Here is a 72,089-nt window from a genome sequence, read left to right as displayed (position 1 = left end):
TGACGTTACCAATTATTTGTGTTGTTTGTGTAATTTGTGTTTGAATATTATTTGTATTATGGCTGTTTTGTTCTTGTAAAATGTTTACATTTAAAAATAATTTTAAAAAACTATTCAATTAAATCTTTATATTGTGCAACCTGAAATAGTCATTCCCTTCAAACCCTTTGTTCTGAATTTTTCCATTTTTATTTTAAGTTAGATTTATTAATAGTACTTCTTCATTTGTTGCCAACGGCTTCTCCGATTAAAAAACATGAATTCACTTCCCGCATGTCAGTTGTTCGGTTATTATGCTCCAAACTGGATCTTCTTGCTGTCAGAACCAGGACTTGAACACGGGTCTCTAGCGCCGTAATAAGATACTCTCCACCAAAGTGTTGGACCCAAAATGCGAGACACAAAAGTCAAAAAAAAAAGAATATCTTTTATTTCAAGGGCAAAACAAAACAGTCCAAACAAAAACTACTCCAAAAGGCAAATTACTTCTCTCAAGAGTAGACAGAAAAATATCAGGAAATCAGAAGCCCAGGGACAAAAATTCTAAGAAAAAGAGATGATTCAAGAGAACTTACACATGAACCAAAAGGGCACCAGCAAACAAAAATAACCAAGCACAAGTGACAAAAAGAAAGCCACTTAAATAGGGAAGCTAACTAGACAGGGCTGGGACTAATAAACCTAATTAGCTGAGAGAAAGAAACACAGGAAAATTGGCACCATCGAGTGGCGAAAATAAGACATGGCAGATTACAAATCCTGACACTTGCAAAGGAGATGATAGAACAAAAGAATACATTCTTAATCATGGTGAACCTTAAATACTATACTTCCCAGAAGAAGTTTCTCTCAGATCTTATTCATCCACCAACTCTGTTCTTGATTTGATCTGCCATAGTTCGTGGGAATGTGGTTGTTTTTTTTGGACTAGTGGCGGGAAAGGTGGTGGGTGGTTTAATGGTAGACTCAAACTTGAACTTGACTTGTTTGATACTTATGACTGACCTTCAGGCCCGGCCCACTCTGGCTCCACACTATTTAACAGCCAATCAAATAATTTTTGTGCTTTTGAGCTTCCTATGTTTTTCTTTATCGCTTTCTTCTCACAATGCATGTATTTACTCCTGCCCATGTCCACAAATCTGTGAATATTGTATTGAATTTTTCACACATCAATTTGCTTTTACTTACAATTAGTAATAAAAAAGATATAAGTAGAGGACTGCTCTCCCCTCTTGGTCACACTCTGCAGCAGACTGTGGTTTCTGTCTGACCTTGTTTGCAAAGAATAAAACCTTTAAAGACTGCTTATTGGGTTTGTCTCTTACGTGGTGAGTATTAAAAATTGCGAGGCCATTTTGGCAACGAAGGTGGGCAGATCTGCCTCAGTGTTTGAGGGCATTCTGACCTGGTATTGATAGTGCCACATGCTGTGTCCATGATTCTGTAACCATCACATTTATCAAAGGCTAGGTGGTTACAATACCATACTATCCTGCTTGATATGTCAAAAGTTATGGCTAAACGGTTTTCTTCTTTACAGAGCAAAAGATGTTATGCTCTAAGCTCCAAAAGCTATTAAGCTCCAGAAATTTCTTTTTTTCACCAAGCATGACACTTATGTCAACTTTCTAGACATTTCGAGTATGTTAAGTGCTTAAAATGAAAGCAAAGAGGCACGGAAATAATAAATATAGCTGCAAGCAGCAATGGTGGGCCCTCGTATCAGTGCAAACTGCACTCATTGGCATCAGGAGAATGGTACCCAGTGGGCACATGCATTCCAGTAACCCTCTGACAGTTTGATTGAAAGGATAGAGCAATAAAAGGTTAATACAAACCATTAATACACACACACACACACACACACACACAACAGTATACAAAACTTTGGTAACTAATAAATTTAACTAATAAAGGTTTTCGTTATTAACTAGATTAAAAAAAAATGTGTCAAGACAAAGTTTGTAGATGTCTCGTCGGATATGATCAACGAATTGGGATCTCGCTTCGAGAGACCAGACTACTTTGAGTGTATTAAGACAAACCAACATTGGCATGTGCTAATCGCATCCAGCTGCCACTGATCACAGCACAAGTATAAATGAGCAGCGGGTACAGTGTATAGTCAGGTTTTTGCTGAGGAGGTTTTTTGGTGACCCAAGCCCTTCAGCAGAGGTACAGCACCGTGGTGACAGGACATGATATCTCCATTTCCTTCTTCAGGGAACAAGGGTTACATATGTAACCGAGACATCTTCCACTCATCGTCTTATAAAATTCTGATCAGGTTGTAGGTGCTGACTAAGTTATGGAGGCTCCTCTTAGATGCTCCAGGGCTGCGGGGATGAGAGGAAACGGATAGTGGAAATTGACTGTTATTTTATTGAGCGATCTGTAGTCTATTCAGGGCCGCAATCCTCCGTTCTTCTTGAGCACAAAAAAACTGGAAGCATCATCGGAAGTAGAAGGGCAGATGTAATCTTGCTTGAGCGCCTCCTTCACATACTCCTCCAGGGGGGTAAGTTCAGGAAGCGCGAGTGGGTAAATCTTCCCGCAGGACTCTGGCTCACCCGCTATGAGATTGATGGCATAGTCCCTTGACCAGTGTGGTGGTAATTTGATCGCTCTCTTGTGGCAGAATATGTGTTACGTCCCTTCCGTCCTCACTTCCATCATCAGCCGAACCCACCACCTGGTCACGATCTCACCCGAATTCTAATCACCCGCACAGTAGCCACTCACCTGCCACCCTTCATAACACATTCATGCCATTCCTTCCTTAGCAAGGTTGCATACCTGATGCTCTGGTCAACATTCTGTCTGCCCGTTCCGTCTGCCTGTCGGAAGGACTCCCACTAGCTTGATGATTCTCCTGCAAAGGAAAGGACTTTACTTACCTTGTTGCAATTCTATTTGAATGACATTCTTTTGCTTCAGTTTATGGCTGTGCGCCACACGTTAAGTTGTTCTAATTAAAGACTAACCTTCTGAATATATCCATTGTCCATCTCCTTGACCAGATCGTGACGGATGATCAGCCCATAAAAAGTAAGAAAAGAAAATAAGGAGCATTAGAATGGATTCCTAGGAGGATTCAGCAGTCTATGCCTTCCAAAACTTCCTTCAAGCTACTTGTTTCCACCAATTGGCAATTTGCCATCTATTTATTCATGACAGACCTAAATAAGCAGAAAATACATTCAGGAAAATTCAGGTAAAAAAGAGAAAACCTCTTCTTCCACTTATCCGGAGCTGGGTCACGGGGGCAACAGTCTAAGCAGGGACGCCCAGACTTCCCTCTCCCCAGATACTTCCTCCAGCGCTTCCCAGGGAACACCAAGGCGCTCCCAGGCCAGCCGAGAGACATAGTCACTCCAGCATGTCCTAGGTCTTCCTCGGGGGCCTCCTCACGATGGGACATGCCTGGAACACCTCCATTGGGAGGCGTCTGGGGGGCATCTGGAACCTCAGCTGGCCTCTCTGGAGGAGTAGCGGGTCTACTCCAAGCTCCTCCCAAGTGACTGAACTCCTCAACCTATCTATAAGGGAGCACCCAGCCACCCTACGGAGGCTGCTTGTATCCGGGATCTTATCCTTTCACTCATGACCCAAAGCTCATGACCATAGGTGAGTGTAGGAACAAAGATCGACCAGTAAATCGAGAGCTTTGCCTTGTGGCTCTGCTCCTTCTTCACCATGACAGACCAGTACAGCGTCCACATTATTGCAGAAGCTCCGTCTATCGATCTCTCGTTCCATCCTCCCCTCACTCGTGATCAAAACCCCAAGATACTTAAACTCCTCCACCTGAGGCAGGAGCTCCCCACCAACCTGAAGGGGGCAAGCCACCCTTGTCCGACTGAGAACCATGGCCTCAGACTTAGAGGTGCTGATTCTCATCCCAGCCGCTTCACATGCAGCTGCAAACCGCCCCAGCGTACACTATAGGTCTTGACCAGATGCAGCCAACAGGACAACATCATCTGCAAAAAGCAGAGACGCTATCCTGTGGTCTCCAAACCGGACCCCCTCCAGCCCCCGGCTGTGCCTAGAAATCCTGCCCATAAAAATAATGAACAGGACTGGTGACAAAGGGAAGCCCTGTCGGGGTCCAACATGCACTGGGAACAGGTCTGACTTAATGCCGGCAATGCGAACCAAGCTCCTGCTCTGATTAGAGCTGGTCCAGTGTTCCACGTCCAGGACGAGACCCGCATTGTTCCTCTTGAAGCTGAGGTTCGACTGTCGGAAGGATTCTCCTCTCCAGTACCCTGGCATAGACATTCCCAGGGAGGCTGAGGAGTGTGATCCCCCTATGTTTGGAGCACACCTTCCAGTCCTCCTTCTTAAAAAGAAAAACCACCACTCCGGCCTGCCAGTCCAGAGGCACTGTCCCCCGTGTCCACGTGATGCTGCAGAGGCATGTCAGCCAAGACAGCCTCACAACATCCAGAGACCTGAGGTACTCCGGTGCCTTGCCACCGAGGAGCTTCTCAACCACCTTCGTGACCTCAGCCAGGGTGATAGTCCCCCCCGGGTCCCGGGGCTCTGATCCCTCAATGGAAGACGCATTGGCAGGATTGATGAGATCCTTAAAGTATTCCTTCCACCACCCGACAATATCCCCAGTTGAGGTTAGTAGGTTCCCACCAGCACTGTATACGGTGTTGGCAGGGCACTGCTTCCCTTTTCAGCCTCCCTCGGGATCCGGTCTGCCGGAGGCGGGAGTTGAAGATCTCTCTAACAGGGGTCTCTGCCAAACGTTCCCGGCAGACCCTCACAGTACGATTGGGCCTGCCAAGTCTGTCTGGCCTCCCCCACCACCAACGGATCCAACTCACCACCAGGTGGTGATCAGTTGACAGCTCCACCCCTCTCTTCACCCGAGTGTCCAAGACATACGGCCGGAGATCAGATGATATAACCACAAAGTCGATCATCAACCTTCGCCCTAGGGTGTCCTGGTGCCACATGTACTGGTGGGCACCCTTATGCTTGAACATGGTGTTCGTTATGGACAGACCATGACTAACACAGAATTCCAACAACAGAACACCACTCTGGTTTAGATCGGGGAGGCCGTTCCTCCCAATCATGCCCCTCCAGGTGTCACTAGCATCACCAATGTGAGCGTTGAAGTCGCCCAGCAGGACGATAGAGTCCCCAATTGGAGCACTTTCCAGCACCCCTCCCAAAGACTCCAAAAAGGCTGGGTACTCTACACTGCCATTCGGCCTGTAGGCACAAATGACAGTGAGAGTCCTTCCCCCAACCTAAAGTCGCAAGGAGGCAACCCTCTCGTCCACCGGGGTAAACTCCAACACATGGCGGCTTTGGTTGGGGGCTATGAGCCTCTCACTGTGGGTAACACCAGAGTAGGCCTCGCTCCATGGCAAGGCCCCGGCTGCGTCGTACCGGGTGACGTCGCGACTCTATTATTATTGTTATCCATAAGGGGTGGGGTGTCACCTAGGACCTGTTTGCCTTGGGAGACACTACCAGGAGCATATAGCCCCAGAAAACCTAGCTCCAAGGGTCATTCAGGCACTCAAACCCCTCCATCACGTTAAGGCGGCAATCCTAGGAGGGGGAGAAAACCTTACAAATAATTGTTCTGATAACTCACTATTTTTATGTGAAATAAAAGTTTTAAATAATGAGACAAATTTTCCATTCGTTGTGTAAAATTACAAATATTTATTTTGCAGGTGCAAATCTCACAGCATCTCTGGTATGGTGTCATGTTCTAAAGAAAACAAGTTTCATTCCTGTCACAGCATCTTTGGTATGCCATGACATAATATAAAAAACACTTTGGTATAATGGTGCGATGGGGCATTTGGGTATTTCCAGTTTTCAAATGACAGCAGCAATTTTCAGTAAGTGACAAAAATAACACTACCTGTCACAGGCTGAAACAAGTAGTCAATGAAGTAGGGACGAAACTATAATGCTGTTGTGAATAGGGCAGGGGTTAAAGAACAGAAATGTAGCAAAATGTATGAGAAATGCACAAATGTTTATTTACCATAATTATCCAAAATCATGCGTGACTGTACAGTTAATTTGTCTGTAAAAGACATAATATAGCATAGTTATGCCACACCTATATTTAGTAAGCCTATTATACAAGCACTTATATATTTTTTTTTATCTTTGTGTACTTTGAGAAATGTTTCCAAGATACTAATAAATTTAAAGTAATGTTTATTATTGCAAAATAACTCATGATATAGTTCTCTGAATTTAAATTGAGACTGACATCATGAAACAGTGACTCTAATAACCGTGACAATTCTACTATCCACCTTTCCTAATAGTATTAAAAACTACTGATATCACAGAATTCAAGGTGGCTACGTGTTGTGACCTGTGTGTCCTGGTTTCTGTCTTCTGTTAATCAGTCAATATGTTCAGGTGTACAACTTTAAGTTGTTTCCTTTACCCTTTATAAGTTCCAGTTTGTTCAATGTAAAATCATCCGGTCTACTTTTTCCCTCCCTGATGTGATGTGTGATTGCTAATCTTCAGTGTATATTTATAAAAGGACTGTATTCATACTTTAATTTTCATTTGATATTATTATTAATGATTATTATCGTAATTATTGTCCAAGAGAACACTTTCAACTACAGATTTTAATCTCAGTTTTCACAACGGAATTGTAAGTATAAATTTTAAACTACAATTACAAAAATGCATTTTGCAAGTGCTTAAAAGAAACCTGCTCAAGCTCTCAAATTGCTGTTGAGTTTCATTCCTCTCACAGCATCTCTGGTATGTCGTGACTAAAGAAACTAAACTTCATTCCTTTCACATCATCTCTGGTATGCAGTTAGTTTCTAAAGAATATTTTCAGCATTTGTTGTTGTTTTTCATTTTTTGTTTTTCTTTCCACGGCAGTCATGGTATGCTCTCAGTATTTAAAGAAAACTATTTTTATTGCTTCCAAAGAAACTATCTTTATTCTGTTTCCTTATAGTTGTTTCACCCGAACAACATAAAACGTGTCCAAGGGTGTTTTATTTGAACCACCCACACATCCGTCAATGACAATCATGATCATGTACTTGAATGCTAGAATTAGAATCTGCTGGTGGTTTTGCCTCAGAACCTGCAATGACAGTGTTACTGTCACGAATGAGGGGTCTGAGGCGTGCGGATCCATGTGCAGGCTTTTATTAAACGAAGGTATGGTCAAAACAGGCAGGCGTCTAACAGGGCAAACAGGAGTATCGGAGACGAGGCAAAAACAAAATCCAAAATCAGGCGGTGGTCAGGTCAGGCAGCAAACAATCACAGAATCAGAAGACAGGCAGGGTCAAAACCAGGGAAACAAGGCGAACAATGCAACCTGCAGGTGAGTGGCCTGCTTCTGAATTTATAGTCCAGGAACAGGAAGTAGTAGCAGAGGAAGTGATCACCGATCACCCAGAATACTGATAGCAGAGCGGTGTCATTCCAACCACTGCAAATAGCGTGGGTATGGAAACGTACCACATATTCATGGACAGGTTCATCTGTCTGCCTGAGCTGAAGAAGTTCATCATGTATGGTGAGGGTGGTAGTAGACTGACCGCCCATTGTAACGCTCTGCCTGTGAGCAGGGAAATCACAAATGCAATCTTCCCTCTCTGTCGAAAAGAGATGGGGCTGCATTTCTAAATAAAGTGAGCATTGCAGAAGGAATCTGTTACAGGAAATGGCTTCCCCAGCAAATGTAACAGAATGAGCAATGGGACATGCGGAATTAGTAGGCAGGGGAAGGGCATCACAAATGGTTTGAAAAAACGTCAGGTACGGCTCTGCCGCTGAGACTTCCCCTGAGGATCCATACTCGTCCTATTTATCTTGTATGGGCGGATCTAACAAACTCAAACATCAAACTTCTGATTAGTAAGTAAGTAAGTTCTTTCCTTTTCAGGATAATCACAAATCAATGGGGTATACTCAGGCGGGCAGGATGAAGGAGGCAGGCAACTTTCTACACTTGTGTATTAGCAAAAAAATGTATCAAGTAATAAAAAAATGCATAGCTCTGCTGCTGTAAAACAGAAAAAAAAATAATTTTCAGCTATAACTAGGCTACCGTTGGTCCAATTGACTCAAAAACTTGTATGCAGCATCTTGGTTCGTGTATATGAGGACATTGACGTATCTAAAAAAAACATTGCCATTATTGTCTAATAAAGTTTGAAGATCTGTTAAACAAGGTTAACAGAGGTCGATCAGAACAAAACTTGTTGGGGGTTTTTGACTCTTGGCTCTGAAAGTCTGTAAGAATTTTTAAAGATATCAGCCACTAGTTGGCACTAAGTTTTTTGGCTCTGCAATCATGTGTTGTTTCACACATCCACACAATATGCATATCATTTGATATATCTCCTCCTAATCAATAACTTTGATTAAAGTACCATTGCAGCCAATCAAATCATTCATTAATAATTTAGAAATATGTTAAATATGTTCAGCGGATGTACAACACTGTGGCGACAGGACGTGACGTCTCCATACCGTTTAGGGAACGAGGGTTACATACGAAACTGAGATGTTCCCTTTTAGTCGGTCATTCTGAGTCACGTTGGATGACTGACGAATTGGGATCCCTATCAAAACACCATGGAAGCTGCCTCTTCCAGTGTCCTCTGGAAGCCCGGCGTAGGCCGGGGCTCGACCACAAGAAGTCAGCTACTCTTGTCAATACTACCCATTTCGTAAAACTGGAACACTGGGGAATGTCCCACGTTCTCGACAACAGAGACATGTGGAAGTCCAGCTTTCCCGTAGGAGGTCTCAGAACTACAATATTTCAGTTTGCATATGGAAAATTGGGTTTGAAAATATGTAGCTCAACAGGGTCTACTGTATGGACTCTCTGGAGTGGTTTAACAAGCCGACCCGAAACCGGACCTGAAGAATTGGTGTCAATTACCCCTTGAGGTAGGTCATCTAGACCCTCCGCATCCCATCCAGGGACCAGACATGGAGTTTCCAGAGGTCTGGACGTGGGTGCCAAAGAGTGCCCTGTCTCTGAGTCCTCTGAATCCTACCTCAAAGGAATCGGCCAAGGAGATGCTGAAAGAAACTTCCGACACCGTAGGTGGAGGTCTGTGCACCTCAAAGGGGGTTCTTGAGATGGCCCAGAGCGAGATGTACTGCCAGGCAGTTGATGTGCCAGTGTAGTTGAGGGCCCGTCCAAACCCCCGACACTGGGACCGTCGTCCTGCTCTTGAACATATTCAAGCTGTCCAACACCAACTTGGCACGCTCCTGCATGAGACATGCCATCTGTTCGATCAAATCCAGTTCCATCCAAAGAAAAGAAATCCTCTGGGTTGGACAGAATTTGCTCTTCTCCTGGTTGACCCGAAGACCCAACAGGCTGAGGTGCCAAAACACCAGGTCCCTGTGTTCGCACAACTGAGCCCGGGACTGAGCTAGAATGAGCCAGTCATCCAGGTAGTTGAGGATGCGAACGCCCTGTTCTCTCATCAGAGCGAGAGAACACTTTCATGAAGACAAGTGGCGACAGGGAGAACCCAAAGAGTAGGACTTTGTACTGATATGCTCAGTCTTCGAAAACAAACCTCAGGAATGGCCTGTGGCGCGGAAGAATCAACATATGAAAGTGTGCACGTCCTTCAGTGTCAACATCTTAAACGGGAGGCTTTGAAGTGCTTGGTTCAGGACTCACAGATACAGGATCGCTCGTACGCTGGGCAAACTGAATCGTATAGCAGAGTCGAATGATTTGCAGAAGCCACTGGGATAGCCTGGGAAGATTCAACCAGGCATCCAGAGACCAAACTAGCGGCTCGAACGGAACCACCGATGTGCAGGCGATAGGGCAGCGAGGGGGAACGCAGGGACCCAGCTCGGGCGTGGTGTGTTCACCATCTCCCATAGAGCAACTCCTTCCAATGGAGGCAGGCAACAGCTGCACGCCGAGGTAGGATGTGTCTAATCACCTCAGTCTGCTTCTGGGCATTGGAGAACTGCTAGGCATCACCAATGAGGAGAGTCTGGGACACGAGGGCATTCAAGAAGCGTGTATTGTCTACCTTGCGCATGTCGGCCAGACAAAGCCACAGTTGGCGTTCCTGGACCACCATAGTGGCCATCGCACGACCCAGAGAACGCGCCGTGAACTTCGTGGCTCATAGCATGATGTCCATCGCAATACAGAGTTCTTTCAGAACCTCCTGGTCATGACCACCCCCGTGCAGGTCCCTCAGTGCCTTGGCCAGATGAACTTGCAACAACGCCATAGCGTGCACCGCAGACACAGGTTCTCCACAGGCTGCATAGGCACTGCCGATCAGAGCCGACGAGTGCCTACAGGCCCGGGAGGGGAGTACAGGATCACCGCGCCAAGAGGAAACAGCGTTGGGACACAGCTGCATTGCAACTGACTGCTCCACTGGAGTCATCACCTTATACGCCCTGGCTGGGCCGCCGTCAAGGGTGATTTTTGCTCAATCTTGGTCAAACAACTACAGAACAATTCTTTGGACTCTTTAGATAAATAATTCTTAAATATTTTGTCTTTTGTTTTACTATAATGGGGTAATTTAAAAAGGGGCCAAGCCACTAGTTCACATAAACTCAAATGCTTATAAAACCTAAACTAAACCACAAAACTTTGTGATAACTTGTTGAAAACACTTGTCAGACGATTCACAAGCTTTATATATCACTAGTATATAAATCACTAAAAACTGCTAATATATTCACTTATACACTATCTTCATAAAATATCATAGATCTCCTCATTCTGAACATATCTGCTTCTGGCATTAAATATGTAAATTAAACTGTTTTGGCAGACTTAACTTGCTTGTACATCTTCGTAAAGTGCTGTCTTGATGGAATGTTGTTTTTGGTTCCAGATCATACAGTACATGGTGAAAGCCTTCGTTTGCAGCACTGTAGGTTTGCATATCCTTTCATATTTAAAAAAAAACGATCATGGACTTTATACTAGATGCATTTTTGAAGTTTGTGACCAATTTCTGGCCCAAAAAGTTTATAATGGGGATGACAGAGGCGGTTTTTCATCGGACAAAGGGCCTTCTTTAGGTCCATGTTTACTTTTCAGATAAGCTGACAAGTTTGTCATATTTCCACAGTGTTTCAGCTGGTACTGGCAAAGTCTGTAGACAACAACAGTTTTCATTGTCTGTCCATCTGTTTTGGCAAATGCAAAATATTTCCAAATTTACAATTCGTGTTCACAAAAAGCAGCCATGTTTTCCGCACCTGATTTTTCTTTGCTACACCTGCTTTGTTGCTGCATTGCATTCGCACTGTTTCTAACACAACATTAAAATACACACTTTGGCGGAAATGCATAGATGGATGTTAATGTTATGTGAGGACGTTACATGAGGATGTGGAGTGAGAACATTACATGTTGCATCCATGCATCGTATTGTTAGAAATCAATATATCAAGATATATAAATGTATTGTTACACCTATATGTCCCAACTGGCCAAATGGGGGCACCGTTTTAAACTCAAAAATTTGGCATTATTGTGATCCTTGGGTCACCAGGAACAAAAGTGTATTCCGCCTTTTTTGCTCTACAAAGCACCTAAATACAACATGAAATCTACTTTTTTTCAGCCAATCAAACCACTTACCTTCTTCTTCTTCTTCTTCCGCTTATCCGGGGCCGGTTCGCGGGGCCAATAGGACTCCTTCCTCAGCTTGACGGCATCCCTTACTTCCGGTGTCCACTACTGGGTTCGGGGGTTGCCGCCACGACATGCACCAGAGACTTTACAGCCACAGATCCAAACGGCCACATCGACCAAAGAGGTAGAGAGCATAGTCCACTCGGAGGGAGTTGAAGATCTCCCTAACAGGGGTCTCTGCCAAACGTTCCCAGCAGACCCTCACGGTACGTTTGGGCCTTCCAAGTCTATCTGGCCTTATACCCCGCCAATGGATCCAACTCACCACCAGGGGGTGATCAGTTGACAGCTCAGCCCCTCTCTTCACCCGAGTGTGCAAGACACGCGGCTGGAGATCAGATGATACAAGCACAAAGTCGATCATTGTCCTCTGACCCTAGGGTGCCCTGGTGCCACGTGTACTGGTGGGCACCCTTATGCTTGAACATGGTGTTCTTTATGAACAGACCGTGACTAGCACAGAATTCCATCAACAGAATACCACTCTTGTTCAGATTGGGGCGTTCCTCCCAAACACGCCCCTCCAGGTGTCACTAGCATCACCAATGTGAACGGTGAAGTCCCCCAGCAGGACAATAGAGTCCCCGGTTGGAGCACTTTCCAGCACCCCTCCCAAGGACTACAAGAAGGCTAGGTACTCTATACTGCCATTTGGCCCGTAGGCAAAAATGACATTGAGAGTCCTCCCCCCAACCTGAAGTCGCAGGGAGGTCCTACAAATGGCGGCTAAGCTGGGGGGCTATGAGCAAGCCCACACCAGCCCACCGCCTCTCACTGCGGGCAACACCAGAGTAGAGAAGAGTCCAGCCCCTTTCTAGGAGATGGGTTCCGGAGCCCTAGCTGCGCGTGGAGGTGAGCCCGACTATCTCTAGCCGGTATCTCTCTACCTCCCGCAACAATTCAGGCTTTTTTCCCCCCAGAGAGGTGGCGTTCCATGTCCCTAAAACCAGATTCTGTGTCCAGGGGTTGGGTTGCTGAGGTCCCTGCCTTTGACTGCTGCCCAAAGCACAAGGCACTTGCCCCTTACGGTCCCTCCTGTAGGTGGTGGGCCCACGGGAGGATGGCCCCACGCCGCTGTTTCGGGCCACCAGGCCACCAGGTGCTCGCATGCTGGCCCCAGCCCCAGGCCTGGCTCCATGGCGGGCCCCAGCTGCGCCGTACCAGGCGATGTCGCGACTTTATTATTAATATTGTTATCCATAAGGGGTGGGGTGGACCGCTCTTTGTCTGGCTTGTCACCTAGGACCTGTTTGCCTTGGGAGACCCTACCAGGAGCATATACAGTAGCCCCAGACATCCTAGCTCCTAGGGTCATTTAGGCACTAAAACCCCTGCACTACATTAAGGTGCTGATCCTAGGAGGAGCAAACCACTTATTTGAAGTATAACTCTGGAACGAAATGAGATATCTTCACCAAACTTTCTACACACATGCCTATAAGCTCATTTTTTGTCAAAAAAACAAAAAACAAAAATGGGCTAGCTCTGCCACTTGGGGGTGCAATAAGGCAGAAAAAAATGTTAAGCTATAACTAGGTAAGTGTTGTTCGAACTTGTATGCAGCATCTTGAGGACATTGGCTGAGGACATGAGAACAATGAAGTTTGGGCACTTATTAGACAAGGTTAACAGAGGTTGATCAAAACAAAACTGGACATGTTCAACTCACAGTTCTACAGGTCTGTAAGAATTTCAAAAAGAAATTGGCCACTAGTTAGTGCTAACAAGTTTTTTGGCTCTGTAATCACGTGGTGTAGCACACATCCACACAGAGACATTCTAAACAACTTTACATCTAGGACTAATGATGTCAATTAAACTCTTTTGACAAACATGTTGTGCGAGAAATTTCAATTATAACCATTAGATGGCAGCCAAAGGCTACTAATAGGCTCATTAAATATTAAAATGCCAGATAATCATTAGAGTGAAACCTGAAAATGACGTAATTATAAACTCTTTAAAAGAGTAGACTTGCAATAACTGTCACTTACCATTTATTTTAAATATCTAAAATTAAAGTCAATGCTCAGAATCCTTAAGATCAACAAATAACTTGAAATTGCATAACATAATTTATGGAGTATAGTTTCCTCCTTGAGCATTCTTTCCAACTTTTCCAAATAGTGCATGGTCCTTTAGGTATTTTTATATTTATTTTTTTGATGTAATGTTTATATTTGTGTGGATTCCTTTTGCAACAAACGTTATCAGTCAGCAAAAAAGAAGTACATTAAATCAAATTTTAAAAATCTAATACAAGACTCCACGTTAAAGTGTTCAAACAGTGTTCTTTGCTTGGTCTTGTTTCATCAACTATGTATGTTTTTTTTTTTTGCATGGAATCATAACCAAACCTCAAAAAACAGGTTTTGTAAGAGTATAGACTAAACTTTTTTCAACAGGGAGGAATCCCGATTTCTTTTTGAATGCCATTTCTCTTAAAGCTAAAGGCATATCCGTTGTATGATATGCTGAAATCTAAAGCAACATTAATACATTTTCTCATTGAACTATAAGATGTTAAAGAGCTTTTACCTTCTTAAGAACAGTTTATGCTCTCTTGTTTATGTTCACAAGGACTACTTTCGCTTTTGTCAGTCCTCCCACAAAAATGGGTGGAACTTCTAAAGTAGACGTCCAAAACAAATTTTCATCAGAAGAGTAACAACCTAAGCAGTAAAAACTTAAGTAGCATTGTTATTGTTTGCTGTAATACAGTTCATTTGGTTTAAAACCAAATAGATTAATTTTTCTTTGTTACTGAAATCGCTATTTATTTTAAATCGAGGTAATACTCTTTAAATTGTCTTCTGTCCATTTGTATAGTGATCAGTATTTGTTGAATTTTACATTTTTAATCCTAAAATTTAGACATTTGTTTCATTTAGATGCAAGCTGGACGAAAGATGAATCTCAAGGACAACAGCAAAACTTGTTTTGAATGGTAGGTAGTTATTTAAGTTGCTTTTAAATGTGGTTTATTTAAAGATCGAATAGAGTGGCTCGCTGCAGTGTTCGCTTATGACCACCTAACCGAATATTCATGCAAATCTTTATACAAAAACGCTAATTGTGTAGTACGCCTAGAGGTGTTGTGAGTTTCAGTCACACATTTCCTGGTGTCTGTGTGTTTGACCTCTACCTCCTTTCGCTTCGAGCACCAGCTCGAAGGAATCCACCCTAACCACTTCCACGGAACCATTGCATAGTTGTGGTACAAGTGAAATACAGCATAGCGCAAACTCAGGAACATAGGGACGGGAAGACATTTAGCAGCCGACGCAGGACACTGGAAACACAGGGATTAAAGCGGGGAAAACTAGATAATTAATGGCACACACCAACGAAAACGAAAAAATATGGGCATACACGTGGGGAGATAAAACACGGGGCAAGGGAACACGAGTCTGACAAGTATAAGCAGACTGTATGATTATTATCTGATAAGTCTTTATTGTTATGATCGACCAACAGACATTCTACTGACTGTAGTTAACTTTTTAAGAACATGCCAACTAACCCTAACCCTACCAGTCTACTAATACTCTACTCCAATTAAATCTAGTTTACATGCAGAGTCGCTTATTGTCAGTCAAATGTTCATAAGGGACGATCAAAATAAAGCGGAATTTTATTTTATTTTTATTCATATAACTTATATTCATGGTCAAACAGAGAGAAGCTAAACATAACTCAAAACTGTAAAGCCCAAAAAAACACAACAAGCAGGATGCGGCTTATTATTTGCATGATTACCTTTTCATAGACTTCTGTGCTTGTCCCTCAGCTCATTTTTTCCTTTCGTTTTGTAATATTTAAAGTAAGTAAAATATATTATGTATTATATATTTTTTCTTAATATTTTATAATATTTTATCGATTGATTCATTGTAAAAAATAGTGCTTAAATTGACCATTTTAAACATTTCACAGAAAGAAAAATGGTATATCAAATAACTGTTTAAACATAGTTGAGAATTATCTTTTTTCAATTTTTGATAAAAAACAAATAATAGGAGTCCTGATGTTCTCAACCGTGGACATAGAATAACTTATGGATAAAATATATTGTTTTCATTTTTTTTTACACTTTTCATTAAAAAAAATTCCAAAAACCTGGAGAAAATAAATGCATAACATGTTCACAGAACACTATTAACATTAATATATGCATGAAAGCATTCAAAAATCCCCCACAAACGTAGTTTTTCTTTTACTTTCCTAATACGTATCCTATATGTCGTATTATTGAAACGTATTCTATATAAGATAAATGAGCTAAATCCAACCGATTAAAAAACTGCTGTCATTATCTCTTCAGAAACAGAAATGCGGAACATTAATACACTAGACTACTGTCATAAACATAAAATTGCAATAAGTAAAATTTGTACTAAAATTCCGATCTAACGTTGTAAAACTTCAGTTGGGGACACACATAGTTAAAATATGTCAATAACATTGAAATTTGAGAAAAATTAAAACATATTTTGAAATTTGAGCACAGGATATGTTTGTCAAATAATCAAATAGCCAGCTGAAGTCTCAAATAATCTCAAAGAAAGGTAAAATAATACGTATAGAATTATGACAAGTATAAAGTAATGACTGAAAACAGACATATAAATGACCCACATGTCCTAAATGTATTATTTTTACTGTATACATTCATACTTTTTCTTTTAATACAGTGAAAATCGATACAAAGAGGAGCTGAAGCAAGCAAGGTAATATAAAATGATTACATGGGTGTTATAATATTTGTTATGTATTTGTGCACCTAAAGTAATCAATGAGTAATGAATGAGTTATTACATATTTTAGGACCTTGATACTACTATAACTATAAATCAAACATTTTCTTCAAATATAATAACACATTTTCAAAGTTAAAAATCATGTGCGTTAATATTTATTCTATTCTTATCGTTTTGTAGAGCTGAACTGAAGAAGATATCTGAAGAATTTAAAGCAAGGTATAGTATTTTAAAATGTTTTATTTAAAAATGACCAGAATAAATACTTTTATTTAGTTTTAATTAAACAGTATTTGCTTAATGTATTGCTTTCAGAGAGATGCAGGCCTGAATTTGACGTACCCCAAGTAGTAATTAGGTCGGGAGGTTACGTCTAAATTTGATGGTTGTCCAGGTGTTGTCCAGGGAGGTTATGTCAAAATGTTTGATTGATGGTCTTCAGCTGTTGACCTTTTGATGTAGGGATTAACCTTATAACCTTTTAATGATCGCAGCTGTATAACCAGGGTTTATAACCGGTGTTCATTGTGTCACTTGATAGAATAGGTCTCAAAAAAAGTCAGGTGCCCCAAAAATGCTCTAGGTCTTTAAGGGTTAAGTGGGTTTGGTCATCAACCCCATGACCATGCATTAGTAAGGGAATGGTGTGATCAGCAGGTTTTGGGCGCTGCTTACAAATTACACCAAAAAATAAGCTTCAAGTGGGCATTTAGGAGGCCTAGCATGACCCTAGGCCTCCTAAATGCCCATTTGAAGCTTATTTTTTGGGGAGGTGGGAGAGTGTGGTCAGACAGGGATCAAGGCCCTTCTATTTCAGAGTCGGTGAGATCACATTACAATTACTGAAAACGCCCAAGCAGGATCGGCTCAAAACAGGGTTGTTTTCCGACCGACAAGTGGTGTACCTCCAGAAAAAAGGACCCCTTGATCATTCGCCATGCCCGCCGTAAGCCAGATTAAACCTTTGCTTCTGCTAAAGTTCCTACATAAAGCCATGCCTAAACGACGCCATCCTATTTTACAAGCGCCGTCCTGATGATTTTATTTTAGTTCTTTGTGAAGCAGCTCTAAACATGGTTCTCAATTCCAGTCCTTGCATACCTCCACATTTTGTGTCTTTCTCTTATTGCTCAAGAAGCGCTCTGTGAAGCGGACATCGAGATATTCCGCCAAAGGACAACGTTTCGTTCAAAGGACATCGAAGAGTGCGAGACACGAATTTAAACCGCGTTTATTCACAGAGGTATAGATGTCACAATCGTCCGTGTGTGAAGACGTCGCCCAGCACAAATTAAATTTCCAAAGTGAAGCAAATTTTCTTGGATTTCCCCTGCTTGGGGAGTAGGGAGCAAAGAACATTATGTAGGGACCATGTCGATTGGAACACACTTTTAACAAACTGATCATCAGAAACAGGCGAACTAAGAGATGTTTTAGTAGTTCTAGTTTCAAATGACACAGAAAAAACACATAGTGCTGTCTGCATGCATCCAACGTAAAATTCTGGATCCATTTGGTAGAATATAATCGATTCATTTTCACTTCATCCAATTGAGAGAGCACATTACATGTTGATACCTGTGCTCTAAGAGTCTTTACTAATTTGTCTATCAACCTCCAAATCTAGTGCGTATACGAATTGCCATATAACTAGCATATAAGGTTTATTCCTACAGACACATTAAAAACAGACCTCATAATACAACTGTTGTACATTAACGGACATTGTGAACATTCACTTATTTCATGGTGGATGATATATAATAGTGACATAACTGCTATAACTGTTCATAAACCCCGGCCTTAACACAGCTATGATCTTTAAAATGCTATAAGGTTAGCATCTAGGTTAAAAAGTAAACACCTAAAGGTCATCAGACACATTTTGACGTAACCTTCCCCAACTGCTGGTCATCAATCTAATTTTGGCTTTACTGCAATATCAGTTAAAAGTGGCAAAGAAATAATACTTATATAGCCACAGTCCATGTTTACAGAGCCTAGAACTTAAATGGTTTCCATTTATTTTTGCTTTGTTGTTTACTTTAGTATTCTTTTTTTTTTAATACAGTGAATATCGATACAAACTGGAGCTAAAACAAACAAGGTAATATAAACTTAAGTACTTAAAGTGCAATATGAGCATATGTGTCGTGTTATATATACTGTATACAAATAAGATCATTTAAATAACTGAATTATTTATTCATTGTATTTTAGATCTTCATCTACGATACACTTGACCTTAGAAGTCACATTTAAAAAAAGTTTTATGTTTTTATGTAAAATGTTTATTTTGGATATGATGAATTATTAATGCTGTATTTCTAATTTATAGAGCTGAACTTGAAAAACACAAGACTTCCAGGCCCTTTAAAGAAAGGTATAATGTTTTAATTTTATTTTTTTCATGATGTGAAAATGTTTGTGGTATGATAACCATGCAGTTTCAAACTGTGATAAACCATCACTCCAAAATAGTCCACAATTACAGAGCACCGCAATGAAAAAGTTACATGCATTACTGTTTTATTGTATGCATGGTTTCTTTTAATACAGAGAAAAAAAATACAGGAATGAGCTGAAAAAAACAAGGTAATACAATAATCATTATATCACTACTAAACAGTGTGTTGTGCAAAATGAATATATGATTTAAAATCATAGTTTAGTGTATTATTGACCTTGATACTACTTATAAAAGTACACATGAACCACCGTCATTTATGCTCATGCTTATTTATGCTTATTTCTTATTTCTAGAGTTCAACTTGAACAATGCAAGAAGAATTATGAGTCCTGCAAAGCAAGGTATAGTATTGTAGAACATATTATTTTCAAAAGACAGCAGTAGTTTTATTATTTCAAACCAGAGTGCTTATTACCGCCAAGTTCAGTTCAGTTTACAGACTTACCGCCAGGAGGTCGAAAGAAACATTTTGCTCCTTTCAGTCGAAACCGTTGCCGTTACATTGCCTTGTGATTAAAGTAATGTAGTATTTAAAAACGATACATAAAAAGCATTTATCTGTCAAAAAACTTGACAGATAATTTGGTGAAAGATACAATCTTCAACAGTAAAATGAAACATTATGTGACGATGCATACAAAAAAGGAGTTTAAAGTAATCCTTTAATATTTTAAGCATGCAAAGATATACATACATAAACGGGTCATAAAAAATCAAGGCTTGCAAGCACAGAATTAAATTTCAGCAAAATTTAAAGAAGATCCATAGCAGATTATTGTTGCTGCAAAATAAAAATAGTAATAATTAAAATAAAGTAGAACAAGTGATTAAAAAGTGATTAAATGATTTATAAAAAAAAAAAATTATGAAACATGTAAAACTCTAAGCCTGCCAGAAAATCAAAGCCATAAATCTAAATAAGTTGTGTTCCAAATTTAAAAATGATAAATCAAAAAATGTGCTATTGGTAACATTTTGTATGGACGCAGTACCAAATTTTCCCCATTATATGCCAGCAAAACTCAGATCGTTTATTACAAGAACACACACACAATTTTTATGACATACAAACCAGACTCAATTTTAGCTGCATTATTTATCCAATTGACACTATAATAGACTACAATATGTATAAACAGAAGACATTGTCGTTATCATTGATTTAATTACAGAGACGTCTCTGCATTTAATAACAAAATGTTCAATCTCGTCGTTATACATCCCAATCATTGTATTCTCCTAATTGATACTTTTTAGTGCTTTGATACAACCTGTGATTGATTGATTGATTGATTGATTGATTGATTGATAAACAGAAGGTTCAGAGACAATATACATCATAATCACAAGAATGTGGACAGCCCCTTTTACTTCCAGTGGTTCTTCCTCCCTCACCCCCCTTGACACGGTGCAGCCATGGGGTATACAGGGGTCCCCCTAGTGGAGAAATTGTATACAATGCCACTACCACTTGGCAGGGAGATCCTGTGCTCCCCTACCAGCACTTGTTGGCTCTGTTCAGCAGTGCTTACACGACCTGAAGAGAAGCTGCATCTACTGTACATGCTATGGCATTATAGCAGGTTCATCAAGCAAAGATACTGAAGGACCTGCACAAGTGTGGACATGACCCGGAAGTTCTGAAAGAACCCTGCGGTGGACCTCACGCTACGAGTGACAAAGGTCATGGCACGGCCTCTGGGTCTGTCCACCATGGTGGTTCAGGAGTGCCATCTGTGGCTGTGTCTGGCTGACATGCATGAGACAGACAAGTCTGTAGTACTAAGAGCACTGCAGCAGACCCCATTCGTGCCTCTGCCAGCAGTGGAGCCCAAGATTCCCACCACTTTGTTTAGAGATCAGGTGGTGAACCTTCAAGCGCTGCCCTGGTGGAGGCAGACTCAGCACTACTCATGTCTGAGCTCTAAGATACTACCAGACACAAAGCTTTAGGACCTCGGACCAGATCTTTCTCTGTCACAAAGGCCAGAAGAAGGGGAATGCGGGCTGGGCTACCCTTAACATTTTTGCTAGGTTCTATAGCCTTTGTGTGGAAACATTAATCTCCTGTGTTCTACTTATAGTTATTCTTTAATTTCCTTCAATAAAAAGGAAACTGAATAAGATGGTATAAAAGGTGTGAAGATGTGAATTAGTAATCTGGCCCCTTGGTATAATAAAGAAAAAGAGAAAAAAATTCTGGCACAAAAAATATTATTTTTGATTAACAAGCTACACAATTGACCTCCTTGAAAGAGAAGTGTCACTTACTTTAACAATCAAAGGCAGAGTTTATTTTACATAGGCTGAGACAAAAAGACTATGTTGAACTGGAGAGGCCTTGCAAATTATTGGCCCTTGGTCTGGAACTCTCCTTCCCTGATGGAGGAAATGGAGACGTTATGTCATGACACCAGACTGGAGTCCTGATTTGCTCTGATCAAGGGAAATTAAAGACAAATGCTATGCAGGTTCATAAATAGGTAGTTGATGTACCAATGCATTTGAATCCCGATCCAGAGCCCTGAGGCTGCCTGCCTGTTGAATGTGGTGCTCCAGCCAGAAATGGAGGCATCTGTTGTGACAACAATATGTTGGGAAACTTGTTCTAAAGGCACCCGGATTGTGGAAATGCAAAGTCTGACCAAGGACTAAAGGTGTGGCAACACATTGGTGTGATGTTGACACGGAGTGTCCCATGACGCAATGCCCATCTTAGGTCTCAGGTCATCTGAAGCAATCCGAGTGGGTGTGACTGCAGCTGCCATATGCCAAGAGACTTACCAGAACGTTTATCAAACGTATGAAGTTTGGCGCGGATTGAACATGGTATGGTTGAGTTAGATTAAAGCATATCCTGTTGTCTACAGATGGCACTATGATTACATCTGAATATTGGCCTTTAGATGCATTGCCATTGTTTGGCTGAGTTATGACAAATTCCTGTTTCATAGCGAAACATCAAATTATACATAGTGTACAGTCAAATTATACACAAATATTACACAGAGCCGTTGATCATTTACAAGCTATGCAATATCGTGTTTTACAGGCATAGCTTGTCAGTGATCTACAGATCTGTGTATTAACTGGTGAAAACAAACCTTAATTTTAAAATGAACCTTTTGAAAACAAGAGTTGCAGATTTACTGTGGAATCTGTGTTATTCAAGAATGGTTTGATTAATCAACTTGAATTCCATAACTTTTACCTTCACTGTGATAATTTAATAAAACTGTTTAAAAAAGTAGGTTTTACAAACAATGAAAATATTGTTAAAACAATAAACCTTGTAATTTTTTAATACAGTATGTGTATCCACACCTGTAGTGTTTGGCCCCTAAGGAGAACTTTACAGATACAATAGGTACCATTCCGGTTGTAATAATAATGCATATATATGTTGTTCTTTCTTTCACTCTTGTTTCCATGTTTCTTTTCCAAATGTGGCGGTTATGAGGTGCACCTTATTAGCTGCTGATGCTCAGTAATTATTTTCAACCAGATTTAGACAAGGACTAAATTTGAATAACCATACCAAGAACATTTTTATGTAGCATTGTTCCAATAATCAGAATTTTAGTGAAACTCTTGTGACTTTACTTATGAATTAAGAAGCATGTGACTGATTTTTTTGCTTGTGACACCACTCATTCATTCTTGGTTTTTAAAATGTATATTTTGTTTATTCTATTTGAGGATGGCTTCTGATGCGGTTCTCGACATGGGAAGCAGCGGAGCTTTAACTGAGGACCTTAATAATCCTTGCAGAGAAACCGAGCTAAAGAAGATGTATGATAAATTGAGACTACAAATGCTGGCAAAATATATAATGGAAATTAAAAAGAAATCAAAGACAGACAAAACCATAAATGAAACAAAAGAAAAGGAAAGGCTTAAAGCAATGCTGAAGGTAAGGATCTTTAGATCAGAAGAGCTACCCTTCCTACATAAAGATTGTTTTCTGAGATGAACCTGTCACATCTACATAAACTAACATTGTATTGTCTTTCTTAGAACATTTTCACTAAAGCTCAACAAGACATGACTGAAAAGAAAGATTTTCTATCCTTTTTTCAAGCTGACCATAAAACAGAGGAGGGTGAAAAACAAGAGCTAGTAAAAACACAAGACAAAAATACAAAACAGCAAAAGAAGGTACAGAACTGCAAATACTTCATAAGAAATCATATATGCACTAATTAAAAAATATAATCAAAAGAGAAGTTACATTAAAGTACTGATTTGTGTTTAAGAAACTTAAATACATCGAATTGGCTCTCCAAAATCTGCAAATGATAATATTTCATGAAGAGGCTAGAAATCTCCAGACCATGTACAAGGTAAAGAAAAATACAATAAAATATAAAATGTCAAGATATTCAATCATTAATTGTTAATCAGTTTGTCTATCTGGAACTGTTTCAGCAACCTGACCCTCTGTGTGAGCTGGCTGATGAATGTTACAAGGTCGGCTGCCTGCTGGCTTTACACAATCCACCTCTGCTGCTCGACTGGGAGAAAAAAGAGCCGTCAGATTACCTGCCACCAATTACGATGGAAGACACATCTGCAAAGACTTAAAATCCAGCATTAGAGATATTGTGTATGTGACAAAATTTGAATTTGAAATTTGAATTTGATATTAGAGACTTCATATAACAGTTAATACATATACATATAATGTAGAGTGTATACATTAAACCATTATTGAACCAATTTTACTGTGATTAGTTTTGCTTAGTGTGTATATATATATATATATATATATATATATATATATATATATATATATATTCAAAATTATGTCCCTGCATGACCTTCAGTCATATATCTTGTGACACTTTTCTTTCTTGTGACTCTGTGTAAATATTCCAGTCTGCTCTGACAGTGATATTGAATTTTGTTAGATTACAAATTTATAAAAATCCAATATAACAGTATGTGCATTGTGTTTTACATTTTATGGTAAAAATGACATTCTAAGAGTAAGCAGCCCAGGTGCTGAGACATTAAGCTTTTGTCTTTATGCATTTCTATCTGGCAGGTTCCCAAGTAAAATGTAAATGATAAGCTCATAAGCTCACACTTGCTGACTAGGTCAAGGCTGGGAAAATTCTGTTACTGGGCTGATTCTTGTACTGCGTTTGAATGCTTTGTTTGGATTGTCTGCACCTCTATGTACCCCTCCACCCTGAAAGTTATGTACTCTACTGTGCTGAGCCTTAGTCAGACTTCTGATGACTGCAGCGACAAACAGTGAGCTCTCAATAAAGAGTAAGTTCTGCTGAAAAGATACTAAGAGTCTCCTGGTCTCTTCTTTGACGAGGAAAAGGTTTCCTACAGTTTTGGTGCTGTATTGAGGAAATGGCTGCATTAAGGTAAGCGATCTACTAGGTAGCCTCTGACTAAGACCTGGACTAGACCAGATGTGTCGTGAGTCTGTTCTGACCAAACAAGGTCTCTAAGCGACCCAGACTCCTAACGAACGATAAGTCGAAACTAGGAAGTATTATAGTTAATTAATGATCCAAATTTAATCACAACTAGAGGGATCAGCAGTTACATTTTAATAAATATAAATAAAATCATGAAATATTGGAGTCAGATAAAATTATGTATAAGGTCAGTACTATAATTGGGAACACAAAAGATTAATAAATATTAGTGATTTTTGAGGAGATGCAAAGGAAAGACCGAACACGCATTGACCTTCGACCAGGGCCTCTGGATTCTGTTCTGCAGGAAAAGGGGGACCCTTACAGCCATTATCGGCTTACCATTCACCGTTCAATGGCAGGACAGTGGGTAAACACCCCCTAGTAATACGCTTCCCCCTCAATTGAGACTGTGTCTCTATGTAGGACCTGGCAATGGTGTTCTTTTATTCATCATGTTTTGCATTCTTTGCTGCTTCATTCTGAACAATTGCTGTAGCTACAGTGAGAAGGAAACCTATCTAGGGAACAAAGGAATATGGTAACACAATGCAAGTATAAACCTTTAGATTCAGGCTGAACTGGTGAATTTAATTATAAATTTTAACCTCATTGAAGAACTCAGTGCGAGGGTTAATCAAGTGATAGACGGTTGTTCAGATCTATGCAATTGCATATATTGCTTTAACTTGGGATTTCACATTTTCATTCTCTTAAACTTATTCTTTCCTTACTTTCTCTCTCGTATGGATGTGAGAATGCATGTGTTTATGTGTTAGTTAGCTTATGTGTCTTAGGTTTATCCAATAATTCCATATTTATATTGAAGTATCTTGTGTTTTGTGCTGACGAGTTAATGCCGCTCGTGTTACTGTGCTTATTAATTGTTTTTACTATATTTGGATTTTAATTTCTAACGCAGAGTTGATGTTACATGACTCATTCAGTTAATGGTTGGCCGTGAAACAGTGATTCTGTTCAAATTCTCTATAAAATCTTAAATGATTACTTATAAATCATAAATAATTCTTGTTTAATGTAATTCGCTACACAGTGTCATTATCTATCTTGTAACCCCTTCAGCTTTCTCTTCATTACTTCTTTGTCTCTGTTATGTCTATTAAAAAGTTTCATTTCCCAATTCCTACTTTTAGACAAAGTGGCAAAAATCCAAGGGATTTGCCTTGATTCTCTGGTTTTCATTTTTTTTATTTTCCACCAGGCTCTTTTGATGTCTTTAGGCTCCAAAAGACCGCCCCTTTGCACCTTGATCTTATATTGAACTATTTCTTGTTCTGCTTCTTTGATCGTAAATTACTGTTTTAGTTGTTCTGTCAGCGATTCAATTACATCATCTAGCTTACCATCTAGACACCTCCATAACTGGAAATAAAATGATTTGATCCGACCCAGTAGACAAGCTACTAACACAGCACAACTGAATTTTCATGAAATATCAAAACAGAACACACTCTGCTTTGCAGTAGTTAAGCCAGGAGAAGACCTTGTCCATTTGATAAACAAACTTCAGCTAGTCCAAAACGCAGCTGACAGAGTCCTTACTAGAACTAGGAAGTATGATCATATTAGCCCGGTTCTGTCAACACTCCACTGGCTCCCTATCAAACATCGAATAGATTTTAAAATCTTATTAATTACCTATAAAGCCCTGAATGGTTTAGCTCCTCAATACTTGAGCGAGCTCTTATCACATTATAGTCCTGCACGTCCGCTGCGTTCTCAAAACTCTGGCCATTTGATAATACCTAGAATATCAAAATCAACTGCGGGCAGCAGATCCTTTTCCTATCTAGCACCTAAACTCTGGAACAATCTCCCTAACTCTGTTCGGGAAGCAGACACACTCTGCCAGTTTAAATCTAGACTAAAGACACATCTTTTTAATTTAGCCTACACAAAACACACCAACACACTTTTTATTATTCAAATCCGTTAAAGGATTTTTAGGCTGCATTACTTAGATTTGCTGGAACCGGGAACACTACTCCTACAATACGATGTACTTGTGACATCATAAAAAGAATGGCATCTACGCTAATATTAGTCCTGTCTCTTTCTCAATCTGTTTTCACAGTTTGTATCCAGACTAGATGGTGGATCAGCACCCAGAGATTATGTTCATCAGAGACCAGAACACCTAGATGCGCCCGTCGACAGATCACCAGATCCTGATGCACACACACACACATACACACTAAGTCATTTACACTACCTGACACAGCCGCGTTTAAAATTGAACTGGAAGTTAAGTGCTGGGCGTCCGGTCAGAGGAGAACTGACCCCAACTGAGTCTGGTTTCTCCCAAGGTTTTTTTTTCTCCATTCTGTATGCATGGGGTTTTGTTTCCTTGCCGCTGTCGCCTCTGGCTTGCTTGGTTGGGGACACTTAACTTCTAGTGACTATCGTTGAATTGACTACAGAGACCGTCTCTGCATTTAATAAGAAATTGGTCACTCTCGTCATTATACATCCCTGTCATTGTACTCTTCTACATTATACTGTACAGTGCTTTGATGCAACCTGTGTTGTTAAAAGCGCTATATAAATAAAAACGATTGATTGATTGATTGTACTCATGGCCTGAAATTAGAAGCCCAGTGGTCTGGGATGTTTCACCATCTGGTTGTGCGAGAGAGAATCCAGACTCTTATGAAGAAAACACCCAACGTTGTTCCATCCTGCCGACAATGGCAAAATAATAGATCGGGTCTCCACACCAGATAGTATTTAGAATCCAGCCCCAGAAAATATCAGTTAGTCCAGAAACAAAACAACTAGTCAGCAGAGCTGTTGGTTCCCAAAAAGAGTGTTTAACAGTTTTATGTCAGTCAAGAACAGAGCAGAAGCAGGAGACAAGGTGATGATAGTAAATAGTAACAGAATTTATTGAACAATCTTAGTTCACTCTTCGTCTAACAAGCACAAATTCGATATAACATATATAACATAGTTATAGCTTCACAGCAACATCCCATAAACTTTGGCCTTCCATAAATTTCCCTTTATCTATCAGACAAAACATTTCATGAAACACCACAAGCTTTGACACAAGCAGAGACTGAACAACAATGAAAATACATAAGCAAGAAAAAATTAATAAGAAATACAAAATATAGAAGCACAATGAATGAATAAACAGTAAAAATGCTTCATATGAATATATGATCAAAATAATCAAACGATAAAAAATCCATTGTTAAGTGATTATAAATAATTACAAATGAATGAATAAACATAAAAACATAACTAAGCATCCTTCAACAATATCAACAAACTTTGTGTGTGTCATTTGTCACCTCACACAGAACCTGAAAGGACTGTAATTAAAAATAACAAAAATTACAAACTTCTTTGTTGTTAACCTATGATCCTCTCATTAAGAGTAACTATTCTATTCATAAGGTAAGACAAGATGTATACTATATATTGAATAGTTTTAACTTTGTTAAACAATACAGGTGTTGCTGTCCCTTTTTACATAATGCATGAAGGAGTACCATTTTATCTGATTATCACAACACTGTCGCTGACAAAAAGAGCTAATAATATGTAGCGTTAACTCAGCTTGAGTTTGCATGCACATAATTTATAATGTTCATATATGTTTTAAATATGTTTATAATCTAAGCAAAAGTCAATTGTCACACCTTTTTTTTACCCCATTACCTTAGATTGTATATAATCAATACAATCAATACATACTGTTTTCAAACTCTTTGAAGGCATATATTGCATGCAGAAAATAAAAAAAAATAAAATTAGTTAATACACACATAACTAGTTTTTTTGTTTGTTTTTTTAGAGAAACTGAAATTAATTTGCTTGTTTTTTATTTATTTTCTTTGTTTTAGTTGTAATGTCTTAAAACAAAAACATAAATATTGCTAAAAATTGTTATATGTTATATTTTGTTAATTGGCTTTGTTCAACTAGATAATATTCTGGTATAGTCGTACACCACATTTGTAGGAATTATCAGAGTAATTAAAATAAGTTAATATGGCATTATTGTGCTCATACAGTAATTATTATATTATATTATATTAATTAATTGACATATAAAAGAATTTAGGGAGACTAGGCCCTAACTGGATATTTTGATTTTAATCAAATAATACTTAACCTGTAAGGTTGTGCTTGCACACTACAGAATATTATGATTATATAATTTATTGTGCCAATATGAGGATTTTGTTGTTGTTGGTTTTTACAATATTCAGGCACATATTTATGAATTTGAATAAAAATTACTGCTTGCTCATGAAGTCCAGTTTGGTTGTTCTTGTTTCACCTGATTCTAAATCAGTAGCAGTTGCCTGCATTTCAGTGGAGCCAAATTTGATCTCCAACCTGACCTTTCGTTGTTTGCCTTTGTCAGTGTTAGGCATGTTAACTAATAAAGAACCAATCTCTTCTACCATCGGCTCATCTGTAAACTTCACTTCTTGTTTTTCAGAGCTGTAAAATGTAAATTTTATTGATGTTTGCAGTGGATTTAATGGGCATGTTACGAAAGTACGGACTTCATCACATTTAAATGACTCTCCTCTGCTGACAAGCTGGTCAAAGCAGACTCTACAGTACATTTTTCCTTCTGTGTTTTCATATTTGTTTTTGCCCCTGTGTTTGGTTTCATCAAATAATCGACTTGTTTTAAACCCATATGTGAGAGCACTAATACGGGATTTAACCACAGAAGGTGTTTTTCCATACAGGATCGCTCCCTTTAAAATTACTGCCTGAGGTTGTTCAGGGCAAAGTATTTTGCAAACGCTGCCAAATTGCTCCTTCATGAAATTCCTCAGAAATGGACATTCAGCATAGCCTCCCACCAACAACATGTACTCAATCTTCAGCTCTGTGTTTTTAAGGATCTGATTAATTGTGCTTTCTATAGCACTGAAGCTGGTATCAAAGAAGCTTTTAAGCTTTTCTTGTTCAATGAATATTCCACCATCATCCCACACCGCTCCCTCAACATCCTCAAAATAACTTTCTGTGCTCTGTATGCCTTTAGCAAGATCTTGTAAGCTGTAAGGACACGAAAGCCTCACAACATCATCACAACATTTTATAAGTGCAATGTCATACTTCAGTCTAAGTGCTTCACTTGGGTGTTCTCTCATAAATTTTTCAAAAATGTCCTCTGAGAAAACGTCTTTTAGAAAAGACATAATATTCTTGTCTACTGACTGTCCACCCATGTCATTTCCTGATGCAGCGTGCAGCTCCTTTAATTTGCCGTCATCCAGCACCTCGTGGACTGTTATATCAATAGTACCACCTGCAAGATACAAAATTCAGTTAAGTTTAAATTTATTTAAATAGCACATTTAAAAAAAAACCAAAAACATAAGTGCTTGACCAAAGTGCTTCACAATGTCCAGAAAAGCTCACACACAAACAATAAGGTCTCAATGTTTCAACTCAGTTTAAAATAAAAGCAAAGGAATATAGGTGATGATTAACTTAATGATTTAAAAATTATAAATTAAACTCTTTATTTATTTATTCTCAGGACATCCGGGATTACCTCACTGGACGGCCACAGTGATTTAACAGTAGTGTGGACATGATAAATGTGCAGATGCCAACCCATTTAAAATCTTAAAAACAGACAAAATTTTAAACTCAATCCTGAAACAGAAAGGAAGCTAAGAGAGTGTAGTGAAGCTAAGACTGGAGTAATGTGCTCATACTTTTTAGTCACAGTTTAAAGCTGCAAGCGCTGAAGAGATGACTGATCCAAATCAACATATAATGAGTTACAGTAGTCTAGCCTTGAAGTTATAAAAGCTCAACTCCTTACACAAATGGCTTGAATAGGGGCTTGACTTTAGCCAAGATTTTCAGTTGAAAAAAAGGCTTTCATAACAGACCTAATCTGTTTAATTTAAAAGAACTAACAAAAACATCAATTAGTATAGATCTTTCACTGGCCAAAATTGCATTCCATTTGTTTTAAACAATTCAAATCAACCACGGTAGGTGTCACGTTCACGCTTTCGCGAGACAAGGCACACACACGACTCGAAATAAACTTAAACAGATTTAATCCAAACGGGATAAAATAAAGATACAAAAGGCAGGCAGAACAGGCAGACAGGACAAAAACCACGTATGGACATTGACGATCGGACAATGGGAACTCAAAACACTCAGGACTAAATACACAAGGAAATTGACTACACTGACGAGACACAGCTGCAGACAATAATACAATTAACATGGAGGGAAGGCAGGGCACAGGGAGCACATGGCACGAGACAAAAACCATAAACAAAAAGAGTCCAGAGATGTGACATTACCCCCCCCCTCCCGGAAGGTGCGTCCTCGCACCTAAAGGGTAACAACAAAACAAACAAAATGACTAGGAACTGGGGATATAGGATCTTGGGAGGAGGTTCTGGTGGAGGACGGCCCCCCGGAGGGGGCAGGCAGATGGGAGTCCAGGGAGGATCAGACAGAGGGAGGAGCCAGGGAGGAGACAGGAGGAGTCCGGAGCAGGAGGAGATCCAGAGCCCAGCTATGGTGGTCCACGGTGGAGCCGATGGAGGGAGGAGCCATGGAGGAGGAACAGCCATCGACTCCATGGGGCCGACCGACGGCGGCGGAACAGTTGGTGGAGGAGACTGAGGTGGAGGCGGAGAGCCGAAGAGCCAGGGTGACGCCGAGGTGCTGGAGGTCCTAGGCGATGCCGCAGGCTTCGACGACTGACACGGAGACGGGGAGGACGCGGTGGAGCCAGAGCTGAGGTGAAGCCGGAGGGAAGGAGGAGCCTGACAGAGCCGGTGGGATGGAGGGACGAGGCGAAGCCGGAGGAGAGGAATCCTGAGGCGACGGATGGTCGACTGGAGCCTGGTGGAGCTGGTGGACTGACGGACCACGGTGGAGAGGAGGGAGCTAGGAGCCCAGGGGGAGCCGACGGGTCTACAAGCCGAGATGGAGTCTGGGACTCGGAGGCATGACGGCGAGGCGAGGGATCCTTCACCCTCAACGGCGATGGAGACCAGCAGACCTGTGGCGAGCTCCAGTTGGTGAGCTGAGGATGAGCGCAGGGGCTGCTGGGATCCATCGATGTAGTGTGACCCGGGTGGGAGGGTGGGAAAACTGGAAGCGCACATGGCGCGGGCACTGAAGGGAGCGCACGTGGCGCGGGCACTGGAACTGGAAGGAGCGCACGGGGAACAGTCTCTAGGGTGCGCTCCTGAGGCAGGCATTCAGGATGGCTGGGCGGAATCAGCGGGCTAACAGGACGGCTGGGCGGAACCAGCGGGCTAACAGGGCGGCTGGGCGGAACCAGCGGGCTAACAGGGCGGCTGGGCGAAACCAGCGGGCTAACAGGGCGGCTGGGCGGAACCAACGGGCTAACAGGACGGCTGGGCGGAACCAGCGGGCTAATGGGGTAGCTGAACGAGAACAGGAACTCTGTACACAGGGGAGGTGCCCAGTCTATGTCCAGGTCGACATCGTCCAGCTCCTTTTGTAGATCCAGCAGCCCCAGGTGGATGATCAGCTCATCCTCAGCCGATGTGCAGTGGGCTCCACTCCACTCCGCGCTCTCATTGCAGTCGGCTGTCTCCCCCGTGGCGAGCTCTGTTGACAGCTCACGCACCTGGTGTGTCGCAGTCGGCTCGGGTCCGGTGGCGCTCCACGGCTCTGTTGCTCTCCTCGGCTAGGGTTCCGTGGTCGTCCCAGACTCAGCGACCGCGCCATCGGTGGGCTCAGACTGGAACTCCGCATCGCGGGGAGATGATGGGCTGGGTTCTGGATCTGGAGTGGGGCTGGTGTCGTTGTTCTCCAGCGCAACAGTCATTGACGATTTGCAGGACACCAGCACCCACTCGATGTATGCGGCGAGGCTCTCTCGAGGACCGTTCCCGAACAGCTGAGCTTGATTGGTGATGTTAAGTCCGCGGAAGTAAATCTCGCACAGAAAGCTGTCCGGGTAACAGGAGTCGTTTGTGAGGACGAAGAATGTCTGTGTATATTCCTCGAGAGCAATCCCCCTGCTCCAGCCGGAGGATGAGGACAGACGGGTCGATAAACGGGGTAAACATAGTGACAAAAAATAAAGCAAAAAGGGGAAAACACGCTAACTTTTAAGGTCTGATTGTACTGTCACGTTCGCGCTTTCGCGAGACAAGGCACACACGACTCGAAATAAACTTAAACAGATTTAATCCAAACGGGATAAAATAAAGATACAAAGGCAGGCAGAACAGACAAGCAGGACAAAAACCACGTATGGACATTGACGATCGGACAATGGGAACTCAAAACACTCAGGACTAAATACACAAGGAAATTGACTACACTGACGAGACACAGCTGCAGACAATAATACAATTAACATGGAGGGAAGGCAGGGCACAGGGAGCACATGGCACGAGACAAAAACCATAAACAAAAAGAGTCCAGAGATGTGACAGTAGGACAAGGTGAAAGATGAGAATTCATCGGCAGCCTCCATAGCCAGGACCGGGTAAGAAGAGGTCTTACAGGTGGCCTCCTTAGCTGTGATCGAACAGGGTGAAGGTTCATAGATGGCCTCCATAGTGTTGGATTAATTATTTTCTGCAATCCATGTGCATTCTTTTATTGAAGAGGAGACATAAATTTATATTCCAAATCATTTATTCGACAGATGCATATGATACAAACATCAGCTGCTGAGTTTATTCACACAAGAAAAAGTGCGTCCACACTCCAGCAGTTATCAATATTTATCGTCGTCTCTCTTTAGTTCACACCCCCTCGAGTTATCTGACTCCATTGCCCATTCGGTGTTGTATCCTCTTTTCAGGAAAGCTGACCTCCTCATTCCATGAGTCATGAAAAAATTCTGGCAGATCAGCGATGCTGTGGCTTGACTGAGGAAAATCAACTGTAGCTCGTCTTAACTCATGAAGATCAGCTGTGACTTGGCTTGACTCAGAGAGGACCGGTGTGATATGACAGGGCTCTGTTGCGGCAGCCATCTTGACCTTGAAATCAGGTGGGACGGCCATCTTGTGCAGTGGCCCTGGACGGGTAGACATGATGTGAATAACACTCAATGTAGCAGACGTGAGGTTCACAGGCCCTGGAGTATCAGGTGAATTCTAGTTTAGCAGACATAGCATGAGTAAACTCTGACTTCACTGGCACAATGTGAGCAGGTTCTGGAGTGGCAGGCATGACATTAGCAGGCTTAAACTTGACTGACATGATGTGAGCAGACTTTGAATGATCAGTGGGGATGTGAAGAGACAGTGGAGAAGTGAGGAGATTCAGGATGATCAGTGGTGACGTGACTTGGTTCATGATGATCAGAGATGACTTGAGTTGACTCCTGATTGGTAGCTGTGACATTACAGGGTGCTGTGGCATTTAGCATTTTAAGGCCAGGCTATGCTGTCGCCACCATCTTATGACTGTACCACCAATTCTACATCTTTGCCTGTTCAGCCCTGACCACTGATTCGACATCACTGTCTGTTTAGTTCTGCCCACTGATTCTACATCACTAGGTGTGTTCAATTTGAAGTGGCGCTGCAGCCACTTTTTGTATCTATTTCAGTGCTGTTTTTCCCCTCATAGTCTAACACTCTTTCACATAATTAAGTATTGTTTAATCAATCCTTCTACATTTCGTAAGGGTACAAAAAGGTTATACTTGTTCTCAGTCAAAAGATTAAGAAGGCAGAAAAATGGGAGAACCTGCAGCATCACCAGATGGAAATGGTCATACTGGAAAAATGTAAAATAGAAAAAAAGAAAAAAAAAACTTTTGCTTTTGTTTTTATAGGAATTAAAGATGAACAAATAAATAATAAACAACTTTGCCATGGTTATAGATCACCTTACATTCGTCATACTTTCATCCCATACAGTAATGAGTTTTTATTTTCAGATGGTGTGATGATGGAGATGTGCTTGTCACCAATGCATCCAACCAAACTAGAAATCCTGAAGGAAATTCTGATTACTTCCAGAGGTTGCAGCAAGATGTTATCAAGCTCCAGTCCAGATTCTACAACATTCTGTTTAGCCCCTCCTACTGATTCAACATTACTGCTTGTTTAATTCTGCTCATCTATGCTACTCGATGCCTGTTTAGCTCCACCCAGTTAATTGATGCCTCTTTAGCTCCACCCAATGCTCTCATCAAAACAATGATGTCAACTACCTCCTAGGTTAGATCAAGTAGAACTTCCACATCCCATCCAAGGACCAAACATCATGTTTCCAGAGGTCTGGATGCTGGTTTTTCATCTCTGAGTCAGTAGATCCTTCTTCAGAGGTATCTGCCAGAATGGGGCTGTCACAAGGAACATTAGTTCTGGGTACCAGGTCAGAGTGTAAGGCGCCATGAGCAGGACCTGCTTGGCAGTAGGCTGTTGTGACTTGGACCCAGTAAGTGGAGCAATGCCACGTACCCTCAGGACTTGGCCATCAAACTGTTTCTTGTTAAAGCGTTCTCATATGAGGCAGCCTCAGCGGAATGCCCCAAGAGCATCTGAAACTGTTTTACTAGGATTGCCATTCTGCTTTTGAACATATTCAGACAGTTCAGTACTGACTGAGCATGTTCCTGCATGAGGTGTGCTGTAAATCCAACTTTATACCAAGATAAAAGATCCTGTGCAACAGGGAGTATTCTCTTTCCTGGTGACCAACAAGCCCAACTGCAACTTTTGACTTTTGTGAAGACACAGGGTAACATGGACAGCCAGAAGTGCAGAACCTTTAAAGGTTCATCCTTTAAACGTAAACCACAGAAATGTAATGTGGAAGAATTGAAACATGAAAGTATTTGTCCTTCAGGTTGATCGCTTCAAACCAATTTGGGAGGGATGCACCTGAAGTTGTGCTTCTGCTGGAGCATCTTCAACTGTAGCTTGACATGCATAATCAAGTTTGGTCATAACCTATGGCCTTTTTTGGTTGCAATGTTACATAGTTCACCAATAGGACTGCAATGTATCCATGCAACACTGAAGTGAAGTGGTGCCTCTGAACTTGCATAGCCAGTACAGATTGTCTGCAGAAGACCACAAACATACCCAGATACTGTACAAGTAACGTACCCATGGTAGGGCATTGAGCTAAAACGCAGGGATCCATCCCATGGGTGTTGGTCCAACTGTGATTCTTCATGCTCCTTTGGGACCCAGATACAGACTTTTTAAGTTTTTGGGAAAGATTCTTTACCCTGACCTATCCCAAGGATCAATTCACTCTGGGTTGCCTGTCATAGTCTTTCTAACTTTTCTATTTACTGCCGAACTAGATGGGGGCCTGGATGAATGTGAAGGCCATCTTTGGCAAAGAATAGGTTAGGACGCTGTGGTCAGTGGATGGGTAGATGCTCTTGTGCAGCAGAGAACTGACCAAGCATTGTTCAATCTGATCATTGGACATTTTGTTGTCAACCCCTATAGTGGGTGACTCACATACTTAATATGAGCTACCAGACACCACATTGAAGATCATCGCTAATTGATTAAAGCTATGCTGTAATCTAAAGAGTTATCAAGTATTTTTAGCGTCAAATAATCCTTAGAGACCTTAGACCTTAGAAACATCACAAACTATAAAACGTGAAGTGTCCACCTTGTGTTGCAGAAACCTTTTCTTAATCATTATGTACGTGTGTATTTTTTTAAGCGTGTACCTCCACAATCTACAACCATGTACCGGCTTCCTGGTTGCTGTTCCAATTTTTCTTCATACTCTCCTTCTGCTATGAATCGATCACTTGGTAGCTGCTTACAGAACACAGACGCAGCCTCTGGTTCCAGAGCAAAGATGAGTCTTTCAGGTGTAGAATCCGTCACAAGACCAGCCTACAAAATGTATTCATTTATTCATTATTCATACTTATGTCTTTAAAAAGAACAGGTGAATAATATTTTATGTGTACAAGATTGGTTCTCATGAGTAGCTGATATTCCAGTGTTTTTTTTTGTTAGTTTTTTTTAACTCACCTCAACAGCTGCTTCTCTCATGAATTGTTTAGCTGCCGCATGCCAGATAGCAGGAACTGTTAACACCCACGTCACATCAGATGCAATGAACTTTCGTCCTTGAGTGTTTTGTTCAATTTTGTCCAGTGCATGATCCTTTAGGTATCGCAGACTCTCAGAGAAAACCTTTATAGCCTCCATTCTTTTCCCATTTGATGCTGTAATCATCAAACCTCTGTGGATTTTCTTTGCAACAAAAGTGTTTACTTAAATTAATGTTGCTCAATGAAAGTGCATCAAATCATATTTTCAGTGATATTAGCCAGCAGATAAATAATATGGTGTATATAAGGTAAACATTAATAAAAGTTGACTTACTTTATTATACAGCTCCATTTTGAAGTGTTCAAATAGATAGTGTTTCTTTGCTGTTTCTTTTTTCATCAACTGTGTGTATGTTTTCATAGCATCATAACCAAACTTCTGGAAGTTCTGTTCTTCATCAAACAAAATGCAGGTGGGGGTTTTAAAAGTTTTTTGACTTTGATTCATACCCCAGGAAGGAAGTCTAATTTGTTCTAGATGTTTATCAGTCTTAAAGCTGAAGGCATATCCACTGTATGATGTTCCAAAATCTATTGCAATGTAAAGAAATTGTGCCATTGTGTTATAAGAGAGTGTGTGTTTTAAAGCTTTCCCCTTCTTGAAAAATGAACAGTACAGTTTCTGCTCTCTCTTATTTATATTCACAAAGTCTGCTTTCACTTTTATTATTCCTCCCTCAAAAATGGGTGGTTCCTGTAAAACTATGACGTAGACAGCTATTCCTAATGCTCATAAAAATTTTAACCTTAGGAAGGATTTATGTGACTGTAGAAAATCATAATTAAAACTCTATTCCATCTTTTGTTTTCAGACATTTTGTGTATTTTATGTTTGTTATTCCACCACAACAACTGATGTATTTTAATGAATTAGAAGTATACAAATATTGTGCAAAATGCTGCAATGTTGGACATTCTATATTTATGGATTAAGTCTATTGATTTTGAGTTCTCTTGAATTTATTTAAAGTTTTCTTGATTGAAACATCTGCCTCAGGGAAGAAGGAGAGAGAGAGTGTGTATTTGTTATGAGGTTTTTGGCATTTTGTTGTGTCCTGAATTGGTGGCTGATGACCCATCTCAAAATCACAACACAAGGAGGACACACATTTATTCAAATCAAACTAATCTAGGGAAAACAACATAAGAGCAAATAAATAAATGGATAGGAATGTAATGAAATGGAATAAAAAAATTATAAAACAAGATGAGAAAAAAGAACCCACAAATTAAAAACGAGAACAGGGCAAAATCGAGGAGTCTCTAATCTAGAACTCAAAAAAAGAAAAACATACATGCCATTTTAGCAGTAAAGATATTTGCAAAGAAGGAAGTGAGGAGTGACACACTAAAGTCAGAAAAGTTTTTTGATGTGTGCCACTTCCTCTCTGTAGCCCTGAGCCTGGAGCAATGTTCACTGAGAACATCGGACATCCAAGGGGCACAGGGGTACTGGTCTGGAAAAGGTTCGGGCAAAAGTTTAAAAAAGATGCTAGATTGGAGCAAAGAGTGTTAGTAGCACTGTTTGTGTACAGTGCTGATAACTGTTTTTGTTGAGTGAGGAAATATATTTTCTTTAGAAACTGACGGCATACCAGAGATGTGGCGAGAGGTATAAAACACATTTTCTTTGATGGCATACCAACTGGAAAATTCCTTTAACTCTAAAATATAAGAGAGTGTTGACAGCCACATATAACAAAAAATGTATTGATGATGAAAATGATTGATCATGAAAAATGAAATGGGTTTTGCCTCAAAAAATTTTGCCTCAAGAAATGATTGAACAAGTCAGTTAGTTTTAATTTTGGTTTTAATAAAATTTTTGTGGACTAATTTTATGATTTGCCACTGTATCTGTAAGAAATAGTAATTAAAAAATCTTCTTTGGTGTTCCTCAAAAGAGAGCATGACATAAGGATTTGTAATGACAAGAGAAAGAGTAAAAGATGACAGAAACCTTTTTGAGTGAACTCCTAAAGTTGTTTATAAGCCAGCCGTGAGCTTCTGCAAAGATTTCTGTTTCTTTATTTGTGTTCAGACATGGTGAGTAATAGAACGAGTTGTGCTAACAATAGCATATTTTTCATTGCAAAAGTCAATGGGGTGTAGCCAAGAAACAGAGAGCAATTAGAGTTGCGTGCAGCCAAGCAATAGATACAGGTTGAATGATTGAGATTTAAATAGATGGTTGTCATAGGTGTCGGGAATAGATTACTACATGTCAGGAACCGCTGATTGTATTTATAACAGCCGTGATTATAAATATGTAACAGAACTGCCAGGCTCACCCACCAGCCAACCACAATGCTCACAAACACCAGAATTCTGATCAGCCGCACAATCGAGTCACATGTCCAAAAGCACACACCACACCATGGTATATGTTTCATTTCTTCCACAGCATCTCTGGTATGCTGTGAGTTTCTAGAGAAAACAAGTTTCATTTCTTTCACAGAAACTCTGGTATGCTGTCAGTTTCCAAAAAAGAAAAGCTCTATTCCTTCCACTTCATTTTTGGTATGCCATCAATGCAGTACATGCAGTCAGGTTTAATTCTCTCCATAGAAACTATGTATGTCTACAGTTTCAAAAGAAAATAAGTTAAATTCCTTTCATAGCATTTCTGGTATGCCGTCAGTTTCTTAAGAAAACAAGTCGGTTATTAAAGGAAATAAATGTCAAACTGATAAAAGCAAACTTATGAAGAGTGTGTGAGTGACTTAAAATATCTCAGTTTTTAATTGTTTCGAACAAAACTCTTAACCTGTTAACCAGCTAGAGGACATGCTCACGCCGAAATGCTCATTGTTTGCATGTGTGAATATTTAGGGACAGAAATGCACCAAAATGAATATTGAAGTATCTATAGTGTGTTTCACTTCTGGTTCATTCTTTTTACTTTTCTCGCCTTTTAAAGACCTAGTATAGCTAAGAACGATCTAATGTATTTCACCATTCATTTCTCCACCAGAGAGCGCAGGTGCCTTGTGTCCCTGTGAATTGTGGTGTCGTTCATCGAATATACTGCAATAATAGTAAATTAGGCTAGTTTCTAATACACTAGCATCTTAACTGGGATTTTTCTGATTTGTTTTTGTCACGTCCACACACAGAAGAGAAGGAGAGGGTATAAGGTTTGTGGTATTTATTTCAGTGCACAATATATACAAGAGTGAATTCGGTAAGTAGTGAACAGTGGAGACATCTGACATCTCCGACCTCTGCTGGCTGCTGAAAGTGAAACAGTTCCATACAACCGTCTATCATCCCCCAGACTGACAGGCTGGTGGGACGTTTTAACCAGACTCTAAAGCAAATGTTAAGACGAGTCGTTGCAGAGGAGAAGGACCACAGCACCAACTCACCTCGCTCCCAGCACCAGTTCATGTATTGTCACACTTATTGTCAATAAAATCCACCCTCCGGGGATTTGCACTGAGCTCTCCTTGTCGTGTGATTTTTCACCCCTTTACAGTACTTAAATGACTATTAAAGTTGACTTAATATTAAAAGAATAAGGTCATTATCCTAGTAACGTGAGAGGATTATACACGTTGGAGCAGACAAATTATCTTTTAAAAGCTTACAACATAAACTTTTGATTTCATACATCAATACATGTCTTGTATTTAATGTCTAAAATCACCTCCACGAAGATTGACTTAATCATATTCATATCATTCAGACTTACCAAAAATAGATGAGTCATACATCAAATGTATTTTATTAATCTAACACATTACAAAGCATAATGATCAAGAGATTGACACCCACACTGGACCAGCTCTATACCCTCTTCAGGATACTGGAGGGTTCTTGGGAGTTTGCCCAACCAGTTCACATGTGTTGTGGATTTGGAGAATGCATTCGACCGGGTTCCTCATGGTGTCCTGTGGGGGTGCTTTGGGAATACGGGGGAAGGGGCCCTTTGTTAAGGGCTGTCCGGTCCCTGTATGATCGGAGCAGGAGCTTGGTTCGCATTGCCGGCATTAAGTCAGACTTGTTCCCACTGCGACAGTCCTACCTGGACTCTGACAGGGCTGCCCTTTGTCACCGGCCCTGTTCATTATTTTTATGGAAAGGCACAGCCGGCGGCCAGAGGGGGTCTGGTTTGGTGACCACAGGGTAGCGTTTCTGTGGATGATGTTGTCCTGTTGGCTGCATCTGGCCAGAACCTACAGTGTGTGCTGGGGCGGTTTACAGCTGAGTGTGAAGCGGCTGGAATGAGAATCAGCACCTCTAAGTCTGAGGCCATGGTTCTCAGTCGGATAAGGGTTGGTGGGGACCCCCTTCAGGTTGGTGGGGAGCTCCTGCCTCAGGTGGAGGAGTTTAAGTATCTTGGGCTCTTGTTCACGAGTGAGGGAAGGATGGAACGAGAGTTTGACAGATGGATCGGTGCAGCTTCGGCAGTAATGCGGTCACTGTACTGGTCTATCATGGTGAAAAAGGAGCTGAACCACAAGGCGAAGCTCTCGATTTACCGGTCGATCTTCGTTCCTACTCTCACCTTTGGTCATGAGCTTTGGGTGTCACAGGCAAAGGCAGAATCGTAATCGGAGTCAAGCAAGGGTTGAGGCAGGCAGATAGTATCAGATTCGGGGGACACAGGCAGGCAGCAAACAATCAGGATAAACCAAAAACAGATCAAAGTCAAAACAAAAAGACAATGATAGTGTTAATAATGCTCAGAATTACCAGCCAGGGCAAGGATAAGACTTTGTAATGCAAGAGAGTTTGGGAGAAGCTTAAATAGCTGCTCTAACCAGGTGCATTCAAAAAGAGAGCCACAGAGGCGCGGTTCATGACAGTTGCTCAAGTTTACGGATATTCCTTCTAGTCTACAATGCATGCTCTTGGAATACTCTTTTGTGTTTTGTCCTCGACAGATCTGATTATTGAAGTTTGACCAAGATACCAAACTGTTTCGCCAACTATGTACAACAAACTCTAAAGGACCAGATGGGATCTTCTCATGGCTTTTGCAAAACCTGTGCCACAGAACCACCCCCTTCTGGTGTACAAAAAAAATCTGATTATTTCATTACCAAAGAAGCCTTGTCCATCTGAGAATAATGACCTGTGGCATTAACATTGAATGTAATGAAATGTTTTGAGAAGTATATTGTCTTTACTAAAAATGGTGTAAATTCAAAGACACAAACCTGACCAACTGAGAATTTGCTTGATCACTTGCTGCACAAAGGTGACTTTAACTTGACGTGTATGGCACTTAAGGTAGACTTATTTTGTTAATTATTGCATACTAACTCTGTACACTTGTAACGTATTTAGGAAATGTTTTTTTTTAATCTGAAGAATGTTAAGAATGTGTAACAGACTCAATCTGTTACATGTGTAACAGTAGCTGCCTGTGACATCTACATTATTACAAACTGTAATTACAGGCTGTTCCATAACTAAGTTACATAATTGTGATGGCCCATGATTTGGCCACACATTAGCCAGTGGTAATAAAAAATTGCACACATAAACATTTGCCTTTTTCACACACTTTATTAAAGTAATTTATTTTCTTATAGTTTACATTATATTCTTATTTGGTAAATAAGACATAAACTCTTATTAGAGTTTATGCTAGTTGTATTGCACATAATTTAGCTAAAATAAAAATTTATTTTATGTTCTGTGCATCTGTTAATATTAATTTCCTTGAGTTGAGGTTACCGTGTGATGATCTGGAGATTGGCAGAGGTTCTGACTACTGGTTTGGTCAGGAACGACGGAAGCCTCACTAAGAGTAGCATGGTGTTGGGTCTGGATGCCCCTTTAAGGTTCTTTACCGCCAAAGTCACTATTGGTAAAATAAAGACACAACAATTTGTTCAATTTAAGAGCTCGCAAGTGACGTCTTCAGTTGCAAGCGAGAGCAAAACCACCCAGTCTGCCTTGGTTTGCTTCTGAAAGCCCCACCAGAAAACCTCCTTTTTATTGTGAAAAGATAAGAAAACACACCATGTTACAAAGTGGAGCACTGCATCATCATAACGTGATTCGTCCAAGGTTGAGTTCTGAGATTAAGACTGTCTTCCCAAAACTTGCGAGAAAGCAGCCTTGGTACGCGATAAGCGGGAAGTCCAAAATATGAGAGAACAAGCAATCCTTGAAGATATGCACACACATCTGCTCTGGAAATTTTCATCATGCAGTCACTTAATGTCAACATTAAATCATAGAAAATCATAAAAAATCGTGTTTCATCTAACACATGGATCATGGGAAAACACAAGAAACCCTTCCCTGATTTTTGATGAAGAAAAGGGAGAATTTTATGAAGATATTTTGGGTCTCACAAACTTCCATGGACACACAATGGGGGATGACAGATGCTTAGAGACAGAGAGATAAACATGTTGTTTCCATTGCTACTGATGGCACGCCATGTACGATTGGGAGAGAGAGGGAATTAGTGTCACGCTCGAGTACTCACCATCCTGATCTAATGGCATGCCACTGCAAAATTCACCAGATGGTTTTGTGTGCCAGTCTTGGAGAAAGGTACTCAGAAGTAAAGACAACAGCGATTAAACTTTTCAACTATTTGACAGAATCCTCTGCTCTGCAACATTATGTGTTGCACTAATTTCTAATAGCAGTAAATGCAAGGTACTGGAGTGGTTTTGGGCATTGCGGAAAGAGCTGGAGACTTCTATCTTTTGGACCAGAAGAATGCAAAAGCCAAATCATTTGTGGATTTCATTAAGAATGAAGAAGAAATTAAAGTTTTTGCTTTTCTAACTGACATTATTTCCCATCTCAATGACCCTAATATGAAGCTCCAGGGCAAAAACAGCACAGTGTGTGACCTCAGCTGTCCAGCTGTCAGCTGTCCGTGCTTTCCAGAGGAAGCTGGAGGTCTTTGATTGTGACTTACAGCAGAACTTGCTTCACTTCCCAAGACTTTTGGATCAGACTGCAGGAAAACACCACCACAATTATGCTGAATTCCTGCAAAAACTGATTCAAAATTTCCAAACTCGATTTGAAGATTTGACTCTAGGAAAACAAGTCTTGTTGTGCATAGAAAATCAATTTCTTGTCAAAAGTATTGCAGAATTCTCAACTGAAGTCTTCCCATGGGTGAATGCTGCTAATTGAGCTCCAAGAAAACCTAGATCCTGTCACCTTCTGGACAAAAATGGTTACTGCAGCAGGTGTTCCTCCCCTGCAGAAGATGGCCCTTCAAATTCTCACCATGTTTTCGATTGTGAAAATTTGGTAGGTGGACCTTTCAGTTCCTCCTGCCTTAGTCACTTGAGTTGGATTTATTTTTGTTTTGGAAAGTTATGGACCCTGACGTGATGCTAAGCACGTCAAAGACAGGCCCCTGGAGACTCAAGGTCAACACAATCCTATAATGTGCCGCTCTTCTCGATATGTTTTACCTTCCCCAATCAAATTACATAGTAATTTTTTACATAGCCCATTTTAATTCACAACAAAGAACTCCACAGTGCTAATATTTTGAACACACCCCTTTTAATACATTAGTCAAAGTAAATTATTTGCAGTGCAGAAATAGCACTATAGCTAATAACGGTGTTTTAACAGGCTATTGATGTTTTTATTATTATTTTAACAAAGTATGATTGGATTTAATTCGTTTTAGCCAAAAAAATTATCATTGTTTGAAAACGCTAAGTCTCAGAATGTTTAGAACACGTTTAAAATTAATTATTATTTGTTTATTCATAGATTTATAACTTTAAAAACATACCATAACTGACTATGCAATAAGTAACAGGGTAACATTCACGAGTTTTTTATTCTTCTGGATGTGTGAGCCGCGCGATCTCCGATTTGCGCGCGCGCGTGTGTGTGTGTTGTCGCGCGAACAGGACTTTTATTTTTGTACGACCCGGTGACGTCATACGTGCGCGCTGATCTACTGCATCTCTCCTGAAAGGTTAGTGTTTTTCAACATTTACAGTATTTACATTTACAGTTAATTTTGACTGTAAGGTTCGTTAATATCGACTGTAACGTCGTAGCGCTTTCTCTATCGATTATACGCAGGTTATTCAGTAAAGCTCATTCATTCATGAATGAGTTCATCATAAACACGACTTCAGTCAGAAACTACTAACTAGAGACAAACACAGTGATTTAGTTTGGACTGATTCTCATCTTAAACAGGACAGTCTCAGCAGAAATGGAGTTTATTAAAGAAGAGACTGAAGATGTGAAGATTGAAGAAACGTTCAGAATCAAAGAAGAAGACACTGAGGAACAAATAGGTTGGTTTTCTTTCTCATGTCATGATTATTAAAAGGCTCTACAGAAAAAAAGCATTATATATTTGAAGTTTCTCTTTCAAAAAAAGAGAAAGATATCATTACTTTTGACTATTTTAGCTCTCTATGTTGTATGATGACTACATACACAAGTGTCAAAAAGGTCCAGTGATGAGAGTTTACATAAAGTTATATTTTTGGTTGGTGTTCTTTTCTTATAGAACTGATGCGAGTCCAGACGAGGTGTTCTGATTTAATGAAAATGAATGAAACCTAACTTACCAAACACTGAATTAAAGGTGCTTTGGTTTCTTCATTCACAGAGAAGAACTGCACGGATCCGATATATTGTTACAAACGTAATTTCATTCTTGACTGTTTGTTCATTTAAGACGTAACTGACAGAGGTTTAAACGGTTTCTTTACTTGTCCGTGTTTTGCTCCGTCTGAGCGGATTCACAGAAAAGTTGTCTTTCTCGCTTTTAAAGGGTCTCTGGGTATTAAGGCATAGATTAATATAGTGTAAATTGTGTCTTTTACTGAAATGTGTTTAAAAAAATAAAGCAAAAAATTTCTAGAACAGCATTTATTTTAAGCCTGTGGTTATAATCATCAGCGCCTGTAAGTTTTTCAGTAACTGTGGTCATATCAGTATTTTATTTTCTGAGTTAAAAGTAGCAACCTTCATGTGCAACCATTTTACGTCATCAGAATAACACCATAATGATTTTACTGATTTGCATGTGAAACGGGTCTTTTATAGAGGAGCGAAAAGGGGCACAGTTACTGCTTTGTCCCGATTTTTGCATTTTTAAGCAATAATTGAAACAATTTCCATTAATTGCATCGCCTTATAGTTATCAGGGAGTTACAATCATCCTCCTCGAGTTACGGCTTCCGGCATTTCAGAGAGAAACCAAGAACGTATTTGATGCAATCAACGTTGTTTGCTTTCAGGGGAAAGTATGCATTGTTGTACTCTCTAAAATGGAGTATAAAATTTAGTAAATTGCACACACACACACACACACACACACACACACACACACACACACAAAAGTCTCATACCATCGCAAACGTACTCTATTAGTTTCCTGCATGTTTTCTTAAAAAATAAAATAAGTTCATAAATATGTAATTATTAATTAATGCATTGGCCATTAGCATTATTAACCCTGTTTCATTCATACTGGATGCCAGAAGGCGCTCTCGTACAGAAAATCCACATATATCCAAACACAGAAGTATAGCATACTCATGGCATAGTAACTGAGTAAACATGTATATGTATAATCGATGTATTATAAATACATAATGCATGTTTGCGTGCATCCCTAAGGCCTGAAAGTGTGGACCGGCTTGTGTTTCTAACCAAAAAATCTTTAGAAGTCAAACCTGGTTTTCATTCCTCAAAACCTGAAGTGTTTTAAGTCTTGTGCTCAAGGCAAAATTACATTCTACAGGATTATTTTGAAATTTTCCATGTTTTAGTTTTAGCATAACAATATTATATCATGCATATTGCATATTTTAACTTTAAAGAAACCAAACCAATGAATGTTTTGATAACTGTTTCTTTGTGCCATTAAACTGGGCTAACTTTAATTTGTCCTTTTTCATCACAGACCTGCTGCTGAAAGAGGAGCTCACAGTATCAAATGAAATTGAAGAGAAAGAACAATATGAGAATTATGATAATTTTAAAACAGAAGAAGAGTCTTTCAGTTGGCCACAGACTAAACAAACATTCTCACAGAAAACAACTCATAAAACAGGAACCTTTTTAACTCCTTTTTGCTGTGAAAACAGTCTGAATGAACCTGCAAAGCTCACACGTTGTAAGAAACAAACCGTTCACACTGGAGCGAAGCCTTGCACCTGCCAACAGTGTGGAAAAAGTTTCAAACATAAAGAAAACCTTAAGGTGCACATGAGAGTTCACACTGGGGAGAAGCCTTATAGTTGCCAACAGTGTGGAAAAGGTTTCACTCACGAAGGAAACCTTAAGGTGCACATGAGAGTTCACACTGGAGAAAAGCCTTACACCTGCCAACAATGTGGAAAAGGTTTTACCCAAAAAGAGAACCTTAAAGTGCACATGAGAGCTCACACTGGAGAGAAGCCTTACACTTGCCAACAGTGTGGAAAAAGTTTCACTCATGTAGGGAACCTTAAAGTGCACATGAGGATTCACACTGGAGTCAAGCCTTACACCTGCCAACAGTGTGGAGTCAGTTTCATACACAACGAAAACCTTAAAGTGCACATGAGAATTCACACTGGAGAGAAGCCTTTCACCTGCCAACAGTGTGGAAAAAGTTTCTATAGAAAAAGAAACCTTAATGACCATATGATAATTCATACAGGAGAGAGTCCTTTCATATGCCAACTGTGTGGGAAAAGTTTCAGCCGAAAAGAAAGTCTTCACAGACACAAGAGAGTTCACACCGGAGAGAAGCCTTACAGCTGCCAACAGTGTGGGAAAAATTTCACTTACGAAGGAAACCTTAAAGTGCACATGAGAGTTCACGCTAAAGATAAGCCTTTCGCCTGCCAACAGTGTGGAAAAAGCTTTACTTGTGAAGGAAGCCTTTATAAGCACATGAAAATTCACACAGGAGATGAGCCTTTCGCCTGCCAACAGTGTGGAAAAAGTTTAGCTCACGAAGGAAGCCTTTACAGGCACATGAAAATTCACAATGGAGAGAAACCATTCATTTGCCAACAGTGTGGAAAATGTTTTACTCAAAAAGGAGACCTTAACAGGCACATGAGAGTCCACACTGGAGAGAAGCCTTACACCTGCCAACAGTGTGGAAAGAGTTTCACTCATGAAGGAAATCTTAAAGTGCACATGAGAGTTCACACTGGAGTCAAGCCTTACACCTGTCAACAGTGTGGAAAAAGTTTTACTCAAAAAGAAAACCTTAAAGTGCACATGAAAGTTCATATTGGAGAGGTGCCTTGCGCCAGCAAACAGTGTGGGAAACGTTTTAATAGAAAAAGAAACCTTAATGACCACACAATGATTCATACAGGAGAGAGTCCTTTTATCTGCCAATTTTGTGGGAAAAGTTTCAACCGAAAAGAAAGCCTTGACAGACACGTGCAGATTTACTCCGGGGAGAAGCATTGTGTGTCATCAGTGCGGAAAGCTTCAACCAAAAAGAAAATCTAAAACACATGAGAATTCACACTAGAGAAAAACTTTGCTCTCAGTGGGCCTTATTTATCAATGCAACTTAGAAGCCATTGCAAATCTGTATGCGTAAATCAGCTCATGTGTGATTCATGAAACATTCATATGCCGCCAATCTTATCGTATGAATGATCGCACGTTGATAAACGTGGCAGATGGAAACAATTGCTATTTGACTATCACTTCCTTAAAAACACCCCGGTTTAGGAGCCCTTGAGTTTACAAGATGGAGAAACGAAACTTGGCCAAAAAGAGGAAGTGACCTCAAGAAAGAGAAATTTATCTTGCTCCAGAAACAGTTGTTAACCTTGTAATTGCAAACAAATTGAACTGTGGTAATTTATGTAATTTATATGTATGGGAAGATATTAGTAAATATAAGCGTTATAGCCTCACTCTTTCACTCTACAAAAAAATATTTTAAATGCACAGAGTGAGGTCTTGCTTGGAGCCCTGATTGAGGGAAAAAGGCAATGAAATTTGGCAGGTTGTTAACTAATCCTGAGCAACAAGTGTAACCTCACATTCAGCTTTTTGTTTTGGAGCTGAGCGTTTGTGTGTTATTGCCATATGAAAGCTCTCTGCTACAAATGAGGAAGAGTTGCAGAGCAGTTGCTGGTGGCGTTACAACTTGATCAGTGGCATCCCTATTCATCAGCATTTACCCCTGGGTCTTTCACTAAAAGCAATTTCTGAACACTTTTCACATCTTTTTAAAGACGCCGTTTGATTGTGTGGTTGTGTCTGGGTCCCCAGCACACTGAAGACACTTTCGGGAGGGGAGGTGCTCTCAAGACTTGCGATCTTGCCTCTCTGCTCTTTGGGGGAGAAAGGCACCTTCTGCTGCCACTCACTACGGTTTCTGTGCCCCAAGTAGAGGGTTTGAGGGTTACAGTGAAAACTTCTCCGTCGGTCTCATCCTCATGGACCTTTCACAGCAGCTGTCCCTTCCAGCTGTTCTCCAGGTGGCGAGAGTCGGTACGATGCACCTGTGCCAGCAAAATGCTGCCACCTGGTGGAATCGTCCTCCATCTTGAAAGTGTAAATGGCTTGTGCATTTAGGCGTATCCTGCCTGGAGCCTCAGAAGCTCTGAGCAGCTTTTTATCTAGCGTTTCATCTGTCAGCCCTTGTACTTGAGTAAGTGCACATCTGGCTGATTCCCTGTAGGTAATCCCATGTTTATTCAACACTGTATATTCTCCACTGTAAGGTTTCACCTTCAGAAACCTGTGTCTTCCCTTTGACAATCTCCACCGTCTGTCTCTGCAATCAGTTCAGTCCTCTCCTTCCGTGGATGGGTCAGTCCATTTCAGTGTTTCCACGTCATCTCCCATCAGTAGAATGTGGTCTCCACAGCGTCCTTTTTCGGGAGGGCTCACTTCGTCATTGATTTCGCCAAATTGTAGCAACAAATAGCAGAGTTCAGCAGTCTCTGGTTGAAGGTTGAAATCCCTTCTCTTAAGAAAAATTTCAGAAACAGCGGTTTGGCTCTTCCAGTAGTGATGTACTCACCTGTGGGCCTTAGGGCACCAAGGTCAGTGAACTTGCTCTGGGGCGATGGGAAGGTTCAACAGCATTTGTTGACGCAAGGTGTCAAGCAAATGTCACAAGGTTGTGATGGAGTTCAGGTTGTGGTGTTTTCCATGGACTCCAGTCTATCGTCACAACATAACTCCTAGTGACTGACAGATAGGGAACGTCTCGTTTACCTATGTAACCCTCATTGATGGAGGGAATGGAGACATTATGTCCCCTTGTTACCACCTTGAACCATCACTGGCTGCCAGGGACTAGTTCTTGGCTCATCAGCAAAATCTGATGAGTGGTTATACCTGTCACCTATTTATATCCGTGTGACGGGGAATGGCTGGTTAGTTAGTTACTATAGTTAGTTAACCACTTGCCAAATTTCATTGCCATTTTCTCTTAATCAGGACTCCAAGCAAGACCCCTGACCCAACTAAAAGGGACACCAGTAATACCTATAGAGAGTAGTCTTCTGCATTACTTTATCACAAAAAGGGGATTGGATGGAGAAAGCTTTACGGTACTGGATGACACCAGCATTGCTGTACTATAATTCCAAGAATTTTCAGTGGGGAGGCAATGAATAAGACGACCTTATTACAAGCAGTGGATATGAGTTTTAAACTTTTCTGTGTATCATATTAACTACCCCAAGCCTTATGCTCCCATCTGGGAGTTTTTGCAGCTCACATTCTTTAAAGCTATAGTTCACTTAAAAAAAAAAAAAAAAAAAAAAAAAAAAAAGGTGGATTTAAAATGAAGCACCCACACATTTTAGTTTCAAAGTGAACTGCCTCTTCAATATTTCCAAAAAAAATGTTGTATTTAGTGATCAGTAAAAACTTGTGTTTTGCAGTCGACAAATTCAGATTTTATTTTTTTTTAATCTGATCCAAGAATCCAAGAACACACAATGTGAAATGAATATCTGGCGAAATGAAGCACCACATTCAAAATACCACAAACACACTTCAATAGCAAACATTAACACCTTTTGATTATAGTTATTAATTCCTGTTAGATTGGTGTGTGTTACATAGTGAATTGTTTGTTGTGTTTTATGAAATTAAAAACTCAAAGGCCAAGAATTAGTGTATGGTTTTGCTCATGTAGTGTGTGTGTGTGTGTGTGTGTGTGTGTGTCTTGGTTTTACGTGTAAGCAGTTTAAAAAACTATTACTTGTGTTTGATTTTTTTCTCTTGTTGATATGTTTGTATGTTATGTTTGTTTTATGTATTGTATATGCACATTTGTGTATGTTTTGATATGAATGAATATGAATTAATACACATTCGGTTTGAATTCACTTTACAAGTTGAAACTTAGTTGTATGTGCGCATTCGTGTGTCTTGAATGTAATATTTTTACACATATTTTGTAAACATTTACAATATGAATTGATTGTACTTAAAACTTCTAGTAACATGTTTCCGGAGTTAGCTCAGTCTGTGTATTTTTTTGTTAAAAATTTTCTTTTATGGTAATAGTAACGCAGCTAACGAAATGACGTAACGGTTACGTAACTGCAAAGTAATCTGGTAACCAAAGTTACATCGTGGCAACTGGAAAAGGTGCGTATACATTGCCACGATGTAACTTTGTTGCCTTGCCAGTTCGTAACTGCGACGTTATTTTTTTCTATGGATGGACATGATTTATTTATTTACTTAATTTATGTCATATACCCAAACTAACGTAAAGACTCAAATAGAAAAAAAAATTTAATTACTAATAAAAACACAGTGAAGTATGAATGAAAACGTTAGAGATGCTCCATGCTAATCATCGTTATAAACGGATAACCTTCGCTAGCGGACATTTCAGATAATTAACGGAAAAGTACCATAATCACAGATGCATGAATATTAAAATGTACTTATGGTAGACTTACCAATCTGAGGAAGTTGTTGAACTTTTTTTTGGTATAACTGACAAAAAATTCTGCAGCTGATGTTCCCGGTTGCCATGTTTTAGTGTCTTTCTAGAATATAAAACTTTGTTTTATACATACATATAGAGCACAAACAGTACGTATCTGGACTTTCTTATCTTGTTACGCAAGGAGGACGTACTGACGATGTTAGTGATGAGATGGTAATGAAATTAAGCGCGTATGACGTCTATTGGTAAGTCATGAAATTACAAAACCTGATAGCATACGGACATCTAGGAGATGTCTGGATTTTCTTCTGCAAGACGTATTATTTAGGCTGTTTACTCATCTGCAATACATCTGGATGTATTCTTTTAGATGTCAATTAGATGGTCTAATACGTCTAATGTCATGTCTTTAAGATGTTTATAACATCCGACATCCGTAAGACGTTTATAGACAGCAGATGGTTTCCAGATCTTTAACAGACATCTTGCAGACGTACATGTGCTGTCTGAGGTGTTAGCTAAACCACTCTTTTTCATAAGACTACACCCCTTTATATAATGTATTCTTAGATGTGAAGATCTCTTAAACTCCTTTTAAGAATTTTACCATTCAGTCTGAACTTATCTGATAATATTTTTAAGTAAATCTATTCAGTGATTGGTTGATTGTGTCCAACATCCTGGCTGTGGCGCAGCACTGTCGTGAATCAACTCCTAGACTATCATTACCAAGCTTGGAAGAGCCGGGATACATACAAAAAAAAGGAAACTCTGGCTGTATTCCTCTGTAAAAAAGAAAGCCATACACCTAGGATGATTGAAGTTACTATTGATTTGAGGACTGTTAAATATGTTACCAGGGCTCGCAAACATTTGCAGATCTTATAGAAGACAAATTGATCCAAATAAAAAATTCAAAATAAAAACATAAAAAAGTGCTATAGAAATGTTTGTGTGAGCGGCACTTTTATTTTGGTGTCGCGCTGTGACGTCATAAAGCCGCGCCGTTATTTGCCGCTGTTGTGATTCGGCTGAAAAAAGCTTGCGTTTTTAAACGTTTAAAGCGTTTACTTCACACTGCGAAACGTCCAGTTCGTTTAATAATGTTCATTTTTACAAGCGATGTAAATTGAATTAATGAACATCGACTGTAACGTCGTAGCGCTTTCTCTATCGATTATACGCAGGTTATTCAGTAAAGCTCGTCCGTTCATGAATGAGTTCATCATAAACACGACTTCAGTCAGAAACTACTAACTAGAGACAAACACAGTGATTTAGTTTGGACTGATTCTCATCTTAAACAGGACAGTCTCAGCAGAAATGGAGTTTATTAAAGAAGAGACTGAAGATGTGAAGATTGAAGAAACGTTCAGAATCAAAGAAGAAGACACTGAGGAACAAATAGGTCGATTTTCTTTCTCATTTGATGATTATTAAAATGGCAAGAAATTACAGATAATGTATTGTATTTTTTAAGCATATCCAAGGATGCTAATTATTTGATAATTGTTATTGTGTTCTTCTGTTATTTTATTATATTTTTACTCATTACTTTCACTGAAGAACAGTTTTTTTTAACTTCATTATATTTCTGTGGGATTAAAACACTTTTATATATAATATATAATATCATTTAACCGTGAGAAGTTTAGTTTTTTTGCTATCTTTTTTCTACTATCCTACAAATACAATGAACAGAAGATCAAACAGGTGTTTGATCCAATGAAGACTCTTTTGCCAGATACAAAGACTTTAAAAACACACAAATTCAATACAACCATAAAGTTTAAAATCAGGAGAATTTTAGACTCGGGTGCTGGGGCAGTTAATAGTTAATGTGACCAAAACAGGTTGTTATTATAATTTATTACTATATTACTATTATTATTAACAATAATAATAAATTAAATCACCCACTCAATCTGTAACATTTAAATAATTTTATTGATAGCATTTTTATGAGACCGGGCTCACTTGCCTCAAAGACATTAGAAATAAATCCACAGAAATGTCTTTCTGTTAAACAAACCATTTCAAATGAAAACAAAAAATTGAATACAGATGCAATTACGTAGAGATGTTTTTAAAAGCATAAGTACAGTGTAAAACCCAGGTACCAAAAACTGTCCACTCTCTCCACTGGGGTCCCGTTGATCTTGATGGGATGGTAAGAGCGCACCTGCTTCGTGCTGAAGTCCACTATTAACTCCTTTGTTTTGCTGATGTTCAGGAGCAGATTGTTCTCCTAACACTATCTCTCCAGGTTGTTGATCTCCTGAAGGTAGGCCATCTCATCGTTGTTGGAGATAAGGCCCACCATGACAGTGTCGTCAGCAAATTTAATGATGGTGGTGGAGTTTGTAGTGGCCACACAGTCATGTGTGTACAGCGAGTACAGCAGGGGGCTCAGAACACAACCCTGAGGGGCTCCAGTGCTGAGAGTGAGGGAGGATGAGGTGTGTTTTCCCATCCGTACGGCTTGTGGTCTGTCGGTCAGGAAGTTGGTGATCCAGTGACGCAGGGATGGGCTGAGTCCCAGGACCTCCAACTTCGAGGTGAGCGTGGAGGGAACTATGGTGTTGAACGCTGAACTATAGTCCACGAACAGCATTTTCACATAGTTCCCTTTTCTAAAATCCAGGTGGCTTGTGGTTGTGTGGAGGAGGTGTGTGATGGCATCCTCCGTGAGACCGGTTTTGGCGGTAAGCAAACTGTAGTGGGTCCAGTGTGTCCGGTAGTGATGCGGTGATGAAGTCTCTGAAGAGTCTCTCGAAGCACTTCATCACTACAGACGTCAGAGCTACAGGGCGGTAATCATTCAGGCAAGATGGTTGAGGTTTCTTCGGCACAGGAACAATGATGGACTCTTTGAAACACGAGGGGACTATAGACTGTTTCAGGGAGAGATTAAATATCTCAGTGAACACCGGTGCTAGCTGGTCAGCACAGGCTCTCAGAACCCGACCTGTGATGCCGTCAGGTCCTGTTGTCTTCCTGGTGTTCACTCTCCTGAATGCCCTCCTTACGTCGTGCTCCGAAATGGTGAACGCGATTTCCTCTCTGGCTCTCTCGGCATGCGTGCTGTTCATCATGTCGCTAGCGGTGCTAGCGTGATTAGCTGCAGCCTCGAAAGGAGCATAAAAGGTGTTTAGCTCGTCTGCCAGAGAAGCATCCGCGCTCTCCACTCTGGAGGTTGGCGTTTTATAGTCCGTGATGTTTCTCAGTCCCTGCCACAGGCTCCTAGAGTCACTGTGTTGAAACTGTGACTCTAGTTTCCTCCCGTAGCGCCTCTTTGCCTCCTTTACCGCTCTGCGCACGCTGTACGACGCAGCCTTGTATTCAGTCATATCCCCAGTGACTATCCCCGTGTTATAGGCTGCAGAGCGGGATCTCAGAGAGTCGCGGATAGTTTTGTCTACCCACGGCTTCTGGTTGGGAAACGTCCTGATGACGGTTTTCTCTACCGTGTCATCCGCTAGTTTCCCGATGAATCCCACCACCGCTTCCGTGAACACGTTGACGTCCTCGGAGGTACACCTGAACATGGCCCAGTCTGCGCATCCAAAGCGCCCTGCAGAGCGGCCACCGAATGGTCAGACCAGCGTGACACCTCCCTCTGTACCGGGGCTTCCTGTTTCAGCCTCTGTTTGTAAACAGGTACGAGGAAGATGGCGGCATGGTCCGATTTACCAAACGGTGGGAATGATTTTGCCTTGTAGCTCTCTCTGAAGGGTGTGTAGCAGTGATCCAGTGTCCTTCCGCCCCTGGTGGGGCAGGTGATGTGCTGGTGAAAGTTCGGCAGTGCACGCTTGAGGTTTGCACTGTTAAAATCCCCCAGCACAATGAGTGCGGCGTCCGGTGCTGTGTCTGGTGTGTAGTGAGGTGATCGTGTAAGTCCCATATTGCAGTGTCCGTGTCCGCTTGAGGTGGAATGTAAAGCTGAATTCCCGTGGAAGATAGAAAGGGCGACATTTGATGGTCAGAAGTTCCAGGTTTGGTGTGCAGGAGCATGAGAGAGGAACAACGCTCGCGCTGTCGCACCAGCGGACACCATCAGACACACTCCACCTCCCCGTGTCTTCCCCGACTCCATTGTTTTGTCCATGCGGTAAACAGAAAAACTCGGCCGGTTGTATGGTGTGGTCTGGTACCGCTGGGTTCAGCCATGTCTCGGTGAAGCAGAGGAGGTTGCAGTCCCGAATGTCTCTCTGGAACATCGAGCTTGTTTTGGTCTAATACGGCCAACATGGGTCCGGGTTTAAAAACGGCGAAAGTTGGGTGCATTGTACACCAATAGATATAAGAGTGGCTCGGTCGTATGTAGTAATAGCCATCTTATATAAAGAAAACCGTGCAGACTATCCAAAATACTAACAATTAACAGAAAAACAAAAAGTTTTGCAGGAGCGGTCGTGACGGCAGCCGAACTCAACGGCGCCATCTTGGACAGCTGTGGAACCATTTTAACATTTAGTCTAAAGTTAGGATCAGTAACGGAGCAGAACATGCACGTGTTCAGGAGCATATCATAAGGATCCTTTGGTGTTATACTCTCTAATATTTGTATTTAGAGCTAAAGATGCTTCATTCAAACCTTGTTTTCTCTGCGCATGTTCCCATCCAAGTCGGTTATTTTAAAGGATGCCCGTTTTCGACAAGTTGATATGATTCTTTAGGGTCTTCATGAAATCTAACCGCTACTGATCTTGTAATTAATCATATATAAGTGATTTATAATTGTTCAGGAAGGCTGAAAGTTATATTCAGTTGTACGCACGTTTTCTTTTTCCAGACAAAATGAGACAAGAATGAGATTGAAGTCAGACTACATGATTAAATGCCCACGAGAAACCGTAAATTTGAGGAGCATATTTTTAGTCCATCTCCTATCTTGAAATGTCTGTCTTGGAGAAATTGACTAATATGAGGTCCTAAAACTTACTCCCTGACTCCCGGAAGAGAAGTTCCTCAAACGGTATCTCAGTGCCGTTCCTTCAAGGGTCACTCACAGCTTTTCTGTCCATAAAGCCTGTAAAAAATCAGATAGAGATTAAATTATGCGGTAAAATCACATTTGTTTGAATGAGTAAAATTATTTAGATGAATTCTAGATTGAGAGAGTGAGTTGCAATCAAGCTAAGTTACTTCAACTGTAATTAAATAAACAGTTATATTGCACGGCTTTGTGGAATACTCGATTGCCCCGTCTCCCTTTAATGTAGCGTTATGTTTAGTCTGAACTTGCCTTGAACTTTCTAGTGACTGCTTCTTCACTGAACTTTTGCATTCAAATATTTCAACTCGGATCAAGGTTTTATGTCTAATTATTTACTTTTGTGGCAAAAAGCTGTGTAATAAGCGGGATAGTGTACATCCAGCAAGAATTAAGCCCTTCTTATACAACAGATAAGCCAATGAGCCTCTCAGGTTTTATGACTTAAAGCATACCTGCCAGCCAATCAGAATCAAGGACTAGATGTTTCTTTGCGCAGTTAAACCGGGCTAACGTTTCTTGGTCTCTTTTTTTCACCATAGATCTCATGCCACTTAAAGAAGAGAGCATAATGACAAATATAAGTGAAGATAAAGAACAACACGAGACTCATCGTGATTTTAAAACTGAAGAAGAATCATTCAGTTGGCCACAGATTAAGGAGACTTTTTCACTGAAAACGGGTCATGGAACAGGAACCGAAAGTGAACATGGAAACCTTAAAGGTCACGCTGGAAAGAAACTTTTCACCTGCCAACTGTGTGGAAAAAGTTGTACTCAAAAAGGAGACCTTAACAGGCACATGAGAGTCCACACTGGAGAGAAGCCCTACACTTGCCCTCAGTGTGGAAAGAGTTTCGATCATAATGGAAACCTTAAAGTGCACATGAGAATTCACACTGGAGAGAGACCTTACATCTGCAAACAGTGTGGAGTCAGTTTCACTCATGAAGGAAACCTTTACAGGCACATGAGAGTTCACACTAGAGAAAAGCCTTTCATCTGCCAACAGTGTGAAAAAAGTTTCACGCATAAAGGAGACCTTACAGTGCACTTGAGAATTCACACTGGAGAGAAGCCGTTTACCTGCCAACAGTGTGGAAAATGTTTCAACAGAAAAACAAACCTTAATCAACACATGATGATTCATACGGGAGAGAGTCCTTTTATCTGCAAAATGTGTGGAGAAAGTTTCTGTCGGAGAGAAAGCCTTGACAGACACATGAGAGTTCACACTGGGGAAAAACCTTACATATGCCCTCAGTGTGGAGAGAGTTTCGATCTGCATGGAAGCCTTAAAGTGCACATGAGAGCTCACACTGAGAAGAGCTCCATCATCTGCCAACAGTGTGGAAAAAGCTTTACTCAAAAAGCAGACCTTAAGAGGCACATGAGAATTCACACTGGAGTCAAGCCTTACGCCTGCGCTCAGTGTGGAAAGAGTTTCAGTCGGCATGAAACTCTCAAAGTGCACGTGAGAGTTCACACTAGAGAGGGTGTTCTATCCGCAAACAGTGTGGAATAAACACCAACGTTCTTCCCTCAGCTTAGATGAGTTGATGCGTACTTGATGCGTTTAGCTTAGCTCCATTCGTTCTTAGGATACAAATAGGAATGAATTTGGAAACCATGGTGACAAAATAAAATGTGATTTCCTAAGATGATAAAAAAAGATAACTATGATGTATGGCGGAAGAGCACTTGGCAGCACTTAATTTCATCGCTCCTGAAAATGACTACTGATAAGTGGAGGTGTGCAGGTCACGCTGGTTGGGTTGACGGAAGTGAGGGGGAGTTTTCAGGAGTGATGATAGTACTGCACTGAGGTCAAAGTGCTCTTTCGCCAAGCATATCTTTGTTTTTTTTGGCTTCGAAAATTGTCACATTTTTATTCAATGCAGTGGTTCCCAGACTGTAGTTAACAGTGGGGGTGCAGGAGCAGATATACTTTGAGATAGGACTGGGTGATGAAACTACTAACAAATTATTGTGATTATCCTCCTCAATAAAACAAGTTTAACAAAAGTTTCGATCTACATGGAAGACTCCCACATTAGAGTTCACATTGAAGAGAGACCCTTCACCTACCAACAGTGTGGAAAAAGCTCTACGGAAATATCAGTAATGATTTTTAATTTCTTACTCGAGAATGGGTCATGACTTCAAGTGCAGGTTAGTTTAATCTCTAAATAGGTTGTAGTTTTGTGTTCGTTTACTTAAAGAATGAAACTGCTAGCATCTCGTAGCAGTAGCAGTCAGATGATTAATAAAAAGAGAAAACCAAAAACCATGGTTGCTAGTTAAACCATGTTAGCAAGAAGTTAATCATAGGTTTTCTACATTAACTATAGTGTAACCGTTAAGACTAATTATCAATATTAAAACAAAACCTGTTACTATAATAAACCATGGTTAATATTAAGAGAAAAATGACTCGTGATAATTAAATAACATATACAGTATTAGTATTTTTGTTTAACAAAATTGTCATGATGTAATTATTACTGTACTGTACTGTAGATTGTACACAATTTTTCATTATATGAACTAACAATCACAGACCCCTCACCCAATACACAAACTGTGTGCCAGTATGTCTGTGGACAACCCCAGGCCCCTGGTTATCACTATAACCAGATCACCTCTGCCAGATCAGATCAACTTTATGACCTAAAAGTATGTAGAGGGAATCTCTCTCTCTCTATTTAATTATTCAAAAGACGACACATGCTATAGGACTAGGGCTCCTCAAACCTGTCCCGGAGGACCCCCGCCCCTGCACTTTTTGTATGCAGAAACTAAATTGGGTGTGTCTGAATAGGGAGACATACAAAATGTGCAGGGATCCTCCAAGGCAGGTTTGGGCACTGCCCTAGACAAGATGTCTATGAAATTCCTATAATGCATATCCCCAGGTCATTGTGTATGTTGTTATTGTTCTTGTATATTGTGTCTTTTGTGTTGTATACTGTTTTATGCATGTTTATGATAGATCACTAGCTAATATCACCTCACTTACACAGTTTGGTCTTTGGATGATCTAACTGAGAGTGTATAATTATGTGTTGATACCTATGCAACGTATAAGTGATCGTGTTTGTATATCAACTTACAATCCAGTTACATATGCGAAGTACCATGCTTGGAGTCATAAAACGTGAAAAAGTGAAAGCCACTACTGGCTTATTCACCCAAGAGGCGTAATCTCCAGAGTTCAAAAGATCTCACTTCAGTGACTTGCATCAGTATTCTTTCTTTTTTGGTGTCTTCACATGTGTGAAGTCCCTGAGCTGGCTTTGAAACAGCCCCAGCTACTGTTCTGGTAGACACTGAGAAGAGGAGGATATCAGCTGCTCTGCATCCATTAAGTTTCGCGCCAGGCCTTGCGGCCTTGACTTTCCATTCAACCACCTGAGAAAAAACTCAATCATCATGAGTCAGCACATATTTGGGGTTCATCACTCTTCAAACCGGAAGAATGTGAGTGCAAACATCCAGAACATTGGAATCAAGACTTTTAGCCAAGATTGCATCTGGATCCTCACTACCGAGGCAATGCAACTAAAAAAGAGTTTTAATTTAATAGTAGAACCCATTGTAAAACAGGACTGATGGTTTACAGCTGGAGAATTGACACTTTTCATAGCTTCATTCTCTACTTTTCCTAATGGTTTATCCATCAGGTCTCATTTGCACTTTCCCCATGTATGAATGTATTTATACTATGGGAGTTAGCGTTTAGTTAATAAAACGTCTGTGCACAAATGGATTTCTGGTTGTGCCTTGCAGATTAATGTCCCTTTATGATTTTGACATGCTCTAATGCATTGATAATGTAAGAAGGTATTTTCTGTGCCCACAACACAGAAACAATCCTTACATATGCACCTTTTTCGGAAAAGATCTTTCTTATCCACCCATAGATCTTAAATGAGTTTGAGGAACAACCAACGACTATTTCTGAGTTGGAAAAAATGTTTGGCAGTAAAATAATCAAAAAAAAAGAATTAGCATAAAAAAAAAATAAATCCAAATTTACTCCAAAGTGGAGCCATCCAGAGTCAGAGAGAAATGGCCAGCTTTACAAATTTGTTCATAGGAACCAATAAGCATAACTTTAGTTTCACCACCGTTCAGACGAGAAATTATTGTCCAGTCATGCTTTAATGTCATGCAGTCAAGCAAATAAGCAGCATCAGGTGGCTTGTGAGGATTTGAATGAATATAAATCTGAGTTTCATCAATGTAGAAACGATACTGAAGACCAAGCAATCTCAAAAGGTGACCGAAGGGTGACAAATGTTAAAAAGGGGACTGAAGCTGAGCCCTGAGGGACGCCAGACTTAAAACCACCCATAGAAACAAACTGGGAATGGTCCGTAAAATAAGACCTCAACTACCTTAAGGCAGTCCCAGATACTCCAAACTCTTTCGATATGAGTCTCCACAGTGATCCACAGTATTAAAACTGTCAGATCCAAAAGAATACAAATAGATGTTCTAGGAGTGTTCAGAGGAGAGAGCTAAAAATATGACAGAAAATACGATCTGTTAAGTCTGTTACCTACTGAACCGGCATCAACAACAAAGGGGTTTCACACTGCATGACTTTACAATAGGAAGAATTGCTGACAACTTTGTCTTGGTCCGGAAACAATGTCATCATAACCAAACATGTGCACAAAGTGACATGGAAACACAGCAAGGGCACGCATGCAAGACTGGAGTTCTCACATGCGGTTGGTTATTGCTAACAATGGTAACAATAACATTTTCAGCAAAAAGAAGAAAAAGAAATAAAGATCATGGAGGAAGAAATGTTAAGGGAGATGCGAGGAGCAAGGATTTCGGACAGAAGGCAGGAATCGATATGAACAGTTTACTGAAATCTCTTCAGCAGCACAGACATAAATTAGACTGCTTTTTAGCAGTTGCAGCATGGGGGTTACCCTCTACAAATATACAACAATATTAAATGTCACATATTACCATTATTGATAGTTGGTCAGTGGAACATAATCTCTAACACAATACTAACACAAGGTTTAAACAGGCAGATCATAAAATATAAATCACTATGCTTACATATAAATCGGTACAGAACAAATGATAGATTATCTATCTCAACGATTCATGAACACTCAAATCACCTACAAACATTGTGAATAATCATTCGATAGTGACATTCATCATTCACTAATAACAAGGAATCACTCGGCTACTCTGAAATCTACACGTGTATAATCAGTGTCAAACAAGTCACTAAGTTACCAACAGTGTATCGCAACTCCTGTAACGTCTTCCTGTGGAACGCGGCAGCATATCACATGCGAATGTCACGTGCATGATCATTTTTAGTGTGTCCGCCTTCGCACTACCTTTGTAACAAGGGGCGACGGGCAACCCCTAAAACTTGAGGTTGTGGCAACCCCATAATTTGAGGTTGTGGCAAGGGGACATAACGTCTCCGTTCCCTCCATCATGTAACAATGCTTACATACACTGTATGTAATGATCACCTGAGCAGTGCCACAGACTGATCAACTCCACGCCACATTGCTGCATTAATTCAGGCAAAAGGAGCCCCAACTAAGTATCGAGTGCTGGACATGCTCATACTTTTCAGTTGACCAAGATTTCTAAAAATCCTTTCTTTGTATTGGTCTTAAGTAATATTCAAATTTTCTGAGATACTGAATTAGTTCTGGGATTTTCATTAGTTATAATGATCAAAATGAAAAGAAATAAACATTTGAAATATATCAATCGGCGTGTAATGAATGAATATAATATACAAGTTTCTCTTTTTGGATGGAATTAGTGAAATAAACATTTTGATTTTATATTTTAATTATATGACCAACTCCTTTTTAGCATTTCACCATTCGATGTGAATTTATTTGAGTATATTTTTAAATAAGGAAATCAACTCAGTGATTGGTTTGTGTGAATAATGCCTAAGACCGGTTTCAAAATAAAATGAGCAGAACAGCAGTGCTTAATACTGTACGTGTACAGTAGAATTGCAGAACTTACCCTATGCATGTGTGTGTGTGTGTGTGTGTGTGTGTCATGTGCTTTAGAAATGATTGTGTGTGTGATTGGGACTTTTATTTTGGTACTGCTCTGTGATGTCACAAACCTGCGCCGCTCTACATCTGTTGTGATTTGGCTGAAGAAAGGTTTGTTTTTCACACAGCAAATCGTTCAGTTTGTTTAATAGTTTTTACAAGCAATGTAAATTGAATTAATGAATATTGACTGTAACGTCGTAGCGCTTTATCTATCGACTATATGCAGGTTATTCAGTAAAGCTCATCCACACAAACACAGTGATTTAGTTTGGACTGATTCTCATCTTAAACAGGACAGTCTCAGCAGAAATGGAGTTTATTAAAGAAGAGACTGAAGATGTGAAGATTGAAGAAACGTTCAGAATCAAAGAAGAAGACACTGAGGAACAAATAGGTTGGTTTTCTTTCTCATGTCATGTCATGTCAAAATGTATAGTATTTTTGAATCAGTGTGTAAAATAATTGAGAAATTTTGATTTGATACCGTAACAGGGATTTGTATTTAATTTGCAGCCTAAATGTATTTAGGTACGGTTAAACCAGTGATGCTTCAAATTCAAATTTTATTTGTCACATACACATACATACATGGTACGACATGCAGTGAAATGTTCTTTACAACCGACCAGCATCAAAATAGAAACAAATTTAAATGTATATATAAATATAAAATATAAGAAATATATATAAAAAAGAAGTGTGCAAAGTAGAATATAAAAAAATAAAATAAAATAGAATATAAATATAAAGTATAAGATATAAAGTGTAAAGTGTAAGTGTAAAGTGGCTGTGCAATGTCCAGTGCAAAGTGGCTAGTGCAATTGTCCAAATGTAAGTGGCGAGTATCTGGGGAAAGAGGGGTGAACATGGGAATTCCGGTATTTAGGTGCTGGGTGTTCTCTGGTTCAGACTCCGAATGGCCTGCAGGAAGAAGCTCCTCCTCATTCTCTCTGTGTTTGCCTTCAGGGAACGAAAGCGCTTTCCTGAACGCAGCAGAGAAAAGAGTCCATTGTTGGGATGGCTGAGGTCTTCCACGATCTTCCTGGCCCTGGTACAGCACCGCTTGTTGTAGATGTGCTGCAGCACAGGGAGCTCAGTGCGGATGGTGCGCTCAGCTGACCGCACCACCTTCTGGAGAGCTCGCCTGTCCTGCATGGTGCTGTTTCCGAACCAGGAGGTGATGTTTCCCGTCAGGACACTCTCGATGGTGCAGGTGTAAAAGTTCCTGAGCACCTGAGATGGGAGTCTGAAGTCCCTTAAGCGCCTCAGATGGTATAGACGCTGCCGGGCCTTCTTCACCAGGGTGTTGATGTGACAGGACCAAGACAGGTCCTGCGTGATGTGAACACCCAGGTACCGAAACTGTCCACTCTCTCCACTGGGGTCCCGTCGATCTTGATGGGATGGTAAGAGCGCACCTGCTTCGTGCTGAAGTCCACTATTAACTCCTTTGTTTTGCTGACGTTCAGGAGAAGATTGTTCTCCTGACACCATCTCTCCAGGTTGTTGATCTCCTGAAGGTAGGCCATCTCATCGTTGTTGGAGATCAGGCCCACCACGACAGTGTCGTCAGCAAATTTAATGATGGTGGTGGAGTTTGTAGTGGCCACACAGTCATGTGTGTACAGCGAGTACAGCAGGGGCTCAGAACACAACCCTGAGGGGCTCCAGTGCTGAGGGTGAGGGAGGATGAGGTGTGTTTTCCCATCCGTACGGCTTGTGGTCTGTCGGTCAGGAAGTTGGTGATCCAGTGACGCAGGGATGGGCTGAGTCCCAGGACCTCCAACTTCGAGGTGAGCGTGGAGGGAACTATGGTGTTGAACGCTGAACTATAGTCCACGAACAGCATTTTCACATAGTTCCCTTTCCTAAAATCCAGGTGGCTTGTGGTTGTGTGGAGGAGGTGTGTGATGGCATCCTCCGTGAGACCGGTTTTGGCGGTAAGCAAACTGTAGTGGGTCGAGTGTGTCCGGTAGTGATGCGGTGATGAAGTCTCTGACGAGTCTCTCAAGCACTTCATCACTACAGACGCCAGAGCTACAGGGCGGTAATCATTAAGGCAAGATGGTTGAGGTTTCTTGGCACAGGAACAATGATGGACTCTTTGAAACACGAGGGGACTACAGACTGTTTCAGGGAGAGATTAAATATCTCAGTGAACACCGGTGCTAGCTGGTCAGCACAGGCTCTCAGAACCCGACCTGTGATGCCGTCAGGTCCTGCTGCCTTCCTGGTGTTCACTCTCCTGAATGCCCTCCTTACGTCGTGGTTCGAAATGGTGAACGCGATTTCCTCTCGGCTCTCTCGGCGTGCGTGCTGTTCATCATGCGCTAGCGGCGCTAAGCGTGATTAGCGTGATTAGCTGCAGCCTCGAAACGAGCATAAAAGGTGTTTAGCTTGTCTGCCAGAGAAGCATCCGCGCTCTCCACTCTGGAGGTTGGCGTTTTATAGTCCGTGATGTTTCTCAGTCCCTGCCAAAGGCTCCTAGAGTCACTGTGTTGAAACTGTGACTCAAGTTTCCTCCCGTAGCGCCTCTTTGCCTCCTTTACCGCTCTGCGCCGCGCCGTATGACGCAGCCTTGTATTCAGACATATCCCGTTGACAATCCCGTATTATAGGCTGCGGGCGGGATCTCAGAGAGTCGCGGATAGTTTTGTCTACCCACGGCTTCTGGTTGGGAAACGTCCTGATGACGGTTTTCTCTACCGTGTCATCCGCTAGTTTCCGATGAATCCCACCACCGCTTCCGTGAACACGCGTTGGCGTCCTCGGAGCTACACCTGAACATGGCCCAGTCTGCGCCATCCAAAGCGTCCTGCAGAGCGGCCACGAATGGTCAGTCCAGCGTGACACCTCCTCTGTACCGGGCTTCCTGTTTCAGCCTCTGTTTGTAAACAGGTACGAGGAAAATGGCGGCATGGTCCGATTTACCAAACGGTGGGCATGATTTTGCCTTGTAGCTGTCTCTGAAGGGTGTGTAACAGTGATCCAGTGTCCTTTCGCCCCTGGTGGGGCAGGTGATGTGCTGGTGAAAGTTCGGCAGTGCGCGCTTGAGGTTTGCACTGTTAAAATCCCCAGCACAATGAGTGCGGCGTCCGGTGTTGTGACTGGTATGTTGTGAGGTGGTCGTGTGTAAATCCCATATTGCAGCGTCCGTGTCCGCTTGAGGTGGAATATAAACGGCGCTGACTATGACCGAGCTGAATTCCCGTGGAAGATAGAAAGGGCGACATTTGATGGTCAGAAGTTCCAGGTTTGGTGTGCAGGAGCGTGAGAGAAGAACAACGCTCGCGCTGTCGCACCAGCGGTTGTTCACCATCAGACACACTCCACCTCCCGTGTCTTCCCGACTCCATTGTTCTGTCCATGCGGTAAACGGAGAAAAACTCGCCGGTTGTATGGCGTGGTCCGGTACCGCTGGGTTCAGCCATGTCTCGGTGAAGCAGAGGAGGTTGCAGTCCCGAATGTCTCTCTGGAACTTGATCCTTGCCCTGAGGTCATCGAGCTTGTTTTCCAGAGACTGGACGTTGGCTAACAGGACACTAGGTAGGGGAGCGCGGTGTGAGCGTGCCCTCAACCTGTTCCTGCCGCCTCGTTCCCTCGTGGACGCCGGTGCGGGTCGCGTCCTTTTGTCTTCGTCAGGATCTCGCCCGGCCAGCATGGGTCCGGGTTTAAAAACGGCGAAAGTTGGGTGCATTGTACACCAATAGATATAAGAGTGGCTCGGTCGTATGTAATAATAGCCATCTTATATAAAGAAAACCGCGCAGACTGTCCAAAATACTAAAAATTAAAAGAAAAACAAAAAGTTTTGCAGGAGCGGTCGTGACGGCAGCCGAACTCAACGGCGCCATCTTGATTATGTTCACAAATCTGAGAACGCATATTAAAATAGCAAAGTAAAAAGAAAAGTTAGATTTTTTTTATTTAACTGCTAGCTGTGTATGTAACTTGATGACTAAATGCACAAGGAAGACATGCTAAAGTCATGTTATTATGTTATTACCGGTACGAAACTTGAGAAACGACAACAATATGGTAAAACCAAAAATGTTTTACAGTGGCGCTAGCTTTGAATAGTACGCCTTCTGATCATCCAATCAAAGAATGAGAAAACTGATGTTATCGTAATCCCGCCAGATGAGCCTGGCAACCCCATTGCTGAAATATGATTGGATAAAAGCTCTACTATAAACGTACACTATTTGAATTAGAGCAACTAAGAGAAAACCTATGAATCGACTCAAGTTAGGGGCAGTAATAGAGCAATACCAATAGACTGTCTCTGTGGGAATCTGTAACATTTCTGCCAGCTTTTCACCACCAATATCATCCTGACAGGTTGTTTTTATGGGGCCACACTCAGTTTGTCTCAATGGTGTTGTTTCCCAACAATAGGCTATTGACATCTGATGATTTTTTTGCAAGAGATTTGGTGACGTTTTTAAAATTCTTGAGTATTCTTAAAAACCTTATGCTTTGCCTCAAACCTCATGCTCCACATGTGCGCTAATGGACCGATTTTACGAATGGAAGACGGATAGTGGATCATAAAATTATGTTTTGGGTAACGGGTTCTTGTGTGGACATTTCTTTAAATAATTCATGGTGCTCAATAATTAGGTATTTCAGGAGGACAGTCATGCCTTCAGTGATACATGTGGAAAAGACAAGATTAAGAATTGGAAGTAAGAGCAAGAGCAAATGCCAATTCTTATCACCAGGGGGTACAAAATCACCAAAGAGCAATGGAATGTTTTTGATAAGACAGAAGGTCTGGATAGAGTTTAGACCAAAGCTATTTCCACTGTGCTCCAAATTCACTTTAGCAGGATGATTTTTTTTCTCTCTAAATACCCATAATCATATGGATATATTCTAAAGAGCAGCTCGCACTGTGTATCAAGCTTAACTGAAAAAAATCCAACTAAGAATGCCCCAAGTGTGTGTTATTGTTCAAGGAGAATCATTTGTCACATTTCTGATTTTAAGAAATAACATTTATTGTACAAATCCCTTATATAAATGTCCTAACCCTAACCCTAACCCTAACCTAACCCTAACCCTAACCTAACCCTAACCCTAACCCTAAGTTTTCCCAGGCATTTAACAGTTAAACATAATCATGGATTGGCTTCAGTCAGTTCTTGGAAGATGTCCTCCTCCACAACCATTTCTTTACAACAGTTTCTTGCTGATCTTAAACGATATTATTATCCGTGTTAGTCTGTAGTAAGCGTGCTCCATTTCGTATTGATTCCTCGGTCCATAAAGTTTCGTTCTGCCATTAAGTGCACGCAGACACATAAGATATTTCAAGTGTAATATATATATATATATAATTCATTCAATTAATTCATTTATAATATATATATAAATGAACACTGAAAAAAACGAACACTGAAAAAACAACTCGATTCATTTCGCTATGTTAATTGCGTTCAGCCTCATCTTTCAGGGCGAGGTAATGTCATTAGAACTCTTCGACGTATTTTAAAGATTCTATTCTCTTTTTTTAAAAATATTTCCCGTACTTTTAAAAATCCAGATTGAGCACAATAACTGAAATTTAAAACCGAAAATGCTCAATAAACTAATGAACAGATTTATATGCATCAATACTCCATTGAAGTACATCATTCTGTGCACTGGATGGGCATAAGTACATTGTATTTGTAGCCTAAAATATCAATGTTTTTGCACAATAAAAAATTAATAATAGCCTTCCTAAATGTGTACCACATTTAGTCCTACACTTATTCCCCACTAAATTATTTTTTTTTATTATTAAAGTATAAGATTTTTTAATTAAAGTTTAAGATTTTATGTTTTGTCCTAGGCCAAACCATGCTTATTTCTAAAGTTTCTAAAATTATATGCATCCCGTCCTTCAATAGATTAATGTATACTATTTAGTATACATGTTGGTTAATGCAGTAAGCCCTAAGAATCTGTCCTTCAATATTTTTTTAGATATAGAGTTGAAAAAAATTTGAATTTTATGTAGAAAAGTTAAATCACCTTTTTTTTAGACCAAAGTAAAAAGAGCGCACCCAATGTCGTAATAGTGACTTGAACTTCCGAGAAGGACTTGAAAGCAGAATAATTTAAGAGCTTCAAACATGGCTCAACCAATCAGAATCAACCAGAATTATGTGTTTTATAATGTTTTGATGACTGTTTCGTTGTGCAGTTAATCCAGGCTAACTTTCATTTGTCTTTTTTTAACCATAGACCTCATGCCGCTGAAAGAGGAGAGCATGCTACAGAATGAAACAGAAGAGAAAGAACAATATGAGACTCATCATGATTTTAAAACCGGAGAAGAATCCCTCAGTTGGCCACAGACTAAAATAAATGTCTCACAGAAAACAACTCATATAATGGGAACTGAAAGTTATTTCACCTCTTTTCCTGAAGAACATGGAAACCTTAAAGGCCACACGAGAGGTCACACTGGAAAGAAACTTTTCACCTGCCAGCATTGTGGAAAAAGTTGTACTCAAAAAGGAGACCTTAACAGGCACATGAGAATTCACACTGGAGAGAAGCCCTACACTTGCCCTGAGTGTGGAAAGAGTTTCGATCATAACGGAAACCTTAAAGTGCACATGAGAATTCACACTGGAGAGAGACCTTACATCTGCAAACAGTGTGGAGTCAGTTTCACTCATGAAGGAAACCTTAACAGGCACATGAGAGTTCACACTGGAGACAAGCCATACACCTGCCAACAGTGTGGAAAAAGATTCTCACACAAAGGAGGCCTTACAGTGCACTTGAGAGTTCACACTGGAGAGAAGCCGTACACCTGCTCTGAGTGTGGAAAGAGTTTTGATCAGCATGGAAACCTTAAAGTGCACATGAGAGTCCACACTGGAGAGAAGCCTTTCGCCTGCCAACAGTGTGGAAAATGTTTTAATACAAAAACAAACCTTAATCAACACATGATGATTCATACCGGAGAGAGTCCTTTTATCTGCCAAATGTGCGGAGAAAGTTTCTGTCGGAGAGAAAGCCTTGACAGACACATGCGAGTTCACACTGGGGAAAAACCTTACATATGCCCTCAGTGTGGAGAGAGTTTTGATCTACGTGGACGCCTTAAAGTACACATGAGAACTCACACTGTAGAGAGTGTTTTATCTGACAGTAGTGTGGAATAAACTTCATTCATAAAGGATTCCTTAATAGAGTGGTTCCCAAGCTAGAGTTAACAGTTGGGGTGCATTAGCAGATCTACTTTGAGGACAAATTACTTGATATGAACTAGTATCACTATCAGTAAACACTATCAGACGTGAATAAATTAAGCTATTTGCATGTAGTTGGACACTTGAACATTTTGAGTTTACTTGCTTCAGTCGCATTTGAAATTCACTTCACAACAAATGTGAATTCGTGTCATGGGAGGGGCTTCTGCCAGGTGGCTCCACTCTTGTAATGAAATGGATGACATGGATTTTGTTGAGAGAGTAGCAGTGCTTTATGTGCTATGAAAGGTTGAAAAACTGCATAAGCTTGTTCGGGGCCATGTCTGGGTCCATCAGATCCTTCACAAGCATACCCAGCTTGGTGAATTTCACCAACTTCTCCAGGAGCTATACCTGGATAAAAGCCGCTTTCTGCGTTACTTCTGACTAAGCCAGTCCCAGTTTGATGACCTGTTGTCCCTTGTCGGTGGGAGGATTTCCCTCCAGGACACCAACTATAGGCACTCTATTCCACCTGCAGAGCTCCTGTTCATCTGTATCTGGTCAGTAAATCATATAAGATTTTGTGTGATTATGAGTAATTAATGACTGAGAACAATCACAGGCATATTCTTCTCACTCTTCTGAAAACACATGAAACACATGAAATCGCATTTTGCTGCAATTAATTGTGGGTTTTGAATTCTGCAGGTAACTGATAAATTATATTGTGTAATAGTCTGTTTTTGCAAGGTAGCAAGCAAATCAGAGCAAATGCTAAATAAAGGTAAAGTATCAAGGGCATTTAACAAGTAGTTTTATTTTATAAAACTAAAGAGAAATGAAGATGTCACAAACACACTTGATATGGAATTTGCAATCTGCATTTATAACTTTTATTTGTTTATTTTCTCTCTCTTTCAGATATCTTGCCACTGGAGACTCGCTCTGGACCACCACCAGAAGTTTCCGTGTTGATGTCTCCACAGTCTGAAAGTTTGTCCCAGATGTGGTGACTGCAATCTAAGACTGCTTAGTGGAGGAGTTCATGGCTGTGCTCTCCTCAAATTAATGGAGGTCTTTGCAGAGGGTTTCGAGGAGAGGTGGAACTTCCCACTCTGCTGGGGAGCACTGAATGGCAAACACGTCCTGATCAAGGCACCCCCCTTTTTTGGGTATTGCTTCTGGGTGATTGATGTCAGCTGGTATGGGCGGACAAGTGATGGTGGGACTCTGGCCAACTGGCTTTTGGCCAGGCACCATCTGCCACCTAACTTCACTTTACCCACAAGCCACAGACCACAGAGGACCCCAGCCCCATGTCTCGTGGCAGATGATGCATAAAAAACGCATGACGCCGTTCCCTGAGTGCACCCTTCAGGTCTTTACCGTCTCTCCAGAGCCCAGCTGGTGGTGGATAACACCTTCAGGATCCTGTCCTCACAGCGAAAGATGTATCGCCGCCTCATAGAGGTTCAGCCTGAAGTTGTGGAGAGGTGTGTCCTCCACAACTTTATGGTTGCAACAAATAATTTGAAATTCATGTTAGGGACAGCTTCATGGCCCACTTTTCTGCCAAGGGAGCAGTCTAGTGGCAACCAACTGAATAGTTTTTGTTTAATATATCCTGTGCTCTTTATGTCCTTTGTTTAGTTCTAAATATTGCCATTTTTTGTCTTTTCTTTTGATTTATATATTTATATATTGACCCTTTATATATTGTATATATTGTAAATAACCACATATTTTCTCTTGTAAATATTGCTGTCTTTTTTATTCTTAACTATTGTAAATCTTTCGTTCATTTTGATCATTTTTGTTCAAGTTTAGATTGTTATAGTTTTCTTGTTTTCAAATGATAAATGCAGTCAGCCTCCCAAAAGAAATCCCTGTCTCGTTGGTGCATTCTCATTATACTACAACAAATAACTTTTTTTGCTATGCTATTGTGAGTGTATTTGCAATAGGATATAATTATAATGAAATGTTTGCCAAGAGTATTCTAGTCTTAACATGAAAATGATATATTTATGTAACAAATACACATCATGACAACACTAAATATTAATTAATTACACACATTGCACACCAGTCAGAGAGAAGTTAATTTAGACTCATCATTATAAAAAAAAAGACAACATATATGCTCTGTTGTGTTCCTTTAAACGTTTGGCATATTTGAGAGAGGATGAATTTAATGAAATGTCAGACAGGGCTAAACAAGACTTCGCAAATAATAGTCAGTGCACAGAAAATAGTAAATGAGGGACACATGGCTGGGATAAGTCCTAGGCATGTAATGACTTTGAAAGGAGCCACGTATCTAGGGCTTAGATTCTTGCATGGCAGACCTACTGTCCAGGAGTGAAGACCTGCCCTTCGATGGCGATCGGCCTGTTGCTTGACTCTGCAAACTGCTAGTAAAGATGCACATGAGCTGAGTCACTTTAGACGCTGTTGCAGCGACGGCATGCCATGCTCTCATTTCGAAAGAATGCCAGCTCCATTTCCTCAATTT

The 72,089-nt window shown here is 40.6% G+C and overlaps 4 protein-coding genes and 1 long non-coding RNA gene across 6 annotated transcripts in view; 4 read left to right on the top strand and 1 right to left on the bottom strand.

Moving 5' to 3' along the window:
- LOC122331529 (heat shock 70 kDa protein 12A-like) overlaps positions 1–1,307 on the top strand; it is a 17,320-nt gene extending 16,013 nt beyond the window's left edge. For both annotated transcript variants that reach the window (XM_043229015.1, XM_043229014.1), the window contains one exon: positions 1–1,307. This exon is cut by the window's left edge and continues 1,822 nt beyond it. The gene's annotated coding sequence lies outside the window, so the exon portion shown is untranslated.
- A 13,024-nt stretch (positions 1,308–14,331) lies between these two features.
- Positions 14,332–24,229, top strand: LOC122331577. Its single transcript, XM_043229126.1, has 12 exons — positions 14,332–14,492; positions 14,593–14,648; positions 16,396–16,431; positions 16,642–16,680; positions 18,533–18,568; positions 18,800–18,844; positions 19,021–19,056; positions 19,225–19,272; positions 22,631–22,844; positions 22,949–23,089; positions 23,188–23,274; positions 23,360–24,229. The coding sequence occupies exons 2-12, from the start codon at positions 14,593–14,595 to the stop codon at positions 23,513–23,515; spliced, it is 894 nt and encodes a 297-aa protein (XP_043085061.1). The 5' UTR covers positions 14,332–14,492; the 3' UTR covers positions 23,516–24,229.
- A 3,019-nt stretch (positions 24,230–27,248) lies between these two features.
- On the bottom strand, positions 27,249–37,060 carry LOC122331539 (heat shock 70 kDa protein 12A-like). The gene is made up of 4 exons (XM_043229024.1): positions 36,720–37,060; positions 36,363–36,587; positions 36,050–36,221; positions 27,249–29,674 (listed from the first exon to the last, which is right to left on the bottom strand). Exons 1-4 carry the CDS (start codon positions 37,002–37,004, stop codon positions 28,638–28,640), a joined length of 1,719 nt encoding a protein of 572 aa, XP_043084959.1. The 5' UTR covers positions 37,005–37,060; the 3' UTR covers positions 27,249–28,637.
- LOC122331630 lies at positions 31,307–36,042 on the top strand. The gene is made up of 3 exons (XR_006248259.1): positions 31,307–32,875; positions 33,038–33,086; positions 33,197–36,042. It is a non-coding gene; the product is annotated as an uncharacterized LOC122331630 (long non-coding RNA).
- A 7,364-nt stretch (positions 37,061–44,424) lies between the features above and the next one.
- LOC122331478 (zinc finger protein 721-like) lies at positions 44,425–71,310 on the top strand. The gene is made up of 9 exons (XM_043228921.1): positions 44,425–44,703; positions 46,326–47,872; positions 48,656–48,877; positions 52,590–52,716; positions 56,847–57,826; positions 62,437–62,486; positions 62,672–62,772; positions 68,613–70,134; positions 70,496–71,310. Exons 1-8 carry the CDS (start codon positions 44,619–44,621, stop codon positions 69,542–69,544), a joined length of 4,044 nt encoding a protein of 1,347 aa, XP_043084856.1. The 5' UTR covers positions 44,425–44,618; the 3' UTR covers positions 69,545–70,134; positions 70,496–71,310.
- Positions 71,311–72,089: the final 779 nt, after the last annotated feature.

The sequence above is a fragment of the Puntigrus tetrazona genome, unplaced genomic scaffold (assembly GCF_018831695.1).
Source record: "Puntigrus tetrazona isolate hp1 unplaced genomic scaffold, ASM1883169v1 S000000001, whole genome shotgun sequence".
In the NCBI taxonomy this organism is placed as follows: domain Eukaryota; kingdom Metazoa; phylum Chordata; class Actinopteri; order Cypriniformes; family Cyprinidae; genus Puntigrus; species Puntigrus tetrazona.
Note: the sequence above shows the minus strand (reverse complement) of the source record. Positions and strands in the feature narration are given on the sequence as shown.

What these genes read in the sequence shown, in the direction of transcription:
- LOC122331539 (XM_043229024.1), bottom strand. Translation starts at nt 37,004, where the DNA reads ATGGCACAATTTCTTTACATTGCAATAGATTTTGGAACATCATACAGT. An exon ending in TGAGAGAAGCAGCTGTTGAG is followed by an intron (nt 36,222 to 36,362) that starts GTGAGTTAAAAA and finishes TACATTTTGTAG; the next exon opens with GCTGGTCTTGTGACGGATTC. An exon ending in CATGGTTGTAGATTGTGGAG is followed by an intron (nt 29,675 to 36,049) that starts GTACACGCTTAA and finishes TGTATCTTGCAG; the next exon opens with GTGGTACTATTGATATAACA.
- LOC122331478 (XM_043228921.1), top strand. Translation starts at nt 44,619, where the DNA reads ATGGAGTTTATTAAAGAAGAGACTGAAGATGTGAAGATTGAAGAAACG. An exon ending in AAGCTTCAACCAAAAAGAAA is followed by an intron (nt 47,873 to 48,655) that starts ATCTAAAACACA and finishes CTGGGTCCCCAG; the next exon opens with CACACTGAAGACACTTTCGG. An exon ending in AGACACTGAGGAACAAATAG is followed by an intron (nt 52,717 to 56,846) that starts GTCGATTTTCTT and finishes TTTTCACCATAG; the next exon opens with ATCTCATGCCACTTAAAGAA.
- LOC122331577 (XM_043229126.1), top strand. Translation starts at nt 14,593, where the DNA reads ATGCAAGCTGGACGAAAGATGAATCTCAAGGACAACAGCAAAACTTGT. An exon ending in AGCAAAACTTGTTTTGAATG is followed by an intron (nt 14,649 to 16,395) that starts GTAGGTAGTTAT and finishes CTTTTAATACAG; the next exon opens with TGAAAATCGATACAAAGAGG. An exon ending in GAGGAGCTGAAGCAAGCAAG is followed by an intron (nt 16,432 to 16,641) that starts GTAATATAAAAT and finishes ATCGTTTTGTAG; the next exon opens with AGCTGAACTGAAGAAGATAT.